This window comes from Podarcis tiliguerta (assembly GCF_965153285.1).
Source record: "Podarcis tiliguerta genome assembly, chromosome: 8".
Lineage (NCBI taxonomy): Eukaryota > Metazoa > Chordata > Lepidosauria > Squamata > Lacertidae > Podarcis > Podarcis tiliguerta.
Genome location: NC_139541.1, coordinates 781,269 through 845,702, shown reverse-complemented (window position 1 = coordinate 845,702; position 64,434 = coordinate 781,269). Strand labels below are relative to the sequence as shown.

Here is a 64,434-nt window from a genome sequence, read left to right as displayed (position 1 = left end):
TTCCCCATTTAATCCAGATTTATTGCTTCCATGGAAAAGCCAGTAAGTAGGAAAAACAACAGCAAAAATAGTAAATGTGGGTTACATGGGGGGGGGGGGAGATGGGATGGCATTTTGAGGAGGATGTCATTTGGACAATTTTGAGGAGGATGTCATTTGGACCTCCATGCCTGACAAGCTCCCATTTTGCAATAAGCTGCCATGTGAAAGCTGACCTACATTCTCCTATAGGTGCTTTCGACACAGTGCAGAGCACAAAGGTGAATCTACGAGGGCAGGCTCAATATCACATTCACATACCAGCTTTCAAGTGCAATTTGTTTTCCCCATGAACCAATAAGCAAATATTACCTGGGATTCGCCACTGGCCTTTCAGACGCTATTATGATAGGGCAGCCTTCCCCAGTCTGGTGCTCTCCAGATGTTCTGGACAGCACCAAACCTGGTCAGAGGTGAGCCAAAGGCGAGGCTGTGCTATTGTTGGAGGGCCTCCCCTTTCGCAGTTCCCGTGGCAATGAGGAAACTAATTCCAAGTTTGTGCCAGGATGCAGACCACAGCCCTCCTTGCTGCTGCTGCATATGATGCTGCCTCCAGCTCTGCTTGCTCCGTCCCCAAAGGGATTTGGTAGCTCTGGAAGGAGGTAGTGAAAGCGTTGGGTGCACAGGCAGAATATCACACAGTGGTGGCTGATGCCCATGGGGACTGGAAGGGCAGAAGTTAGGGAGGCCAACAGGGGCCCCAGTCAGAACCAAGTAATTCCAGGTTTGTCCCCATCTTTCTCCCTGCTTAGTTCTACAACACTGAGACTGAAGAGGAAGCTGGCAGGGGTTGCCACTTCCTGAACAGGTTGCAAGCGGGGGTGGGGCCTTTTTTTTGCTAACAGACCCAAAGCTGCTGGATGAGGGTGGTCACATTGCCCCTGTCCTGTGTGAGAAATGGCTGCTGGCAGGTGCAAAATGCTATGCTAGACCCAACTTTGGTCTGATTCAGGCCCAGATTGTGAGGTTTTGCAAAGAATAGCCCAGGCAGAAGCACCTACAACTGCTGGCTCATGCAAACCCAGGTGCTCTCCTCCTTCCAAAGGGTGTGAGGGGCTGGCCTTATCATTGACATCCACAAACCCCCCACCTTGGCCTCTTGAGTCAAACCATAAAAGGCAGAATACACTTTGCTTCCCCAAGCCATGGGACGTGCATATTCATGGACCGAGAGCAGCAGAGGCACCGAGACAGAAGACACACACCCCTTAAGTGCTTGTTGCAAGAGCAAGATCCTCCTTATCAAATGTGGGCAAAGTTCAGGGTTGAGCAAACACAAGAAGGAATGGGCTTTTCCCCAGGGAGGATCACAGCAGTGTTCTTCTCCCCTGCCCAGGAAATGGTGAGCGCTTGGTGGGGGGCAAGGAGAGACACCTCCTGCCCCACTCTTTAGGGCAACATTCCCACAAGACTCAAGAGATCATGACGGAAACCAGAGCAGTTGCAGCTGCTGGAGGAACAAGAGCAGGCTCTCAACTCAAGGAAGAAGCCAAGACACAGACGGGGGCCCTGCAAAAATGGGGCACAAGTGGGGGCAGGTCCTTTTTAGAAGAGGTAAAACGTGTGCATGGATAATTCACTCTACGTGCCTCAATAACATTTTTGCATGCTCCATGGCGCACAGTGAGAACAGTGCTGGGGGTGAATTCTCCCCCCCTCCCCTGCTGGTCTGAGGCAACTGGAGCCTGACTTCAAGGGCACCACAGAAGCAAATGGAATCCCTGAATGGGAGTGAAGAGGAACACCAAACAACTCCCCAAAGAATGAGGTAAGTCTATTCCCTTCCTAATTCGAACACATAGTTGGGTCCTGCAGTTGCCTGCTGTTCAGGCTCAGTACAGAGGCACATAGAATCATAGAACTGTAGTTGGAAGAGACCCCCAAGGGTCATCTAGTCCAACCCCCTGCAATGCAGGAATCTTACCTGAAGCATCCATGACAGATGGCCACCCAGCCTCTGCTTAAAACCCTCCAAGGAAGGAGAGTCCACCACCTCCCAAGGAAGACTGTCCCACTGACTCTTTCTTCTTATTAACCTCTTACTTTGGAAATCCCTCCCCCCCCCCATCAGGTTGGGCATCATGAGGGAGTGAAAGTTAAGGGGGGCCTGATCAGTCTGAAGTGGGCCAGAGAAGATTGTGGGTTCATGGGTCTCCTGAGCAGGTAGACAACTGCACCTCCCACAAATATTTACAGCAAGACCTTAAAACTCTAACAGTAAAGCTGGGCCAACCGACCCCCAAACCCACCTGGCTGCAATTACAGATGGAGCAGCCAGAGCAGAAGCCTGAGGCTGTTTTTTTGAAAGCCAAGTTTCTCCTCAATACTGAGAGCAGGGGAGAGGAAGGTAGGCTCCCATCTCTTTGGGTCTGGGCCCCTTGTATATCTGCCCACCCCCCTCGCTGCTTCCTTGGTTTACTCTTTTTACTGATCGGTGGCAAAATATTCCAAATGAACTGACAGTGCCAATACCCCACTCTGAATCTTAAATGCACAGAACTCTGTGTCCTGGCATGCTTTTTACTGGTGACTGGATTTCAGGCCAATGTAGGATTGGTCTTGGGCGCTGCTGAACTTCTGCCAGTGAGCCAAGGAGCCACCCAACCGCACAGCCAAGTGTAGAGGGAGGAGAAAGCGGATGACCCCATCAACTCAGCCCGCTCCTGGAAACGGAGGGCCTTTTCACACATTATGCCGTGGCAAATCTCAAACGTGAGCTCCCAAACCCAGAACTCCTTGTTCAGTTTGTCCATTTTCAGGCCCGCAGGCCAAATGCCATTGGTGGACACCCATAACAAAATCAGTCCACAAGTTCCCCGATTGGAGCTGTTCCTGGCTGTTCTGCTGTGAGCTGCCGGAATAAGCAATGTCTGTGAGTGGGCAGGCCACTCATTGCCCGTAGAGGTTCTGAGCACCAAAGCATATTCAAGAAGTGGGTTGGATTGGATCATTCTGGTCTCTCGCAAGCTTCAGAGGGTTTTGATGTTTCCATTCTATTTATCTCTGAGAAGGTAGGTGGGTTAGGAATGCAAATGCAAACAAGGATCTATCTGGCTTGGGGAAGGGCCAAAAAGCTTCCATGTGAAGAAGATGAAACACGTGCCCAGCCCCAAAGCACCTGTGTGGCTTCCGAGTGCATTGCTCCCTCATCAGCCTGTGAAGGAGGCCATTATGCGTCACCAGGGGCAGGAGGGCAGGTGGAGAGCAGCCCAGCCCACTGTGAGCAGCAAGCGCTGCTTTCAAAGTAGCAGCCCTAGGAGGCAAAGCACAGGGCAGGGATGGAGCTGGAGGCAAGGAGATGGACTTTGACTTTGTCAGCGCAGCACCTCAGAGGTTTTCTCACATGGCAGAGAAGACTGCTTCTGACTCAGGGCCCTTGACTTCAGTATCTTAAACTTGAGTCTGCATTAGCAGATGTTAAAAACCAACTTTCTTCAGAGGCCAGAATCAGCAGGGGTTGATGTGGGTGAAGCTCAGGCCACGGATATATGTGGCCTCTCCCTGGAATGGGCAAAGCAGAATTCCCCACCCAGGGTCACACCTTTTCCTGCTATAGTGGTGATATTTTCTGTGTCCCAAACTGGCCATCTCACTGCCCTCTAACAGAGTGCAGCCACTTCTGCACCCAGCCACTTGTGTCCAAGTAGGACACACACACACACACACAAAAGATGCCAAAGAGGAAGGGGAAAGGCCTTGTACCTTCCTTAACCTGGCACTTCTTTTAAGGAGGCCCCTTCCCAGTTTTGAGAGCCAAAGCGCTGCACCATCTTTGCGGTTCCATTTGAAAAACAGCAGAGGGATTATTCAGCACAAAGCTCCATCTCTATATATTTTAATTAAAAAATGCAAAGGGACCCTATGCAGTCTCAGTCAGTTCTCTTTTTTGGGGGGGGGGGAGAGAAAGAGTGAAAAGACAGAATGCAAAGAGGACAGAGCCTTTCCCTGGGGCTGCAAAGGGCAGAGGAAGCTGCTGGGGGCACCTACCACAGGCAGCAGGGGCTCAACAAGTCCAGCTGCTCTTGCAACCACAGCAGCTTCCAGTGCAGGCACACATGCGCACGCACGCACTCAGGCATTCTCCAGCACCGTCACACAGATACAAAACGTGGGGCAGCCCATCCAGCCACTCCCATTGTGGGAAAAGTTCTCCACTGTGGCTGTCTAAGCAGCGAGCCAAGCCATTGCAGCTGAAATAAGGCCTCTTGCTGATGAGCCTCTGGGCAGCACCACCTTGGCCTGGAGCGTCAGCTCAGCCAAGAATGTGCTCCAGAAGGCTGGGAGGAGGTGGAGGCTGTCAGTCCTGCAGCAGCCCCTGCTCCACGAAGCTCAGGAGCGGCTTCGGTCTTCATGGTTGCCCACAACCATTTTGCTGTAGAGCTTCTGCTGCTCTTCCTTGAAGGTGTCCTTCACCTTTTCCCTCTTCAGGCCTCCGTCCCTAGAAAAAGGGAGAGGGAGAGGGCAGACGGACAAGAAAAGAAAATTACTCCCCTGTTGGCTAAAAGCACCAGCGTGCAAGAGGGAACGTACAGCCCTGGCAAGCAGGAAGGGAAAAACTGCACTTGCAAATTCTACTCACAGCCGCTGTGTGCAGATTTATCATGTGGCAGTGCTAAGGAGGAAGCCTCAGGCGCATGGGCTTACCCCACCACAGCCAGCGCCTTCAAGGCTGCTTGGCCAGCCCCACTCACATAATCCATGTCTACATGGAAAAGGCTGTGGAAAAGGCTCAGCAGTGGCTGGCTGCAGGCGCTGCAGGCCACAGGCAGCTAGCTCTTTGGGTTGCTGGAGGCTCAAGCCACAGCTGAGGCCGGTGTCCATGGTTCTCCCCACCACATTGCTCTTTAAACAGAGAACATCCTATGCAGGCTGCTGCCAAACATGGAAACATTCCTGAAGTCTTTACTCTCCCTATTCTTTTCCAGCTTAAAATCAACCTCCCCACATCTTTTAAAGGTGAAGGAGGCTTCTTCTACTGGCATACAGCTGATTTTGAGCTCTTAAAAATGTAGTAGAAAGAACCATGGAATTCTGCATAATTATAGAATCATAGACTTGGAAGGGACCCGGAGGATCATCTATTCCAAACTCCTGCAATGCAGGAATCTTAACATGTAGACTGAGCCCAAGGAAGCCATAGATTTAGCCAGGATAGAGTCCCATCCACATCCCAACATGACTGTGACACAGAAACTTAGGAAGCTGCCTTATACAAATGCAGACCATTGGCTGATCTAACCCAGGAATGTCTACCCTGACAGAGGCTCTCCAGGGTTTTCAGCAAGGGACATCTCCTGCCCTGCCCACACATGCCTTTGGGGACTGAACTAGGGACCTTCTGCAGGTAAGGAAGATGCTACTCTCACGGCCCTTCCCTGAGTGGGCAGAGCTCAGAGGTAGAGCCATTGCTTTCCAAGCAAAATGTGTCCAGAGCACTGGGCCAGGTGGACCAATGGCATGACTCCCAGCTTCTCCCCATCCTCCCAATCCATCAGCTTCAGGACTCACCACAGGAGATCCACAAGACCCCCTTGCCTAGCAATGGCAGACTTCACCCGATTGGCAAATTGCACAGCATCTTCATCAGGCTAAAAAAGAACAAAGGCTGGTTGGAATTTGCAGAAAGGAGCCTGGTGGGGATGGCTGCCATTTCTCTGATAACAACCCTACTCCAAGTTCAGGTACCCACCTCTCTGGTCATTGGCGGCAGGTACCAGACACTGCAAACTATAGCCCAGCTGGTCATCATCCTGAGCAGATAAGTCACCATGCCATATTTGCTGCTGTTAAAAAAGGCGTCTCCAAATTGGGGGTCATACTGAAGGACAAAAGGAGGGGAGGGAGGGGAAGAGAGAGAACTCAACACCTCCTGAAAGCAAAAGAGGTTTATGCCACATTCAACACACGGCAAGAAATATGCCTGTAGGAACTGCCTTTCAATAAAGGATTTCCATTTATGATATTTGCATCCATAGAATCATAAAGTTGGAAGGGAACTCAAGAGGCATCTAGTCCAACACTCTGCACCTACAGAATCTCTGACAGATGTCCATCGAACCTCTGTCTAAAAACCTCCAATGAAGTATAGTCCACCACCTTCTGAGGAAGTCTGTGCCACTGTTGAACAGCTCTTATTGTCAGAAAGTTATTCCTGGTGTTTAGTCGGAATCTCCTTTCTTGTAATTTGAACCCACTGGTTTGGGTTCTACCCTCCGGAGCAGGAGAAAACAAGCTTGCTCCCTCTTCCATGTGATAGTCCTTACAATGTTTGAATATGGCTATCATCTCACCTTTCAGTCTTATTCAAGCTAAACATACCAAACTCCATCAACCCCTCTTCCTCCTCAGGCTAGTTTCCAGACCCTTGATCACCCTGGTTGCCCTCCTCTGCACACCTTCCAGCTTGTCAACATCCTTCTTAAACAGCAGTGTCCAGCTCTTCCTTCAAGGAGCTCAGATCAGTTTACATGAGATTATCCTGTTCCATCCTCACAACAACCCCATGAGATCAGTAAATTAGGCTGAGAGAGCAACATGCCCAGTTTTCACTGTGGGGAAGACCAAGTGTGGGGAACCTGCAGATGTTGCTGAAGACCTAGAACTTCCTTCATTCCTGGCCACTGGCCATGCTTGCTGGGACTGGGAGCTTAAAGTTCAAGAAGGGCCATAGGTCCCCACCCCAAGGTGTAGAGCAATGCAGCTCAAATTCCTCTGTCTGTGTGCCATCGTGCAGTGGCCTGCTTTACCCAACTCTCTACATGCTCATGCAAGTTTTGAATGTGCCCCAAACACATTCCATGGATCTGAAATTTAGTCCAAATAGGCATAGGCTAGTGGGGAATTCTCCTATGAAAGTCCCGAAGAATAAATGGGGATCACTCCCAATCATTCCAAGGTGGCTCATCTACAGAACTCCCCAGTGGAACGTGTCCAATGTAAAGCCCAAGAGTAAATACTTTCAATGGCATAACAGGCTGAGAGGTTGTGAAAAGTTGCAGGGCCTGTGTTGCATAGTACAAGATTCTGGAACCTCTTGCCAGAAATTCCCAGGGCTTCTCAACTCTCCAGCATTCCTGGCTCCATACAGACCACAGTGGCATTATCCTCCAGTCCCCAAGGTCTACCTAGCAAGCTTCAGAGTGCTTTGCTCAATGGTAACAGCTCTCACCTTGATAGCAACCGGATAAACAGTGGCACCAATCTCAAAGCTCCCTTTCTTGAACATCATCACGGAAGTGTTGTTGATGCAAGTGCCTGTGAAAAGAAATGGCCATTTCTGTAGGAATAGGGATCACCAATGGTGGGACAGAGGACTTTCCCATGGGGGTGGGGTAGGGTGGGGAAGCCTGTGTATTTGTGAGAATGCGGCATAAATCAAGGGCATAGCTTTCAATGAAGTCTGAGTGGCACATCCAATTTCAAACAAAACGTATTTTCAGTGGTGAACCATACCAAGCCAAGAAGTTGTGGGCCATAGAGATGCAGGGATAGAGTGGCCTTCAGTCTCTCCCCACCCAAGTGGCTGCTTTCTGTTAGGTACTTGGAATTCAGGACTGTGAGTCCCTCCAGCCTTTACTTGCCTCTACAGTTTATATGTTTAATAGGATGCTTTCATCCATCCTGTGGCTGGGGCACCATGACTATAGAGAGCCCTGGGACTTAACCCTTCTTCCTTAATTCTTGCTTACCTTCAGGGAAAATAAGGATGGGCAATTTATTTTTATCATGAGCATGTTCGGACAGCCTGCAGGTAGAAAGGAGAGAGAGAGAGCATGTGTGTGTATCACTGAGAGGTACATGCCTGGCTGATCCAGAAGAAGATTCCAGCAGCCGCAGCAACCACCAAGCAAGCTCCTCAACTTCAAATCAGCCAGGTAGCCAAGTCTGTCACCAGTCAGAGCTGCAGCTCCCCAGACCATACGCAGCACAACCCACAAGCCTTGCCTGCTGGGCATATGGAGCAGGGACAGATTGTGCACCCACCTTTTAGCCACCAGGTGGCGATCCTTCACCTCCGAGCGTTCAAACCAGACATGGGGACAAGCCTTGACCATGGCCCTCTGGATTACCCCCATGAGCCCCCCATGGACCTGGCCCACCTGAGGAACAGAAAAGAGGTCATAGGTCAGCCAGGGTGTGGGGGGAGACTTTGGTTCAGCAGCCTCCCATTAAGACAGCCATGCCAACATCAAGCAGCTCTACTTGCAGAGGAAGATACCTTTGTCTGTATAAAACTCTCCATCCCGCAGGAATGCCAAGCGTTAAGGAAGGTGAGAATGTGGGACCTGACTGCTACCCACCCATCATGGAATGTGGGAGGCACCTGTCCTCCCTTTGTCCAAAAGCACAGGGTCCTCAGGGAGGGCTGCAGAGGAACACAGGTCTCTCTTGGCTAAGAAGCTCAGGAGTGTGCAAATAGCTGCAGCAGACCACCCAAGCACCTGACATTCTCCAGAGACCACCAAGGGCGCCAAAGGATTCCCCCATCTGCCTGCAGAGGAGCTCCCAAGGTTCAAGAAAAAGCCAGGAGCAGCGAGGATGCTCAAGGAGAGTTCAAACGGCCTCCACACTCCTATCTTATGACTGTTCCTTTGGGTGGTGGGCACATCGTAGCAGCATGAACAGAACATGCTTCCTCCCCATGGCTGTTGGGAGGGGCACATTGACAGATTGGTTTAAAAACAACCCAGTGCCACCAATGCTGCCTGTCAGAATTGGGCAATGGCCCTGATTTTTCAAAAACGAATCCAGTATTTTCAATAAATGTTATGTTCAAGAACCTTCTGCTGCTACACAGTAATCCTCCACACACACACACACACACACACACACGGTTCTCCATCCTCACCATAGCATAGTAACCATCACTGGCCAGAATTATGACATCAATCGGGGACGTGTGGTTAGCCACACAGATTCCTCCATTGCGGGGTCTGTTTTCCCTGAAGTTGGGAAAGAAAAAGAGATTAGCCAAAGGAAAGAAAAAAGAAAAAAAGAAAAAGGCTGAAGCACAAGCTCAGCCTGTCCTGGAAAAGCATTCAGCAGGGGGCCTCCTTCCATGTGTCCTTCTTCCCCCAATTTCTATCCTTAAGGAACAAGCAACCTCAATGCCCTGCCACACAGATAATGGCACAGTTCACACACAGTAGATACAATCAGGTTTTTATGTGTTCTGAACTTAAAAAACAAACAAACCAACAATCCTGAAGTTCTGTGTCAAAGAAACCTCAGATCTATGACCCATATAAATTATATTAATTTGTGTCCCATGTTTGCACAATGTATTCTACATTGCTAAACATGTCATTCTTGGGGACAGTGGCAGATGACACTGATTATCCAGCTCAAATCTGGGTTTAAACCTGACTTTCAGAACTAAATAGGCCTTGGTTGCCCCTGTATCAGGGGAGTACAGCTCTGTTACTATGACTCAATCTCTCGCTGGCTTTTGAGACCACTGACCACGGTATTCCCCTGAGACTGACTCTGTGCAATGGGCACAGGGGTTCTGTTCCTCCCCATGAGAGGAGCACTTTAAGAGTGTTCATTCCCTGGCACCTGTGCTAGGGGGTTCCACAGAGCACTATTTTGTAGCCAATGCTATTTAACCTCTATGTGAAACCACTGGGAGCGGTCCTTAGGTGTTTCGGAGCACAGCTCTAGGCAAGCGTCTTTAAAAGCAGAGCAGGAGAAACCTGGGAAGTGTTGGGACAGCATCTTTGCTTATGAACACAGCTTAGGAATGGTTGAACCATGTATCCAGTACTTAGAGCGGATACTGAGGCCGTAAGCCAGGACACAGAGAGTCATCAGGCACCACTGCTTTTGACTTTCACATTTCTCTTGAAGACTTTCTAATGTCAACAGGCCTATGCAGTTGCTTAAAATGTCCCTTGAACAGCCAGTGATTTTAAAAATAGCTTTGTTTTGCTTCTGCGTGTTTTGGTGTTGCTGTACAGATGTTTTGCTGATGCTTTATTTAAGAAGACATAAGGAGGAGCTGTAAAGGCACTGATCGTACCCTCTGACTATTGGGATTCTTGTTCAACCACCTTCCTGGCTTCTCACATTATCAGGCATTCTTTTTGCAGCCATAAGATCTAAAAACTTGTTCTCTCCTCTTTCTGTTTCTTTAAAATGAAAGCCACAGAAATGCAGCCAACACACAGGCCCCAGTCAACATTCCCCCTTTTCTGGGCATGTGTACTACAACCTCCCTCCCATCCCCTCCATACCGGTGGTGGTAGGTGATGATAGCTGTGAGAGCTCGCACACAGATCCGGTAGCACATCAGATGAACGTGCCTGCTCAGGAACTCTTTGCACCTAAAGGGCAAACACCTGATTAAATTGAAAGTTGTTGTTGTGGCCATTCATTCATTCATTCATTCTCCACCCTTTTCCCTAATAGGTACTCAGAGTAGCTTGCAGATAAAATAGGAACAGCTAGAAAAAAGAAAATAACAACAACCGTAATAGAATGCTTAATATTAAATATTAAAACTATGTGCATATGTTTATTTTAAAAATCTATTAAAAACACACTATCACAACGGCTATAGCACAGAGTAACCATCTATGTCTAGGTGCCCCTGCTTTCCTCAAAATAGCACTTACAAACCTAAAGATAGGGCTACATGAAGGAACAGGTGGCAGCATGGCTTTAAAAGAGAAAACCGCAGCCATCCTTTTCTTCTGATGATCCCCTGATGAGGAACGACTCCAAATCCAGTGAGTGCAGACAGAAGGATCCTACCATTTTCCTGGACTGGTGGCTTTGGTCAATGGACCCACTTTTAAGAAAGGGCTGGAGCCTGCCGTGTGAAGCCTGTGCAACAGCAGCCCTGTGGTGGGGGTGCTTCCTCACAAGTTGCTTTTTGCACAAGTTGCACACATGCAAAAAGAGGGAGATCTCAGGGAAGCCCCCTTTGGACTGGTGTGACTCAAGAGGGTTGGGGTGAAAGGCAGAAAGGCTAGCCTTCTGGATATACTGATAGGCTCTGACCTTTTAGTGAGAATGGCATCATCTTAACAGAGTTCTATTTCTCCTTTGCTCTGCCTTTTTTTTAAGATTCTTGCTCAGTTACCGTATTTTTCGCCCCAGTGGACGCACTTTTTCCCCTCCAAAAATGAAGGGGAAATCTGGGTGCGTCCTATGGGGCGAATGCAGGCTTTCGCTGAAGCGTGGAGAGCGAGAGGGGTCGGTGCGCACCGACCCCTCTCGCTCTCCAGGCTTCAGGAAGACATCCGCAGCCTAGGCAGCCCTGCGGGAGGTCCCGCAGGGATGTCTAGGCTGCGGATAGCAGCCTGCTTCCCGGAGCGTCGTGCGCCCTGAAAGCAGAGCGCCCGGCGCTTCGGGAACACATCCACACCCTAGGCAGCCCCGCAGGAGGTCCCGCAGGGATGTCTAGGCTGCGGATAGCAGCCTCCTTCCCGGAGCGTCGGGCGCCCTGAAAGCAGAGCGCCCGGCGCTTCGGGAACACGTCCGCACCCTAGGCAGCCCTGCGGGAGGTCCCCGCAGGGCTCCCCACGCTGCGGATAGCAGCCTGCCGCCCGGCGGGTGGGGCACCCTGAAGCAGAGCGCCCCTCCCGCCGGGCAGACACCCGCAGCGTGGGGAGCCCTCCAGGAGTTCCCCGCAGCGCTCCCCACGCTGCGGATAGCAGCCTGCTGCCTGGCGCGAGGGGCGCTCTGCTTCAGGGCACCCCTCACGCCAGGCAGACACCCGCAGCGTGGGGAGCCCTCCAGGAGTTCCCCGCAGCGCTCCCCATGCTGCGGATAGCAGCCTGCTGCCTGGCGCGAGGGGCGCTCTGCTTCAGGGCGCCCCTCACGCCAGGCAGACACCCGCAGCGTGGGGAGCCCTCCAGGAGTTCCCTGCAGCGCTCCCCACGCTGCGGATAGCAGCCTGCTGCCTGGTGCGAGGGGCGCTCTGCTTCAGGGCGCCCCTCACGCCAGGCAGACACCCGCAGCGTGGGGAGCCCTCCAGGAGTTCCCTGCAGCGCTCCCCACGCTGCGGATAGCAGCCTGCCGCCTGGCGCGAGGGGCGCTCTGCTTCAGGGCGCCCCTCACGCCAGGCAGACATTGGCCAGCCCCACAAGCTGGGGGACAGCAGGGAGGCGCAGCGCCGCCACCCCGCTGTTCCTCGACCTGGTTCGGTTTCCCGGACCTTCTTTTGGGGGGAAAATAAAGGAAAATTTTTTTTCCTTTATTTCCCCCCCAAAAAACTAGGTGCGTCCTATGGGACGGAGCGTCCTATGGGACGAAAAATACGGTATTCAAATTTTCTTGAGATGCTGAGGGCAATTCCCCCTTCCCACCGCCCAAATAGAGAAGAATACAAAAAAAAAAGTCTCGCCCACTTTTGTTCCACGTTTAATTGCCCGAGGGCAAAATGGTGATATGAAGGTTGAACCAACAGAGCCTGACCAGAGAGACAAGAGCAGAAACAGGGAGTCCACATTTAAATCCATTAGTTTTCCTCTGATGTTTGCTCCTTAATCCCAGTACCCAAAGCAAGTTAAGAGTATTTGTAGGTGCCCACTATTGAGAACTCACCTTCCGTTGGGCAAATAACCCACCATGGTTGTGCCAGTCACCAAGAGGCTAATGCCAGTGAAAGCCAGGGCTACCCTGCGGGGGGGGGGGGAGAGAGAGAGATGAGAACCCTGAGGAGGCAGGACCACCAACTGCACTGGTACCCCAGCCGCTAACATAGTTCCACCATGGGGCAGGCACAACATGAAACACCCCCCCCCCAAGCTTTCATTCTGGAGCAAGTGGGGAGGTTCTTCCAGATGTTGCTCGGCTACACTCCCATCATCCCTAAGAACTACCCCTGCTGGCAGGAGCAGATGGGCATTAATGTCCAACACTGGCTGGAGGGTTCCCCATCCCTGGACCATAGGGAGCCCCGGTTGCGGTGGGGCCATCACCCAGCTCAGTCTTTCCCAGGAGAGGCCCCAGGCCCTACCTGAGTGGCAGGAGGAAGCAGTAGCGGATCAGGACGCCCAGGCCCCAGAGGACTGTGAGGCGCAGGCTGATGTAGTGGAAATTGTAGTTGGTCCTGCTCAGCAAGTTCCAAGACTGCAGCTCTTCGGCCGAGAAGCGCTTGGTCACCTCATCATCCATGATGGTCTCGATGCCCTTGCGGCAGAAGTAGAAGATGTCAGAGAGTTCAAACTCGGGGGCATCCAGGGCCTTGTTGCTACCACTCCGCCGGATCTCTTTGATCTCCTCCTCCAAGGAAGTGGGCTCCTTTGCAATGATCCCTGCAGCAGACACACAGTGAGGGGAACGAAACCCGCCACGCACCCCTCCTCCCCCAGAGAGACGGCAGCAAGGCCTCTTACCATTCACATAGGGCTTATAAAGCGGGTGCTTCTTCTCTTTGGCCCCACGCTCAATCCTCAGCGTTGCCCACTGCAAGACAAGAGAGTGGAAAAAGGAGAATCCTACCAATCACACACAACTGACCTGGAACTCACTCCTGTGAAATGTGGCAAGAGACACTCACACAGATGGCTTTCAAAACAGCTGGACGAGTTCAGGGAAGAGGATGGGTGGACCAACCACCAGAGTGAACACAGTGGAGGCCGGTCCATTAGGGTGAATGGGGAACTGTCCCACCAACTTCAGTCTGCTCTTAGCCACCCCTGGACCAGCCTGCCTACAACCAAGTCAGCTTCCTCCTCCTCCATCACCACTGCCTCCATGTTGCCCTTCTGGAACTCGGCAAAGGAGAAGGATGGGGACAAAAGTAGACTGACTTGGCTCTGGCTCCCCCCTACTAGTTGCCTTCCTGCCTTCTGCCCTACCAATGGGCAACAGTCACATCTCCATTTAGTAGTTCACCTCTGAATACCAGATCTTGGAGATAAACAGGGGTGGCCACTGGCTTCATCACTCGCTTGTCAGCTTTCTGGATGCTTGGTTGTCTGTTGTTGGATGAGGAACAGGACAACAGGCCCTTCGTCTGCTCCAGGAAGCTCTCTCTTAGGTGTGCAGGAAAGCAACCCCCAGCAGCCTAAGCTGGTAAGACTGTGAGTGGTTGGGATAGGACCTTGGAAAGCCACTTGGAATCAGGGTGGGCAACACCAGGCTACAAGAAAGAAGATTCCACCTAAACATTAGGAAGAACTTCCTGACAGTAAGAGCTCTTCGACAGTGGAATTTGCTGCCAAGGAGTGTGGTGGAGTCTCCTTCTTTGGAGGTCTTTAAGCAGAGGCTTGACAACCATACGTCAGGAGTGCTCTGATGGTGTTTCCTGCTTGGCAGGGGGTTGGACTCGATGGCCCTTGTGGTCTATTCCAACTCTATGATTCTATGATTCTATGATTCTAGGAGCAGCGACTTAGAGGAGAATGAACAGGACACAAGGCTGCTTTGCCTAGTGGGGTTTGTTGAGTTCCCTGCTCCGACAAGGGTAGACCTGGCCCCTCATAATAAACAAAGGCCTGTCTCACAGGCAAACAGGATGCTTTCACTGGTTGCTGGTTTAATCTGGTTGTGGATGCCTTTCTCTGGCTGCAGTGCCTGGTTTGTATTGCCTGTTTTACTGATGGCAATTGAAATGCTAGTGTTGCTTACTGATGCTTGTAATCTTTCTTTCTTTTTGGTAGCCTGCTTCAGATGCTGTCCTCTCATAAAAATACAGCCCATGAAATGCTTAAAATAAATAAATATATCCGAATCAAATTCTGGGAAGGATGGGACCTGGATCATAACAATAGCATCCTGTGGAGGCTTCCAGCCCACAAAGCGGGAGGCCTGGAAAATAGGAAAGGGCTGGTCCAGCCAAAGCTTTTCCAAAGCACCGTATTGGTCCGAAAATAAGCCGCACCTGAATATAAGCCGCAGCTTTTAAATTGGAGCGGGGGGGGGGGGGAATACCTGAATATAAGTCGTTCCCTTCCTTGCTGCTCCTGGCTGCATACTCTGTGTGTGTGTGTGCGCGCGCTCGCTCACACACACTGTCAGCAGCGTTTCCCCTTCCTTGCTCTCTCCCTTCCCGGTCTTAGGGGGGGGCGGGGGACTACGCGCAGGGTGGGTGCCACTGTTTGCCCCACGCTACTGGCTGCATACCGTAAGGTCGTGAATATAAGCCACACTTTAACTTTTCACGGTTAGAATTTGGGGGGAAGTGCAGCTTTATTCAGGTCAATATGGTATTTGTTGAAATAAAAAAAGCAAATCCTTGGAAGTTCAGGAAAGGGAAAACCATACCTGCACACACATCCTTTCTCCAGCTGACCTCCAAGTTACATGAGGAACAGCAAGAAGCCAGCTTAACCCAGTCAGGGCCAGAGCTCTGCTTGTTGCCTAATGCCCTTGCCAGCTTTTGCCTACCTGACCTCTGGAACTGACATGAAGCAGACAGCTGGTTGCGGCAGAAGATGCACATCAACGTGGCTCATGCAGGGACACCACATCCTCTTTGGCAGATTGATGCAAAACGGGAAGTGCCGCCCTGCCCCTGCTCCTGCACACTCACCACCCCCTGCCCATACCTGCAAATGCAGCCACATGCGCTGCTGGGCACCGCCAATTTCAAACAAGATTGGGCTGGTTTTTGGTGAGATCTTGTTCAAAAATGGCTGCAGTCTTGCCTGAAATTGGTGTTGTTGGTAGCAGTGCTTCATCATCACTGACGGAGGCAGTGGGGCACCCCCGGGAGTGCCGCCTGGGGGGCTTCTGCCACCTGAGGCAGGGGCCTCACCCTGCCCAATTGCTGGGCCAGTTCTGGGTTCACGCAACCTAGCCAGGCAAAGTTCTCCCTGCCCTGCCACCTCCAGTGCTCCTAATGTTCTGCCCCAACCAGCCACAGAACAAGACACAACCCTGGGCAGCTTTTCAAGTGATTGCCTGAAGCCAGCCTCATTTCCCCCTTATGCCCAGGTCAGCCTCTCCCCTCCAAGGCACCATATACCCACAACTGGACTCCTGGTTGCCTTCTGTTCCTCCTCCCTGCTGAACTGGTACACAGCTAAGGACTAAAATATTCAGGGCACTAAACTTGCACCACAGGCCGACACTCCTCCTCGATCAACAGGCTTTTTCTCCACCAAAGTCCAGTGGAGGAAGCACACAACCATCTCTCAGGCTGAGAACACTGCAGCATTTCTTGGTATGGTTCTGAAATGAGGATTCTAAAACTGGTTAAGATATGCTTCTCAGAGTTCAGAAGAGTCTGCCCAAAGCTTCCTCACTGAAATGAAGAGAAAGCTGCAATAGTGACCCACATGCACTGAGCCGGTGTAAGCCCACAATTAAGCAGGGTTAAGCAATTCAGAACAGGGTATGCAATTTGACATGCCACTCTCTTTGAACCCCTCACTTCTAAACATATGTTTAAAAAGACATTTAAGAGCATCTGTTGTGTGTGCCTGTTACCAACGCAGGTGAAATTGAGCTCAAATGGTGATGATGTGGTCTACTGCAGAACACTTTGATTTGAAATCACTTTAGAAATAGTAAATGTAATGCTGAAACCAGCTGACAGAAGGGCTGGAGAGAGACAAGAAGAGAAGGAGAGAGGAGGGTGCGCTGGAACCCTCAGCATGTTTCCTAGGTGGAGTTAAAGGTATGCCTGTGCCAGCCCAGAATTAATGATCAGAAAGAGAACTGGAGCACAAAGGCCCACGGTGTGCATTTAGGTTCCAGGAGATGTGGACCTCAGGGAAACAAAAAAAATTATGCAGAGCAGATGCACTTTCATTGACTGCTCTTCTCTCATTTGCTAAACTCAACATGATATATGATTTGCTTACGCGAGCACAGTTGCTCACACAGCTGCCCATCACGAGCAGACTGGGGCGGGGGGGGGGTCTGCCTCCCAAACCAATCACAGCCCATATAGAAAGTGATCTGGACGGTGTCAGAGGGGAGCTTGTGCCCACTCCTCCTTAGGGAGACCCTTTTGTGCAAGGTGGTCCACAAAGCCCACTCTTAAAACTCTAGAAAAACTGACTGCAGTGCTAACGGGCTCTTTGACCCTGCCCTCTGCTCTGGAAACTCTCTCCACTTGCCGATGCATGGGGAAACTTTGTAGTTACTTATTTAGTAGCACTTTGCACCTGCTCAGGGTCATCTTCGTTGACTCCAACGTCATACGTTCCAGGGCTAAGTCTTGGCATTGACAACAGCTGCTAGAGCCAGCCCCAGAGCAAATAAAGCCTTGCCTGAACGTTGATTGCAACGCCTGCTGCTGTCAAAAAGCTCTGAGTCACCCTGACTGCGGACACATCCCATCCAGTGGAGGGTATTAATTCTTGCTGCCTTCCACTCACAGCAACATCAGGAATTTTGACTCACCTGGAATATCTGCAGCAGGGTTCTCATGTAAAGGCGGCGGATGCCAAAGGAAACTCCAAAAATGGCTGGCACAATGATGAAAACCAAGAGCAGAGTGAAGAGTACGGTCAGGGAAATGCCCAGCAGGTTAACCACCAAGCTATCAAAGGGCAGTAGTAGAAACATGGCGAGCAGCAGGCAAGGCGAGTGTCCTGTGGGATCCTGAGGCAGGCAGAGAGAGGATGCCTGGGCAGTCAGCCAGTTCTTGTGTCAACTAGTGGCAACTTTGTGTGTGCAGACGGTCCCTGGCATTTCACAGGTGCCATTTCAAAGTTCACACCCTTCCTCCAACAGTTGTGGGGTGGTGAGGAACCCCCATGATCCAGTCCGGAAACAGGCAACAGAGCAAAGAGAAATGGCAAAGGCTTAAGAGTACGAAGGTCACACCAGGAGTGCCACAGCGAAGTGCACCAAGGGCAAGGAGAGATGTGCTCGGGAGCAGCTCCCAGGAAGCTGTGAGGATGAAGCCCCTCTGAGCTGTCAAGGGCATGGAACGTCTCTTTGCCAGGCTGAGGTGAGCTCCTTTTCTTGCCCAGCATTAGGAGGAAAGCCTGGTGGGCTACAGAGCTAGAGCTCTTGCCACTGAGACACAAGGGCCAGCTCCGAATCTCTCATGTAGTCTGTAGCAAGTGTCATTCCAAGGGCGTCTGGGATCAAGTCACAACTGGCAGGTGCTTCCTCTTCTTTGGAAGATGCTCTGTGAGACTGCAGCATGCACAGGTCTCAAACACTAGGGGAGGAAAGAGAAAGGGTCAGGCACACCATGCCACTGAAATATCAGAACAGGATAAGGGGAAGAGAGTCACCAGTTCCAGGAGAGCAGCGAAGGGGAAGCTCGAGTACCTTTCGCTAAAATGACAGCAAGGAGAAAACTTGGGAAGGATCAACTCATCCTGCCAGTCAGATCTGTGTATTGTTGACAAAGTCCACTAAAGTTACTACAGTGGTACCTCTGGTTGCAAATGGGATCCATTCCAGAGGCCTGTTCGCAACATGAAAAGAGTGCAACCCGCAGCGGCGCGTCTGCGCATGTGCGGGTTGTGATCCGCTGCTTCTGCACATGTGTGTGACGTCATTTTGCGCTTCTGCGCATGCGCGAGCGGCGAAACCCAGAAGTAACCTTTCTAGTACTTCCGGGTCGCTGCGGGACGTAACCTGAAAGAACATAACATGAAGTGGACATAACATGAGGTATGACTGTAGTCCACAAACATTGCTCCCAGCTTGTCTGATTTGTGGTCATAAAAGGAAATGAATAAGACCTAACTATTGGACAACTTCCCTGCCTAGTTGGCTACAGGTGATTCTGACTGGCGGGGGTAACCAAGCAAGAAGCGATTTACAAGCCTAGCACATTAACATGCAACTATTTTCAAAATGAAAGCAGTAACCTGTGAAGAGGGACAGAATGAGTTCTGAAATGGAACATGTTCTACTTCTTTATTTTCCCATGGGTGTGTGTGTGAGAGAGTGAGAGAGAGAATATTTCCTTTTTCTAAAATTGAACTGTTTCACAAAATAAGTAAGTAACTTAATGAATGGAGACAACGTTTATTTAAAAAAGACTGCTGTAGCACACAGGATGCATCTGACAAAATGGGTGTGAGTCCATGAAAGCTTATCCCATAATACAACTGTTAGCTTTTAAGGCACCACAAGATTTTTCCTGAAAATATTTATTTATTTGTTTGTTTGTTTGTTTGTACATTAATGACACACACAGAGATGTTCTAAATACAGGAGTCCAAAGTGTCTAAAATTGTAAAACATATCTATAAAAGCAATAAAACAATACTATATCATTTGTAACACTAGAGAGGTCAGCCATCAGCCTTTCCCAAAGAGCCAGGTTTTAATTAGCTGGCAAAATGAAAATAATAATAATAATAATAATAATAATAATAATAATAATAATTTTTATTTATACCCCGCCCTCCCCAGCCAAGACCGAGCTCAGGGCGGCTAACAACAAATAATAAAAACAAATTGATTAAAATACAATTTAAAAGATTAAGATACAACATTAAAACAATTAGGGAGCAATCTCTTCATAGGAGGAGAAAGGAAAAAGAAAGAGGGGGAGGGAATCAAACTGATTCTGAGCCAAAGGCCAAGTGGAACAACTCTGTCTTACAGGCCCTGCAGAAAGAGATCAGATCCCACGGCCCTGGGATCTCAAGAGACAGAGCATTCCACTGCAGGAGCCAGTGTTGAAAAGGCCCTGGCTCTGGTTGAAGCTAATCTAACTTCCTTAGGGCCCGGGACCTCTAGGGTGTTGCTATATATGGACCTTAAGGTCCTCCGTGGGGCATACCAGGAGAGGCGGTCCCGTAGGTACGAGGGTCCTAGGCCGTGAAGGGCTTTAAAGGTCAAAACCAGCACCTTCAATCTGACCCTGTACTCCACCGGGAGCCAGTGCAGCTGGAAAAGCACTGGGTGAATATGCTCCCATGGCAGAGACCCCGTGAGGAGCCGCACTACAGCATTCTGCACCTGCTGGAGTTTCAGGGACAGCTTCAAGGTCAGCCCCGCGTAGAGCGAATTATAGTAGTCAAGCCTGGAGGTGACCATCACATGGATCACTGTGGCCAGGTCAGGGTGGGAAAGGTAAGGGACCAACTGCTTGATGCGGCGAAGGGGGAAAAATGTTGCCTTGGCTGTTGCTGTAACTTGCGCCTCCATGGAAAGGGAGGCGTCAAGGGTTATACTCAACCTCTTAACAGAAGGCAATGGCACTAATTGGGCCCCCCCAAGAGAAGGGATTTGGTCCCTCATCCCCATGCCATCCCGACCTAGCCAGAGGACCTCTGTCTTTGAAGGATTTAGTTTCAATCGGCTCCCACGAAACCATCCAGCCACAGCTTCCAAACATCTGGTCAGTGATCGAGTTGGTATGGCCATCCATCAGCAGATAGAGCTGAGTGTCATCAGCATATTGGTGACAACCCAGCCCAAAGCTCCGGATAATCTGGGCAAGGGGGCGCATAAAGATGTTAAAAAGCATTGGGGAGAGGATTGAGCCCTGCGGCATTCCACACACCAAGGGGTGGCGCAACGACATCTCCCTCCTTCCCATATAGCATGGGAAGCCCCATGGACTTCCTTGGAAAGGGCTTTCCAAAGCATTGGTACCATAATGCAAAAGGATCTGCTTCCCAAACTCACCGCCTGCCTGTACTTCAGTGGTGGCAGATGAGCAGGACTTCAGGAGCTGATCCTTGTCAGGGCAGATGAGCCAATGTCCCTTAAGGTACCTGAGTCCTCAGTCATTTAAGTGGAGTCCTAGCACTTGAACTGGGCCAACAATGTCACAAATTGATCATTTTCAAAGCTGCAATCAAGATTTTTCAGGTTACTGTCCTTCGGGTTAGGATGCAATTAGGAAGGCACAGACCTGCCTCTTGGAATCAGGCAGCCACCTTCGCTGTCTTCCTTTTGGAGCCTGCTGAAGTCATTCATATTTTGACAAGCCTCCCAGGTGTCTAGAAAGCTTGTATGAGTTTTAATTTGTTTAGTCTATTTTACTGTGGCTTTAATTTTCTGTTTGTCTTAAATTATGGTGTAATTTTTTTAGTGATAATTTTATTGTTTTATCTTTCTGTAAACCACTTTGGAGTTTTTTCTACAATCAATCAGTAAAATTTATGAAACAAATGAATAAATACAGAGGCAGGCAGATAGAGAAATACCACATGCATACATATATATAACCCCAACATGCTAAATCAGATGCTAGCTGAATTAGGGCATCATAAAATTTCCGAGTCAGACTCTTCCAGAATACCTGGAACGTATTGTAATGGAAGTAGCATGCATCTGAAAGGCTTGGCCATTCTGAATCTAAGGGAGCACTTGATTGTGTTATACTGCTGAAGCAAAGAGGTAGCAGGGGTCAGCAAACTTTTTCAGCAGGGGGCCGGTCCACTGTCCCTCAGACCTTGTGGGGTGCTGGCCTATATTTTTTTGGGGGGAATGAACGAATTCCTATGCCCCACAAATAACCCAGAGATGCATTTTAAATAAAAGACACATGTAAAAACACACTGATTGCGATTTAGAAAGCGATGGGGCCAAATCCGGCCCCTGGGCCTCAGTTTGCCTACAAATGAGGAAGATGGACCTGCTTGAATGGGAGACCACTGGGAGACCCAGGAAAGCCTCTTTAACCTCTCTGAAAAAGCAGAGTGTAACAAACACTAATTAAAAACACTATTACTCTAGCCCAGGTATCTGCCCATCAGCACTTGCAACATCAACTAAGCCTAGAGGCATGATGGAGATGCTACAACTCTCTCTATGTGAATTTTAATACAGTATTTTAATCCCAGAGTGGCTGGGAAAACCCATCCAGATGGTCAGGGTATAAATAAATAAATAAAGTGGTGCCTCTAGTTATGAACTTAATTTGTTCTGGAGGTCCGTTCTTAACCTGAAACTGTTCTTAACTAGAGGCATGCTTTCGCTAATGGGACCTCTTGCTGCCGCTGGCACACCATTTCCATTCTCATCCTGGGGCAAAGTTCTCAACTCGAGGTAACTCTTCCAGGTTAGTGGAGTTTGTAACCTGAAGCGTTTGTAACTTGAGGTACCACTGTATATAAAACCCCTGACCAACTCTCCCATTTGCCCAGGATCCCACCCTGGCGGAAGCTAAGGACACAGAAGACCCCCGTCCCAGTCAGTTTGAACTGACTGAGTACCGTATTTTTCGCACCATAGGACGCAGTTTTTCCGTCTTAAAAACTAAAGGGAAAACTCTGTGCGTCCTATGGAGCGAATGCAGGGGGGGAGGCAGGCAGAAAAAGCCCCCAAGAGCCACACACAAGCTTCATGTGGCTCTTGCGGGCTTTTCCCCAGGAGGGAGAAGGGACTGACACGGTCAGTCAGTCCCTTCTCCCTCCTCTAGAAAAGCCTTGCGCAATCTGTCCAGCCGCGGGGAGGCTGCGCAAGGCTAAAGAGGAAACCCGGCAGCCAGCGCGATCCATCCCCTCGCTGCGCGCGCTTCCTCCTTAGCCTTGCGTGCCTCTCCAGCCACGGGAGGCTGAGCAAGGCTAAAGAGGAAACCCGGCAGCGAGCGCGATCCATCCCCTCGCTGCGCGCGCTTCCTCCTTAGCCTTGCGTGCCTCTCCAGCCACGGGAGGCTGAGCAAGGCTAAAGAGGAAACCCGGCAGCAAGCGCGATCCATCCCCTCGCTGCGGGCGCTTCCTCCTTAGCCTTGCGCGCCTCTCCAGCCACGGGAGGCTGAGCAAGGCTAAAGAGGAAGCCCGGCAGCGAGCACGATCCATCTCCTCTCTGCGGGCGCTTCCTCCTTAGCCTTACATGCCTCTCCACTCGTGGGAGGCTGAGCAAGGCTAAAGAGGAAGCCCGGCAGCGAGCGCGATCCATCCCCTCGCTGCGCGCGCTTCCTCCTTAGCCTTACATGCCTCTCCACTCGTGGGAGGCTGAGCAAGGCTAAAGAGGAAGCCCGGCAGCGAGCGCGATCCATCCCCTCGCTGCGCGCGCTTCCTCCTTAGCCTTGCGCGCCTCTCCAGCCACGGGAGGCTGAGCAAGGCTAAAGAAGCCAACTTTTAAAAAATCTCTCTATCTTTCTCCTTTCTCCACCCCCTTCTTTTCCTCTGGATCAGTGTTTTTATCTAGATTAACGTTTTAGTTTGGAGGGGGGGAATATTATAAAAAAGGAACCTTTGCAGCTTTTATTTTAGTATACAATAAAAACAGATTACGGTAAACAAAACAGAAGAGAAGGAACTAGCATAGAAGAAGAAGAGAAAAGGGAAAGAGGGAGGATACAAAGCCATTTACCAGAGGTAGATCTTAACCCTTGCCTCACCTGGGAGCTTCTCTGGGCAGGAATTCCCTCAGCTTAAGTGGGGTGAGGGAAGAGTGGCAGGTAGGGGGGTACCTACCTAGACAGTGAAGCCACATGTCTCTCCAATGAAAATTGGGAGTGGGCATTGTGTGAAGTGGCTGTGGATCTCCTGCCGCAGAAGTGTAGGACTGTATAGAGTTGGGAGGGCCACCCGAGGGTCATCTAGCCCAGCCCCCTCACAATGTAGGAATCACAGCTAAAGAACGCCAGGCAGATGGTCCCCCAACCGCTGCTTAAAAGCCTCCAGTGGTGGAGACCCCGAACAACATCCGAGGTCACAGAATTGCAGGGTTGGAAGGGAACCCCAGGAGTCATCTAGTCCAGCCCCGGTGGACAGCGTGCACGATCCATCCCGTTGTGCAAGGCTAAAGATGCTGCTTAAGGCTAAAGAGGAAGCCAAGGCAGTGAGCGGGATGGATCGCGCTCGCTGCCTTGTCTTCTTCTTTAGCTGCGCTGGAAAGGTTTAGCTCCTGGCTGGAGAGGTTGAGCGGCTATGGATCCCGCTCGCTGTCTTGGCTTCCTTGCTATTTGGGGCTGGGGGGGGGGGGACCCAGGCTTACCCCGCAGCCCCAAGAAGCTCTGGGAGAAGCGGACAGACTGCACGCAGCCTGTCCCTTGGTCTTTGGGGCTGGGGGGGGGAATAATATTTTTTCCCTTGATTTCCCCCTCTAAAAACTAGGTGCGTCCTGTGGTCCGGTGCGTCCAATAGAGCGAAAAATACGGTAGCTATTTACACCGAATCCAAAGCCCTGCCAAGGCCACAGACTCTCTTTCCAAAATTTGGAAACAGTCAAACAGTACTTTGCTGCTCACTCAGAATTTTACTCACAGAAGCTGAATAGAAGTCACAGAGGGAGGTGGTGAAGAACCGGAGCTTTAGCCCAGGAGACTGTTTATTAAGCAACATCCAAGGGGTGGTTGCTTTTTTCCTGGTGGGGGCGGAGAAACAGAAACAAGAGGCTCCAGAGAGAAACTCACCACTGGCTGCCCTCAACTGGAACAGTGTATGATCTTGCATCACCAATGGAAGGGAACAGCAGTCAAGAGCATGTACACCCAGCTGGGGTGTGTAATCTTTGCAAAATGTTCCAAGAGATTCCATGGTTCACGCTGGGAATGACGAAATGGCTTCCTCCATGTGGGAAGCAACATATCAGAGTCAAGAGAAATCACTGCCTGAGGGCATCAGCCTGATTCTAAGTAATTGGCAGTGGTATAAAGCCATTTGTATGTTTCCTAGAAATGTGCACCTGGTACAAATAAGCAGGAAAGCTGACTCAAAATTATTTGGACTGAAATATGTTAATCACAACATCATCAGAACGTTGTGGTCCCCAAGACAGAAAGAATCAAGAGTGGGTAAACCTCCAGAGACATCAAGTTTCACTGTCCCAGAAAATCTGCATAGCAGATTTTCAAGAACAGAACTCTTCAGCAGGCATGTCTCAGCAGCATTCTGTGCAATTCAAGAGCTCTGCCATATACAAAGCAGGGGAAGGAAGCAAAGCAAGAGCAGACAAGAGCAGGATGTGACAATGATTAAACTCAGACATATTCACTTCCATCACAATTTTGGCTTGCAGAGCTGGAAACATTTTCTCACTGGTAATTGTAGACTTAAACAGCAATGCTTGCTACCTAGGTGCCTGTTGTTGTTTTACATCACTATCTGAAATATGCACTGGTATCAAATATGCACTGGTATCAGAATCTTCCTTCCAGACTGCATTGCTCAGGGCTCAATAAAATAATTCCATTTATCATCAAATAACCTCAAATACATATCATTGTTGTACTACACAACTGTGGCAGATAAGAGATAGCCTACAAAGTTCTCCCCATCATGCTCATTAAAGGAAGCAAGGGAAGTGGTCAATGAAATTGAAACCTCAATGGATCACATTAGCAGTCCCTAATAAGTGAGGCAGCAGTGATATTATATCAACATGCTCACTTTTGTGACAATTAACCTATGGAGTTCAGTACCGTCAAATGGGACGACATGCACTGGCTTTAAAAGAGAATGGTTTATTATTCATTTATTTTAGGTATCTAACATTTTCACAGAGTGGTTTACATGAACATTTTCCCACAATAAGAACCAGCAACTATTTAAATAATAAAACAGAAAAGACAACTGTTTCTTTTGGAGAAGCTGCTGCAACTTCTTCTCGGCTTCCCTGAGAGCAAGATGCTTGAAGAGCCTCAGTGATGGCAGGTGTGGGATGGCTACCACTGGACTGCTCCCAAGCTCTTATTTGCTTATTATGCTCAAAGGGATTAGATTAGCCTCCAGAGAGTGAGCAATGATAACCAAATAGAAGGGATAATAAATAACAAGATGAAAGATATTTTTTTAATAATTCCAGTGGCACCTTTAAAGATCAACTAAATATAAGCTTTTAAGGTATGAGCTTTCGTGTGTAAACAGAAGGGGAACCTCTGGCCCTGCAGATGCTACTGAACTACAACTCCCATCATCCCTGGCCATTGCCCATGCTTCCCGGGGCTAATGGGAATTGTAGTTTAACAACAACTGGAGTGCCAGGCCATACAAACAGGAAAAGGACATCAGGTGTCTGTCCTGCTTGTGAGCATTCAGAACATCTGTCAAACCGCAGTTGTAAACAGATTGGTAGACTAGGGGCACCATAGATCTGATCTAGCAAGACAATTCATATATACAACAAACTGCCCATCATTTGGAGCAAGAGACATTCAAACAGGAAAACCATTCCCTTATTTTAAGTTTTCCCACCTGTCCATAAGCTTTTTTTCTAATAGATAGTGCTTTTTGCAATGCTCCCCACGGACATGCTAATGCTCTACTGGCAGGGGAACCAGAAGCAGAACTTCAGGAGCCATAGGGAAATGAAGGACACCTATGGGAGAATATGGTCCTTCAAGTAAAGGTAAAGGGACCCCTGACCGTTTAGGTCCAGTCGGGGACGGCTCTGGGGTTGCAGCGCTCATCTCGCTTTACTGGCTGAGGTACAGATTCCGGGTCATGTGGCCAGCATGACTAAGCCGCTTCTGGTGAACCAGAGCAGCGCACGGAAACGCCGCTTACCTTCCTGCCAGAGTGGTAACCATTCATCTACTTGCACTGCATGCTTTCGAACTGCTAGGTTGGCAGGAGCAGGGTCTGAGCAATGGGATCTCACCCCGCCGCGGGGATTCGAACCTCCAACCTTCTGATTGGCAAACCCTAGGCTCTGTGGTTTAACCCACAGCACCACCCGTGTCCCAGTCCTTCAAGTACCCAGGTCCAAATTAAAAGGGAGGACTCAATGGCACTATTGCCTGGGGGGGGGGGTGTGGCATACTTGCTTTCTGCCCCTAGTGACCAAGCAATTAAGAATCAAGCTTGTTCTTTCTGCACAGGGCCATACTGGATCTTGGTTAAGCTCTGGTGCAAGGCAGCATAGAGAACTGACTTAAAATATACATATTTTATATGTGTCAAAAATCTACATGGGTTTTTCTTTAAAAAAAAAAAACCCTGCAAGAACTGCCAAGAAAGGAATTGAAAATATGTGAGGCATTTCACTGAAAAACTAGATGGATAAGGCAGGACCTAAAATTTCAGTCCCCCCCCCCCCCCCCAGCTCTGGGCAGCACTAAGCAGGATGAGCTCCAAAAAAATCTTATATGGCACATATCAACACCTCCTTCGCTGCTTATCTGTTCCATTTGGACTCCATATGCCTTTTGTCTTCCTTTTAAAAATAAAATAAATAAAAATAAAATAAATAAAATCCACGTATTACTGTCAAAAACCAAGGTGTTAACCTGGGAAGCTCCCTCTTTCCTCTCTTCCAGCATGATGGTGAGGGCTTGTCCAGAAAACTCCAGAATGAGAAAACTAAGGAGTTATCCTTATGCTATAATCCTTACCCCACTTACCTAGAAGTAAGCCCAATAAGTTCAATAGGACTTACATCTGAACAGATATGGCAAGGATTGCAGTCTTTAGTTTTCTAACTCTGGGGTTTTGTGTTCAAGCCACCAGTCAGATGCAGCAGAATAGACTTCAACTATAACCATGAGTGCCAACTTGCCCCTGGGGCCGCGGGTGGCATGCAGCGTGCATGGCCCTGGCACTAACATTTGTGTGTGCCTGGCCCTTTCATGGGGAATTTTGTGGGTGCTCAGGCACCCAGGGGCCCAGGGAGTTGGCACCTATGACTATCACATTATCTTCTAAAAAGACCACCTTCAAGGCCGCCTCAATTGAATTCCTTAGAATTTTGGAGTTTATGAGGAGAGGCAGATATGCTTTGAGGAAACTCCATACAGTGGTACCTCAGGTTAAGTACTTAATTTGTCCCAGAGGTCTGTTCTTAACCTGAAATTGTTCTTAACCTGAAGCACCACTTTAGCTAATGGGGCCTCCCGCTGCGGCTGCGCCGCTGCTGCGTGATTTCTGTTCTCATCCTGAAGCAGAGTTCTTAACCCGAGGTACTATTTCTGGGTTAGCGGAGTCTGTAACCTGAAGCGTATGTAACCTGAAGCATATGTAACCCAAGGTACCACTGTATTCCGGGCTAAACTTCAGTGGGATTCAGGGAACCTGATGAACAGGAGAGTCCTATGCAGAGGTCCCACAAAGCTCAGTGGATTTATTTCCTTGTAGAGTTTAGGACTGCAGCCTTAAAAGCCTTAAATACTTTCCTTCACCTCTAGCATTCCTTGGAATCCAGTTTTGGACACCTGCACCTGCCATTTCCCATGTTGCTTTCTGTGGGCTCTTAATGTTCAGCTACTGCAATGACCTAACTTTAACCAAGGGAAGTCCTTGTTTGAGTAGCTGTCTGAATTATTACATTGCAGAGTCTAGTTTTTATTCTTCTGGTAAAAGCAAAGTCAGATCCTCCTTGTTTCTGTGACCTCCAAGGTACTATCCTGGTATGCAGTCACATTAAATCAAGTAAAAGCCAACTTTCGTTAATATAAACAAACCACAAACAGTAACCAAGACTTGTTCTTGGCTGACCTCTCATGGTTTGCTTAGAGGACAACAAACATCAGGGACATTATGGCAAGGCAGACTATGGCCTGTTCCCCAGCAGCACGGCAGCAGGGGAGGAGCAGAGCAAGAACTTTTCAGCAGAGGCACAAGCACATGGTTCACTTGCATCAATTCAGTTTACTCTTAGCTATGGCTTCAAGTGATATATGAACTGGGTCAGTATGTGAGGCAGGATGCTGGATAGGTCTTTGGGTCTGATCCAGCAAGGCCCGTCTTATGTTCCTGTTTAGAAGAGTCAACTGACTGGTTTGGGACCAAGGGTCAATTTAAGCAAGAGGCTTCCTGACTATCTACTTTAACAGAGACCTTTCCAGCCTAACTGGTTTGCTAATACATCTGCCATGGAACTTGCATATATTGCAGGATGTCTGGGGTGCCCTACTTCATGCAGGTGGCTGCCTGAGCCTTGCCAAGAGGCCATGTGAACTGCCAGGGGGCCTATCCATGCACTGCAACTGCCCAAAGCAGCAGATTGGTAGGAATGGAAAGCTATCTTCCAAGGAAGCTTTTTGCTGGTGATAGGACTTCCCTGTGTTTTGATCATGGGCTGCTTCTGGACTTTGTCTCACATTGTACAGTCGTGCCCCGCAAGACGAATGCCTCGCAAGACGGAAAACCCGCTAGACGAAAGGGTTTTCCGTTTTGGAGGTGCTTCGCAAAACGAATTTGCTATGGGCTTGCTTCGCAAGACGAAAATGTCTTGCGATTCCTGGGGGGTTTTTTTCGCTCCCCACCCCCTTTTTCTAAGGCACTAAGCTGCTACTAGCCTTTTAGCAGCTAATCCGCTAATCCCTTAAGCCTTTAATAGCTGCTAATAGCCGCTAAACCGCTAATAGCGCTAATCCGCTAATGGGCTTGCTTCACAAGACGAAAAAACCGCTAGACAAAGAGACTCACGGAACGGATTCTTTTCGTCTTGCGAGGCACCACTGTATCTGTGTTTTGCCATGGGACTGTGACCAGACCTTCCATTTTGGATTGCTGCTGTAAGTGGATGTGGGGCTGCTAGGTTTGGTTTCATCTGAAGCAGGAGAGCAACCAATTGCACTGAAATCCTAAGGACACTTATTGGGGAATACTGAACACAGTGGAATGCTACTTCCACATAATTATTCATAGGTTTTAGCTGTCAAGTTACTTGTCTGACTTGATATTCCTTTAGGAAAAGCTTACCAAGCCCCCAATGGTCTTCTACCATGACTTACAGACATGTACTTCAGCCTTTCAGGGAAGGGAGGGTTGTTGTTTTTTTTTTTATAAAAAGAATGCTCTCAACTATGGATTGAAATCTAGGGCCACTGGGATACTATAACCCCTGCCTCCTTGGAAGAACATATTATTATTAATTATTATAATGCAGGGTGTTGATTAAGATTGGCCCAAGACCTGAAGATGTTGAGAACTTCATAGGGTGGTGTGTCCATTTGCACACATGCAAATGGAGTATCTTCAATAAATCTCCAAACATCATCCTCATTCCCACAGTTTGTAGGTAAAGAACATCTACCATGGTGCACATGCAAATGTAAGTGCACAAATCATTAAAAAATGTGGATTCCCTGACCATGCTTGCTACCTAGGCCTCATGCAACTTAAAAATGTATCATCATTTTCCTGCAGTCAACAAGTTCCTGGCATTTACTTCAACACATTTTTAACATAAGCACACCTATATAATGAGGCTGTCGCCTGATTAAACAGTTGTTCAGAAAAAGTATGATTGTTTTATCCAGTTTTTTACGTGACGCACACGTGTCACAGCAGGCATCACCTTAGAAGCAGCATTATCTGCTAAGTGTGAGAGAATCCTCCTTGCTGCTAGTAGATTTTGGACATGCTTGTTTTTTTAAAAGCACCACAATCAACCTGCTCCCCAGTGACTTGAAGGCATCTCACACACTCACAATCCACTTAAATTAAGCCACTGTGAAGCCATAGCTCAGCAACAGAGCATCTGCCTTGAAAGCAGAAGGTCCTGGGTTCAATCCCAGGCATCTCAGGGTAGGGCTGGGAGAGACTCGTGCCTGAAATCCTGGAGAGCTGCTGTCAGTCAGTGAATATTGTCCGAGAATACTGAGCTAGATGGACCAATGGTCGACCCACTGATTTTACTGAGAGGAAAGTATGAGCTACAATTGTCCTGAAAATAAGCCACACTGAACTCAGTGGAGCTTCCTTCTGAGTTGATATGCACAAAATTGTGTTGTAGAGCCACATTCATACACACACTTCCCTGGGAGTAAGTTCACTAAAAATTGTGAGAATTACTTATCAGTAAACAACATATTCATTCCTTAGAAAGACTTGTGTCCTGCCTTTCTGGTCCAAACTTTGAACTGCTAGAAATGGCTAACAAAATATATTTTAAAATACAACTCTAAAATATAAAAGCTGTGTACAATTAGGCTGCAAATATTTTCCACACTAATTAAGTAGACTCTGAAGCACTTAACTCTGATTGTGATGTACCTGTAATTATTTGTGTATATTGTAACAAGTACAGCCTGCAACAAAAAGGTGTAACAACAGTGGTGTTTTCCAGTTCCTTGTTTGAGTCAGACACCCCCTATATAATAATAATAATAATAATAATAATAATAATAATAATAATTTATTATTTATACCCCACCCATCTGGCTGAGTTTCCCCAGCCACTCTAGGTGGCTTCCAATCAAGTGTTAAAAACAATACAGAATTAAATATTAAAAATAAAAAATATATTTAAAAAACTGTTCTCAGTTCCATTCTTCTCCTTGCCTAATTTTCTATTTCCCCCTTCAACTGTCAATCAACATTCCACACCCATTGTGTATGCTCAGTCCTCACTGGCCTGTTTTGGGAATTCATCCCCTATTCCTCAGTATTTCCCCCATTATTATCAGTAGAAGTAGTAGTAGTAGTATTTCTGCAAATCTTGGCCTTTCACCCAAGCCTGCCAATAACGGCATCACATGTGTGTTTGGCCAAATAAGGACTCACAGCCTGAATGCAAAAAAGATAGGGAATTACTCTAATACATATTCTAATGTATAATACAGGCCAACACACACAAGTATACAAGCACTCAGTTCAGCACCTGAGATCCTCCTGCCAGCTGAGTTTCCATGGGTGGAAGCAAGGAACAAGGCCTTTATGGCACTGACACTCTGGATTGTCCTCACTAGAGCAACTCGCATGTCTCTACCACATCGACAGCTGATATAATACTGACACACACACACACACACACACACACACTATGCAAAGCCTACGCATGGCTAGCCTTGGGAGAATTTGAAAGGCTGCTGCTCAATCCTACACACCTAGCAGTAAGTCCTACTGAACTCAAGGAGATTTACACACGTATAATGTATAAAAATAAGAAATTATCCAAGCAGTGAATAGAAAGCATATTATGAAGCATAATAAGAACAATTACAAAACATTTTAAGCAATCCTTTATTATACTCCAGCCTGCATTTGGGTTCTTTTAACTGAAGTTTTATCTGCTGAGGCTATCTTATTTTAATAATTTGTGAACTGAACATTGCTCATTGTTTACATGGTTCGATTATATGCTGTGTTTTAAGTGTGCTGTAATTCACCTTGCAAGTGGCTTTCAACCTTGAAAACGGGCTAGAAATCCATTAATTAGAATCTTTTTTTCCCCATTAACAAACTAGCACCACCCCCATACATGGTACTAAATCACCTACACGCACATTGTATTTCATACATAGGGTGACTGACATCAATCATCATGCGAGTCAAGAGCATTGGGCATCAGTTCTGGGAGGGTGTGGAGGGGAAGAGGGAAGGGGCAAGCTGGTGGGCAGTAATTAATAATGTAGTAATTATGATTAACAGCAAGAGAAACTAATGATTAATGTCACAGGCAGTGGTTTGATTCGATTCCTGTTAATAACCACAGCAGACCAGAGCTATGTTGGCTCATAAGGGGAAACCCTCCCGCCGCCACAGCTGGGCAGCACCAAGGCTCCCGCTTCCCAGGAAGGCAGGCGCAGCAGACGGGATGCTGCGGCTTCCTGCAAGGCGTCGAGGGGCCAAGCGCTGCCCTGGAGGCCCCCAGCCCCAGGCAGAGGCTGCCCCGGCGGGGAGACAGGCGCCACGAACAGATCGGAGGTGCGGGGGTTGGAGCCGGGTTTAAATCCCGCCCGCTGACCTACCTCGCAGGGCTGTTCTGAGAGACACGCCCGCCCGCCTTCAGCAGAGGAAGAGCGGTGTACACGTGTCAACGTCACGCAAGCCTGGCGCCGTCACGTGTGAACGGCCGCCCCGCTCTTCTCCACGCGCTCGGCCAGCCGCCCCGTCCCAGGCGGCACGTCAGTCGGCCAGGCCCGACGGAGGCGGCCGGGGAGGGAGCCGGTGGGGGTCCTCCAGGGAGGGGGCGTGGTCTGGCGGAATGGGCGGGGCACTCACCTGCCTTGGCTCGCTCGCGCTCTGCCCCTCCCCCAACTGGTCCGGCTGAGGTGAAGGAGGCGCCGCCGCCGCCGCCGGAGCCAGGAATCGCGAACTGGTGCGCCTGCGCGCACAAACCGCCGCCGCTAATACGTCACAGCGTCGCCAGCCGGGGAGACTCGCCGGCGCCGGTCGCTCCGCCCACCAGGGGCGCCCTCGAGCTCCGCCTTTCGCGAGGCAGCCAATCGGCGGCAGCTTTTCCAGAAGTGCCGCGAGCGTCCAATGAGAACGGCGCTAGGGTTGAGGGAGCACTGACGGAGAAGGGGCGTCCTATTGTGCGCGCGCAGCGCGTCGAATAGTGTTCCTAAGCCAACCCCCCCTCCGGAGGACACGTCGTTCTCCCGCCGCGACGCAAAAAGGTGGGCGGGGCGGAGAGACGCAGCGCGAGGTTTGCGCAGGCGTCGCAGCACGCGCCTTCTCAGGCCCGGCTGTGGTTGGAGCGCGACTCCGCTCGGCCCTAGGCGGGGGGGGGGGGGGGTCAGGGATGGGGGGAGTTGTAGAGGCGGAGGGGACCCTGAGGGTCATCTAGTCCAACCCCCTCACGACCCCGAGATGAAGAGTCTCCTGCTCTCTACCTGCTCGCTAAGCTGGAAAGCCAAGTTTGAGAAACATTGGACGTGTTTGCCCATGAAGGAGGACACTGCACTCTTAACGTGCTCAGAGGTGCTGTTGCTCCTTTCCGTAGGGAGCCTCGAAATTAACGCCGAAGCCTTCCAAGTCAAGTGACATCACTGCCTCTGGCAAAAGCTGCATGACATCCCAGAGTCCTTGAGATACTTTCCTCCCAGAACTTGCAACAACTCTGACCGTGGGTGATACTGCCTGTGGCTGAGGGGAGCTGGAGTCCAACAAAATTGGAGAGAACATAGTTTCTCTACCCCTGAGTTAAAGGGATACTACATATCAAGGAAACCAAAATGCTTGTTTACAAAGCTATTGTACTACCAACATTACTGTACGCTTGTGAAACATGGACCACTGATAATCGCCATCTCCAGCTCCTCGAAAGATTCCATCAACGGGGTCTCTGAAAATTTGATACATCACTTGGGAAGACAAGCGAACTAATGCCAGTGTACTGGAAGAGGCAAAGATCACCCGTGTTGAAGCGATGATTCTTCAACATCCACTTCACTGGACTGGTCATGTGCGGATGCCTGACGATCGTCTTCCAAAGCAACTACTCTATTCCCAACTTAAAAATGGAAAGTGTAATGCTGGTGGTCAACAAAATATGTTTAAAGACTGTCTCAAGGCAAATCTTAAAAAATGTAGTATAAAGACTGACAACTGGGAAACACCGGCCTGCGAGTGCTCCAGTTGGAGAGCAGGCTTTACCAAAGGTGTCATTGGCACTCAAACTCAGGACGCAAGGGAGAAACGTGCTAAGAGGAAGCCACGCTTAACAAATCTGCACCGTGATCAACTCCCACCTGGAAACCAGTGTCCCTACTGTGGAAGGACGTGTGGATCCAGAATTGGCCTCCACAGTCACTTACGGGCTCATTGTTAAAACCGTGTTTATGGAGGACAATCTTACTTGGTTACGAGTGATCGCCAAAGCAGAAGAAGAAGGAAGACATATTAAGGACAATCTGGGGTGAGGATGAGAGCACTATTGAAGGATTAGAAATGGTGCAAAACCAATTTCTCAAGAGACTGTTTTCCGCACCCAAGGGAACAGCATCCGAACTCTTACACATGGAATGTGGATGGCCAACATTAACTGCAAGAGCTATTTGTACTTGGTTTAATTAGCTGAAAAGACTTGTTATGCGGAATTGGTGAACAACCGGTAGTGGAAATCTAACACACAATATTATTTGAACTCTTTATTATTTCCCTAAAATAGAGGAGATTATATCTACAGACAAATGCCAACTAAGGGATTGGTGCCACTGGACAGAATCACTACATGATCTGCAAGCAACTAAATTCTCTAAATGCTCTCCTTGGTTCCCTCTTCTAAAAACAATCCATTTTAGAGCCAGTTACCTGTCAAATCTCTGGCCAGCCTCACTTAGATTTGCTTTTGCTTAGCTGCATTTTCAAGTTATGCCCTCCACTGTCCTGGACAGATAATATAACAGGGTACCGTACGAAGATAAGACTCTGAATATGTGGGCATCTGCAGGTGGAAGACATCTTGCACTATTTACTATATTACTATTCACTATACCTTGGACCCAGGAGGCAATTTCTCACCTTACAGGAAATTTGTCTCCCCCCAACAGAGAAGGTCCTATTGCTTCTTGGTGATGCAAATGCTTCAGTGACTCAACAAGTCACCCTTTTTGCTTTGGAGGCCAGAAAAGATCAGAAAGAAGACCCTGGACAATATAGCACTGAACTGTTAGGGAGACGCAGAGATCTAAAGAGAGACCATTATTTGTGGCACGACATCCCTTTTGCTTGTATTTATTTTTTATTCAGATTTGCCATGGCCAATGGCTAGTACAACAACATTTGGACAGGACATATCGAGGACAAAAATGCCTATTGTTTCCCATCCTTGGATGATGTGGCAGGTCAGGTGAGGTAGGAAAAGGCCCGCCCATTGGTCTCTCTAGCAACCTCTTAGGGCATGCAAATAGCAACCCAGGCCAGTACCATAAGCAAGGGACTGGTTTGACTGGTTGAGCGGGTTTCCTCTCATGAAATCTAACCCCACATACACAGGATCTCAGGTTTGGAAGGGACCCACAGAGGCAATCCAGACTGACACCCACAAACCTGTAACAATATGCTACTCTGATTAGCAAAACAAGTTGCTGTTGTTTTATTCCAAAAAACTGAAACATTTTCCACACACAAAAATAAACCTTTATTAATCACAGTTGTATGTGTGTGTCTTTCCTTGAGCCAAGCTGATCAGAATATTTCTGGTATAGAATTTTTGCATGCTTTTCAGGGCATTAGAGTGGAAGAGGATGGGCAGATTTGAGCTACGGCAAACATCCCCCATGCAGGTCCCACTGAAATGAGTGGCAGCTGTGCAAGAGCATGGTCAAGCTTTGACCCAGATCCTGTTCATTTCCATAAGGCTTGCCCTGGGTTGTGATCCTCTTGAATTAGTTGGAGGTGTCTGGATTTTCCAGCACCAATATTTGTCTCTGCTCTGGCTGCAAGCAAACCTCGGAGGATCAGGCTGCGACATTTGTGCAGGCTGATCCTATGCATGTTTCGTTGCAAGTCACGCTGAAGTTAACAGGCATTACTTCCATGGGCACCAGACTGCAGCAGGAATGGGGAACCTGTGGCTCTCCCAATGCTGGACTCCAACCCCCATGAGCTCTAGCCAGGGAGACTAATGCTCACGGAATGATGGGAGCTGGAGTCCAGCAAACTCAGGAAGGTAGTCACAAGGCCATAGAATTGTAGAGTTGGAAGGAGCCTGAGGGTCATCTAGCCCAACCCCAATCCTTGGGCTCCAGTGTTGTTCACACAGGCCCATTACATTTCATCCAGTAAAACCCATGGTTAGCAAATCATCACCATGGAGAAACCACAAGCGTAAGAAAATGGGCCCCTTGGTATAATAGTTTAAGGCAGGGCCCAAGCAGGACACTCCACACCCACCCACCCAGTCTGTGGCTGTTGTGCATGCCCAGACTTCGGTGGGATGTTTCTGGGAGGCATTTATTTTTTGCCATCTTAGGCTTCTGCTAACCTTAGGTAAAGGTAAAGGAATCCCTGACCATTAGGTCCAGGCGTGACCGACTCTGGGGTTGCAGTGCTCATCTCGCTTTATTGGCCGAGGGAGCCGGTGTACAGCTTCTGGGTCATGTGGCCAGCATGACTAAGCCGCTTCTGGTGAACCAGAGCAGAGCATGGAAACGCCGTTTACATTCCCGCCGGAGCAGTACCTATTTATCTACTTGCACTTTGATGTGCTTTCGAACTGCTAGGTTGGCAGGAGCAGGGACCGAGCAACGGGAGCTCACCCCGTCGCGGGAATTCAAACTGCCAACCTTCTGATCGGCAAGTCCTAGGCCTTAGGATGGCCCAAATATACCAATACTCCTCTCTTGTTCTTCAGCAGCCTCAATTTGGCTACAATCTTGTCAGCAATAATCACTACATGAGGTCACAAGTCGAGGGAGACATGATGTCACAGAATCCAAAAGGTAGCCAGAATCCAAAAGGTAGCCCTGCACATTGGCATCTGTGTGCAGGAAAATGTGCTTTTATTCAGGATTGTATCCAGTGCTGGTCCTACTCAGAGTAGACCCATTGAAGTTAATGGACACTGTTGGACAAATTTGCCCCAGGGATCTTCCCCAGAGGTAGTCAATTGCTCTGTGTCAGGCAAAACCACAAGTTGTTTATTCTCGAGACAGCGCTGCACGGACAACCCCCCACTCATGCTGCAAAGAGGGAGGGCACCGTCCTATTTACATCACAAGTACTTTATACCCTAAAGCCTGTCCAAATTTCTCTTCTACAATCTCCTATTGGTTAAGAAATTGAAGTTTACAGACTTCCCGGTCCGCCTATTACATATTTTATCCTTGATATGTACCCCCACTGTTACATACATCACATGTTCATGTTAATTAGCTATAGCTCCACCAGGGGCGGTTTGACTAATATTCATAGCCCTTTTAATCATGCGCAATGCCTTTCTAACTGTTCTCTTCCATTTTTCCTCATGATATTGAGTCACCCACAGACTGTCTAATACAGGGGTCAGCAATTTTTTTTCAGCAGGGGACCAGGCCACTGTCCCTCAGACCTTGTGGGGGGCCGGACTATATTTTTTTTTGGGGGGGGGATGAACGAATTCTTATGCCCCACAAATAACCCAGAGATGCATTTTAAATAAAAGGACGCATTCTACTCATGTAAAAACATGCTGATTCCCGGACCATCCACGGGCCAGATTTAGAAGGCGATTGGGCCGGATCCAGCCCCCGGGCCTTAGTTTGCCTACCCATGCTCTAATACCTTTTGGCTACTCTCAGCAATTTCTATACTTAATGTATTACATATTACCACGAGTTTCCTCTGTCTTTGCAATGCAAACAGTTACAACAGCAAGGTGAGGCATGGTTGCTTCTGCTAAGCCTTTTCTTATCCATTTATCCCACAGACATGAATAACTTAGTGGGTCTACTCTGAGTAGAACTTAGATACTGCCTATAGTGGTCTTAAAAGAAAAAGAAAAAAAACTCATTACCTGAGATATGTCATAATGTGCTTCAGTGCTTTTTTTCTGGGGGGACGCATAACGCCCAAACATTTCGTGAATCTTTGTACTTTTGTCCATTTACTGTATTTATTTTTCCTGATTTGAACTATAAAATGGTGATTTTCTTTAGTCAAAATGTTGTTGTTTTTGTTGTTTAGTCATTCAGTCGTGTCCGACTCTTCGTGACCCCCTGGACCAGAGCACGCCAGGCACTCCTGTCTTCCACTGCCTCCCACAGTTTGGTCAAACTCATGCTGGTAGCTTTGAGTCAAAATGAGAGTAACCCTAAACATTTTTTTTAAAGAAAAAAAAAGCACAAATTGCATATACAGTATTCAATGATGCCAAATTAAAAGGTGTCAATTTTTTCTCCTAAATCTGTTTAAACTGCCTTTCTATTTTTTTGGCAGACTTTCTGTTAAAGAATCCACCTCAGCTTGGGCCAGACCTTTTACTCTGTGGTTATTGCCAAGTTAAAATTGTACTATGTATTCGTCTGGTACAAAATTCCTTGCATGTAGAAAAATAGCACATCAAGAAGTAGCTTATATTATGTGCTCTCTCTCTCTGATGTACTACTTTACTAATTGCAGGGAGGCCTGATTTGTTTTGTCTTTACACAGGGAAAGTTTAAGAAACACATTGAACTGACTCTGCTTAGTCTGCCAACTCATTCTGCAGCATGTGCAGACTGGACTTTCCTGTGTACCTCTGTTGTAGAGCCCCTGCTTCCAAGGCATGAAATGCCTGTATGTTCTTCTAAACTAGGGGCATAGCTCAGTGGTCCAGGACCTGCTTTTCATGCAGAAGGTAAGCTCCCAAGTCGATTCCCCAGCATCTCTGGCATGGAGGCAGCAGATGCTGCTGTTTGTAGATGCCCACTGCAGTGGTCCCAACTCCACCTGCTGTGGAAAGGACCACGCTTGCTTCCAGGAGCAGCTGCAGAGACAAAATCTCCTCTGCAAGAAAGGCTTTCCTTCTAAACGGCCTCCCTTGGCTTAGGGGAATGCAGATGTCAGTTCTGGTTTGCCACTTTCCCCATCATGTCACCTGCTAATCACAGCGGCAGAGGACACAGGAACGAAAAGGATTTGAGTTCCATGACGCAGGCACAGGAAATCCAGGTTTCTTGAACCAGATTAATGGCCAGCTTAAGATGAAAGAGCTAAGAAGGGCATACAAAATCTGGAAAGAGACTCTGGTCACTGCCAACCTGTTTATTGAGCATTCGTCCTGATTTGCTTCCACAAATCTGTGGGGAGGTTGCACAATGTATGCTGTTTAGGGAGCAATCATTCTGATTTGTTTGTGGAGAGATGTCACATCTATACCTTCCAGTGCATGTCCCCAACACTTTTCTTAGCACAAAAATCTATGGCTGCAGGGAGTGGGTTTGCTGCGCAAGAACTCCAACTCAACTGCAGTTGCACAACCTGAACTTGTTGGTGCGCAAGAGAAGCCCACCCACAAAAGAGCAAGAGTCTGAAACAGCCTCATCATTTTGGAAAGTTCCTTTTGCCAGCATTCGCCAACTTGCCTTATGCAGTCACCTACAGAGAACATGTTTAGCACAGAGCCTGCCTGGATGATCCCAGGTTCTAGTAAAGCGAGAGAGGGACGGACGACTTCTTTCTAAGCACCACGAATAAATGCCAAATCACAGAGGGGTGGCTTATTCAGACTTTCTCTTGTGCTGTGTTTCTAGGCACAGGTCTGTGCTTTAAAGCTCCCTGTCAGAGTGCTTTGTTGTTTTTTTTTGCCTCTGTGCTTTCCCTGTGAAAACCCACTCTTTGCAATTCTATGAAATGACAATCCTTGAGCCACTCTGGGAACCTTTGGGCTGGAAGAGTGGGATATGAAAGATTTAAATCTCTCTCTCTCTCTATGTCCCCCCTTGCTTGCCTTGTTTCTCAACTAAACAGCCACAAATGTACCCTTTCCTCACAGACAAGTCAGAACCCTGGAATTGTAGAGTTGGAAGGGACCCCGGCAATGCAAGAATCTCAACACATGGCCCCCATCCAGTGCAAAACCATACTGGACCTTGCTTAGCTAGCAGCTTTATTGCTGCACCACTAGGGAGGTCATAATAGTGGCACCATAAGGTAAGGAGAGTAGTTCAGCAGAGGTGACAGGATCATAGCAGGTACAGAGGATTTTGCCTTCTGCCTTGCTCGAGGGCTTCCTTGCAGAAGGGGCATAGATAACTCAGTGGTCCATCTAGCTTGTTATTGTCTACATACAGTGTTTCCCAAACTTGGGTCACCAGCTGCTTTTGGACAATTCCCATCATCCCTGACCAATGGTCTTCTAGCTAGGGATGATGGGAGTTGCAGTCCAAAAACAGGCTGGAGACCCACGTTTGGGAAGCACTGGTCTACAATGACTGGTAGCAGCTTCCCAGGGTTGCAGGCAGGAGCCACTTCCCAGCTGCACCAGGGTATGGCAGGGGTTTAACCTGGAGCAGATGCTGTTATCACTGAGCTGGGAGGAGGCTTCTGAGATTGGCAGTGTGGCCCCTGCTTGGTACTGACCGCTGGCACCAGTGCTTGCAGCAAGCAGGGGAAGGGCTCAGCACCCCTTTCTCGGCCCCTGCTCCTTTGCCTACACCACTTTCCTGCCCCCCACTTTCTCAGAAGACACAGGTTGTAACACAGAGACCTGCTGCCATCACACCTGGTTACACCCCCCCCCCCCCCGTTTGTGGGATTTCAGCTGTACTTCCAGCCACTGGGGCTCAAATCCAGCCAGGGCCACATGGAGAGCAAGGCACACCTTCCCAGGATGGCTTAGAAGCACCTCCTAAACCATTGCTCACTTCAAGGGAAAAGGAGTTGAGTTGCAGTCGCCAGACCAGCAGCATCACTCAGGGTCTACACAGGAACAATATTTAATGAACAATTTGACATTTACATCAGCATTGTGCAGCACAAGATCCTATGCACATTTACTCCTGATATCAGTCCTGCCAAAGGGACTTACTCTCCGGTAGGTGCATGTAGCGTTGGAGATATTAGACGTGCAAAGCTCTTCACGTGCATAATCCTTACAACCACCTGGTCAGGTAGGTCAGTACCTTTATTGCAATATGGGGAGTCAGGGTTGTCTGTGTGTGTGAGAGAGAGGCAGACAGAAGTCAGGGGCACAGAATCTCTGAACCAGGGCCAAAACATGGCCTTCCCAGCCTCTCATTCTGACCTTCAGGATTCTCTGCAGGTCAGAACCCTTCTCCCCACCCACTATTGGCCGTCTTTGAGGGTTGTTGCCTGGCTGGAATGTGTCCTTGAACTTGCTTGATATTATTAATAATAATTTATTAAATTTACATTCCGCCCTTGCTCCCAAGGCTGGAGGGCAGCAATGACAAAGGATGGACAACAGACGGGGTTGTATGAGGGTATGTAGAAATTGGGACATTTTGTTGCACTTCTGGCCCCAGATACCAATGGCATGTAGACCATGGAAAGTTCCCTGGAAGGGAATGAGGTCCTTGTGCAGGAAAAAGCTCCCCCACCCCTGATCTAAGAATGGCCTGCAGGGCGAAGAACCAATATGGCTCTATGACGGTCCTAGGCAGTTTTTCTAATCCATGCTGATGAAACCAGGCAAGCCTCCTCCCAGATAACCGTCCATTTCCCATCTGCAGTGGAATAATTGGGAGAGCATGCTTTCTCCTTGACCTGCACCTGCGATTTGGCCAGCTTCTGGCCGTCAAAGTCTCTCTGGTGCAGCCAACCCCAATTCTGCCATGAACCTCAAGAGCTTATGGCTTGGTTGCAAATGAAGATCAAATTGCACACTGCCAAAGTATAGACTCGGCATGTGGCATCGGCCACAGAACAGTCTTTGCAAGAGCTGCCAGGAGAGCAATGGGTCAGAGTCATGATCTGGAGCTCAGCTGAGAGAGCTCAATCCAAAGCATCCCTACCAGTAGGCTTGGTCATCGGAGCGCCTCCAGGTGTGCAAGCGAGAGAGGACCAGAGCGGCAGCACGAGAGGTGCCCAGGGGCTCGCCAGCCGTGAAGGTGCCCTTTGCCAGACGGGAGAGTGCATTGGGAGGGGAAGGACCCATTACGGGGCGGATTCTGTAATTCTTCCCGTGGTTGTTGTCCCAGTAGACTTTCTGGCCACAGTGGAAGGAAACACAGAACTCAATATTCCCGCAAGGAGCTGGTGCCTTTGGTAGGGCCACCTCAAAGGAGAAGACATCCGTGTCGGTGAGGCCATATGTGTTGGGCATGTACTGGCAACAGACATCGCGGAAGCTCCTCCATGAATCAAAGGTGATGCGGATGTACACTTTCTTCTCAAAGCTGATGTTTCTGACTTTGATGGTCCCTGAAAGGGACTTCTCCTGGATCACACAGTTCTCCAGAGACACACAGCTGCTTTGCAAGCGGTTGCGAAAGGCTAAATAATCAGCAGAAGGTTGGGGAAAATCCAGCATGTATTTTTTCGTCTCAGGACGGGAGCCACGTAGCTTGTTCCGGAAGTTGGTCAGGTGAGACAGAGCTTGGTGCAAATCACACAGGTCCTCCTCAATCTTGGAGAAGATCCGGACAGCCGTGAGTGAAAAGCCCTTCATGTCGGCAAAGACCACCTTCTTCTTTTTCTTGCCACGGCAACCCTTGATGGCGTCTCGCCTCTCGCCTTCCAGGCAGTTGTTCAGGCAAGGGCGCAAAGGCTGGTGCCCAAGACCCTCCCGCAGCTCCTCGTAGGAATCCAGCAGCTTGCGAATGGGAGGGGTGTGGCTCAGGCAAAGCCTCATGGCCCGATCGACGGAGGTGGCTCGGGGCCCCATCGCCCGCGTGCTGAACACCTGGAAAAGGCTGGAAGCCGGAGAGGGAGTTAGGGACTCACGTGGAAGCACCTAGCCAGGATCAGAGACAGCACAAGTCTTGGCGTGACTTATTCCCCCTCAACATAGAGATTATTAATATACATATTCGGGGCTGATAACTCCACACAGATGATGTAGTAGAGAATGTGAGCATCCATTTCACTCTCAATACCTGTGATTGGAGGCTGGTGCATGCACACAAAAGCCTTCAGGCAGATATACAAGTACCAAAATAGCAGAAAAGCAAGTTTGCAACCACTCAGGGCCCCTTCCAGACATTTGTTGTTGTTGATTTGCAGCTTTCTTCTGCAAGATGCCACTGATGCAATAATAGCACATCAATGGTGGATTTATACTGGACTGTTCACACATTATTCAGCTTTATTATCTGTTCTGCAATTCTTCCGCAGTGTTATCACATTCTAGTTGTCTGGAAGGGCACTCTTGTACTGCAGCAGAACAAAAGAAGGACAACAAACAACAACAACCCTCTGGATATTTGTGGTATGTAAAGTTACAGGTTTTCAGTAGGAAGTTACCCATGTTAGATTTTTTTTAGGTGGAGGTGTCAAGGATTGAACCTGGAATCTTTGGCATGTCAAGCTGGCACTCAACCACTCAGATACCTTCCTATTTTGGCTATATCCCTGTGTTTCGCCCCAGAAGATCAGGGCTGCCTCACGCTGTTTTATCTATGTGGTAGATGCCAGCCCAAGGCCAACCAGGGAGCGGGGATTTGAACCTGGGTTTTGCCAGCAGGGATCACACCAAGGCACCAGTGTCACTGCAGCTGATAAAGTTAAGCTTACTTGCACCATGGCTAAAGATCACAACAAAATCAGTGGTCAGTCTCTAAGGCTGCACACACAACACCTGTTTAAAGCACACCCACACCCAAATCCTGATAACTGTAGTTTACCTTCCACAGAGCTATAATTCCCAGCACCCTCAACAAATACAGTTCCCAGGATTGTTTGGGGTGGGTGCTTTAACTTTATGGTGTGCATGCAGCCAAATAAGGGAAACCCAGTGCTATCTGTCTTCAAAGGGCTACTTCTCTTGTGCCTTTAGCAGATTCTTGATGCCCAGAACTCAGAAGAGGCTCTTTGCAGCACAGAAATAAGCTTGACTCCCTGCTAAAATCTACACTGCAAGTCCCCTTAAAAGACACAGGGTGCAATGTTCCATGGGGAAGTTGGTGACCCCATCACCAATCCTACCACCTCCTCCCCTTATAAGGAGCAAATGCTTTTTTATTGAATTCAGCTCCCGACCTGGATGGTCAGACCGGCAACATTTCCACCTCCGAAAGCAACAGGGCTCTTCCTAAGAGTGGCTTTACCAAGAAAACCTGGAGGGGGTCCCTCCAACACGCCTCCAGCATTTGAGCGTTGCCCATTCTCCCCTCTTGCCGGCTCAACCCCCAATTTACACTGAAGTAGAAAGACAGTCCCGTGACCCAGAGGAAGCTGCCGTAGACTGAGATGATTACTTAATTTATTCAGTTAATTCGATTTATACCACAAAGTGCTATTAATATCAGTGTAGCCAATCTGGCTCAGCAGCCTCAGTTCCAGCCTTCACCAACCTGGCGCCCTCCAGATGTAGTACATTTATTTATATCCCACCCCCCTGGGTCAGCCCAGAGGCGTCTCCCAGAAAGGCTTCCCTCTCCACTCCAGGGCTCGGTTCCAGACCTAACGGGAGCTGCCAGGATCTGAACTGGAGCCTTTCCGCCTGCTGCCAAGCAGGCACCCCTGGGGGCCGCAGCGTTAGGAAGGGGAAAGTTGCCTCCATGGGAACCCAGTTATGGGCAGAGCTCAAGGGGAGAGGCTGCAGCGCCTGAAAAAGCGGCGCGCCCCAGACTGCTCCCCTTTGCGCGCGTGTCCCGTTCCCACGACACTCACTCTCCGCAGCTCATCGCGCCGCCTGCAGCCACGGTCCCGGGTCGTGGGCTCGAGGCGCTCCCGAAATGAAGGAAGGAAGGAAGAAATGAATGAAGACGCTGGAAAGGGAGGAGGAGCCGATGCCTGCGTGACCACGCCCCCACCGCTCTGGCCACGCCCCTCCACCTGACCCAACTCTGCCACGTGCGCCTGGCTGGGCGGGGAGGAGGAGCAGCGGAGGCCCCTTGTGAGCGTTGCCCAGCGCAACCCAAAGCGGCTTACAACCAACCAGACAGGTAACAGACAACCCACAACGTGGTTTGCATGCAAAAGCAAACCCCAGAGCACGTGCAGAGTGCATTTCCATAAGCAGCGAGGAACTTGCAGCTAAGGCTCCAAATCGTGGGCTGGGGAGGGAGAGGCTCTGCTCCCGAAATGTATCACCAATACATTTCCAAAGGGGCAGGCTGGTTTCGCAGCAAAAAAACAGACGGACAGCTAGCCAAGGAGTAGTGCCACAAATACAAGCACGTTTATTATGGCAAAAGCGTCCGCGGGTCAGAATCTGCAGGGGATGCCAGTTGGATTAGACTAGAGCGTCAGAGAGGGACCTGGGAGATCAGGGCTCAGATCCCCACTCTTGGCCACAAAGGTCACCGTGTGACCTCTGGCCAGTCACTGCCTCTCAGTCTAACCTGCCTCACTGGGTTGCAGTGGGGATTAAACAAAGAGAACCGGGTATGCCACCCTGGAGAAAAAGCTGGGGTGTAAATGTGATAAACACAACAAACAGCTCCCTTTCCACCTAAGTTTCCCCTAGCTGTAAAATGGGAGACAGTGCAAAAACAGGGCATGGCCTTTTGTGTGCTTTATATTTTCATATGAAATTAAGCAGCAGGAGGCAGCCCATGGCCAGCAGTTTGCTTTGCTGTGATAAGTGTAGGAAGTTGTGGGCCAGATGGAGGCTGGGCTGTTTAAAAGATCTGGAGTGGGGGGGTGTGTGTGTGTGAACTTTAAGGCAAGGGCTGCAAAGAGCCACAGAGGGGTGCAAGCTCAGAATTCACCTGCAGTTTTCCTCCACCCTTTGCCTCGCATGCAAAAAAGTGGCAACCTTATTTGGAAACTGAGTCACAGGGTCAGGGGAGTCTATTTGCCCATAGGCAACCTCCTGCGGCCCCATGCCAACAGGTGTAAGCTCCCACCTTGCTGCAGCAGACATACCAGCTGTGCAAAAATGAGGTTTGTGGCACCAATGCCCATTTCTCCATCCTGGCAGGAAAGTGGCAGTTCAAGGACACTTATCAGCTGGGCAAAGGCCTTTGAGGGTATGGAGCAGGGCTAGAGTGAGGCATGGCCTGGGGACTGTCCTGAGGGCCAGGCAGACCCTCTGGAGGGCTGCATTTGGGGCCCAGGCCCCCACCTCCTTAGTATGAAGCATTGCATTGCCAAAGCCTGGAAAAGAGGGGGACACCTTTGTTTAGGAAATTTTATATACTGCTTGGGATGTACAGGGTGTTAGCAGAGGGGTAGTATTTCTGGTGGGGGACACATCCTGCTACTTCAGCAGTAGTTTGCCCACCTTTGGTTCCCACCCTGCACTTAGCTCTCACCTGTGGCTCCTAGAAGCTGTCGTGTCAGAAGGGGACAGCAGCCACAGCTGGGTCTGGCTTGGACTGCCTGGCTAAACCAGGTGAGGGGATCTGATGGGATTGAGCAGATGAGACCAAGGACTCAGCTATACAGCTGCAAACAAAACGTTTTAAGTGCAATATGCTATGAGACACTAGATGGCGATAGTGAGCCTTACAGAAAATTCAATGTATTTTCAAAAATGCTTTTAAAAAAAGCATTTTCATGTTTTTATATGTGCAGATTCCACCCACGAGTGGGTCCAACAGGCAAGAAGGCAGTTTTTGCAAGTGCTGCAGAGGGAAGTGAAGGGCAGATGGAGCTCATCCCATCGCCCAGCTGTGAGTCGTGAAGGCTGCTCCCTGCAAGGCCCTTTCCACCTGGCCTGGGGGTGGGGCCCAGACTCACCAGCCCCACTGAAGAGGCTCCTCATGAGGCCGGAGGAACATCACGATGCCTGGCAACAAATCCCACTTACTGGATTCTTCTGCCCCATCTTTTTGTGCCTGCCAAACAGCCGTGTCATGCTTATAATATTTTATTCTCTTGTTAACTATGCTGTTTTAAATGTGCATTTTATATTTGACTTCACTTAGCAATGTTTTCTTTTGAAATGGTTAAGGTTTTGTTTTTTGTTAACTTTGTGTTAAATATGTATTCTGTAGTTGACCTGCTTTGTAATGTTTTATTTTGAAATCTTTGAGATGGTATATTGGTTTCCTGTTAATTGTGTTGCTTTGACTGTGTACTTTATATTTGACTTTCTTCAGAAATATTTGATTATGCGTTGTTTTATTGATTAATATGCTGTAAACCACTTTGAGATTTTTCTTAAAAATATAAAGTGGTTTAGAAATGAAATAATAATAATAATCTAGAAGGAAAACTCTGGGCCGAAACCTCTGCTGCTTTGTGGGACATCTTTGGGAGCAGAGTCCCTCAGATGGGGACGCTTGATGGCACCTTCTACGCCTCCTTACAGCAACTCCTACTTAATATATGTAATATTATACAGTCATACCTCATGTTGCATCTGCTTCAGGTTACGTCTTTTCAAGTGGCATCCCGCGGCAACCCAGAAGTACTGGAACAGTTACTTCTGGGTTTTGCTGCTTGTGCATGCGCAGAAACGCTAAATCGCGCAGCACTTCTGGATGCGAACGCTTTGAGTTGTGGACGTGCCTCCGGGACGGATTATGTCTGCAACTCGAGGTTCCACTGTATTTAATATATATAATATTAAAATCAACGATAAGCTAAAAACTCAAAAAACATAGTGGCATTCTGCATACCTGGATAGGCTTGTCTGAACAAAGTTGTGACTTGCAGGTGCCAAAAAGTTTTAGACAGACGGTGCTGTCCTGGTGTCAATAGGCAGGGCATTCTGGAGTGCGGTGCTGCCACATGAAAAGAGATCTTTCTTACAAATGCAAAAGGGGTATTTGGGCTGCTGTAACAGTGTCAGGGCTGCAGATCCAAGTGGTCAAGGGGGTGTTCTGTGGGGTAAGGAGATCATGCAGGTGAACCAGTGCCAACTTGCTAAGGGCCGCATATACTAAGAGTGGCACCTTGAATGTGCAACAGCAAATCAGCTGTTTTTCGAGAAAGGGCCCTACTTCTGTGGTAGAGCTCATGTCTTGGATGCAGGTCCTGGGCTCCATTCGTAGCCACTTCAAGCAGAGCTGGGAGTCCCACATTCAAAATGCCAGACAGTGCAAACAATATTGATCTAGATGAGCCAGTGCCCCGACTCTGCGGAAGGTCGCTTGCTATGCTCAAGGGACTTTGCTGGCCTCCAGCAGACCTAGACTGGAAGAGCAAGGCCCCCACTTCCTCTAATTAGCCTCGTGCTGCTGGCTAATCCTCCAGGCAAGCAGCCTTGACGTGAACACAGGAGACAAAGCTGCTAAAAACCGCGGCTGCCCATGCGCCGCCCTCTCCCAAGTGTCCACCTGGACAGTAACTGGCAAACGCTGGGGCAGAGGGATTCCCGATGCCCCGTGAAAGTCCAGGGGAAACCACTCCGCAGAATTCCCTGCGCTGTCCCCTTTGCAGCGGCCATTCCTTCCCCACACGCTAACCAAGCCGACCACCAAGGAAGCCAATTGCCCAAAGGCTTCCGCTGCCTCGAACTTCTTGCTGCGTCCTCACTTGACCCCACGGCAACATCAGAAGCAAGGGCACCCGAAGGTGTTTTGTGAGAAGGACCCACAGCTGAGCAGTGTGGCACCTACTTTGCCACAGAAACCCAAGAAAGCTGCTGCCAGTCAGTGTAGACAATACTGAGGTAGATGGACTGAGTAAGGCACCTTCCTATGTTCCTACAATCAGGTGAGTATTATTATCATTAATTAAGTTTGTATATATACCATCCCTTATCCAAAGATCACAGGACACTTCACAAGATAAAAATACAAAATGAGATCACAAAAAGACCGTTGATCTAGCTCAGTATTGCCTCCACTGACTGGAACCAAGAGGCTTAGAAAGAGGGCAGGCACTGAACGGAGGGCAAGAACAACGCCCCTGCGGACACCTCCCTAACCAGGAATCTGCTTCCAGGACCTCTGTGTGCCAAGCAACTGCTCTGCCCCGACCTATGGCCCTTCCCAACACCCAGTGCGAGGGCAGCGCTGATGCATGGTTAGGGATGGATGGAGAACACCCTTGAAAGAGGTGGAAACAATGGACCCTCCTGGAACAAGCTGCTCTGCTTTAATATCCTCAAAAGTTGTTTCTGGCCTTGCAAGAAGTGACTGGTGTTCTCTGACGTCACCCAGGGAGCTACTGCAGAAGTCAAGCTGAAAAGGAAGGGATGCTGGGCCCAGTCACCGCCTTGGAGGAGGCACACCTTCCTTCCAGGCACACTTGGCAGGCACAGTTCTCTCAGCTTCTGCAGGAACTGGGCAGCAATGCCCAGAACAGATCCAGTGAGACACTGCCATCTTCTGGAGATGCAACAGAACAGCAGCTGTGCCTCTTTTTGAAGCCAGACCGCCTAGGAAGTCAAGCTTCCCTACCTCCAAAATCCTCCTTCCAGGGATAACAGCCCTTCTTTCCTGTCTGCTGGGGACATTCCCCCTGACATGATGTCAAGTTGCTATTTTAGCTTTATCAAGAGTCGTCCAGATGCCAGCAAGCCAAGGGAGGTGAATTACCAGGAACTAGACAGAGATGGTCACCAGGCAGTCCTTTTGATGTGGGATAAATATTCGCTTCAGCATTTGCAAGCATCTGCATGCTGCTTAGATGAGCTGAACTGCCCCAGAAGCCACCAGGGGAGCAATGGTTTGGTATCTGATCAGATGCTGAGAGTCTTCATCCAGGTCAATCACATATTCTCTGAAAGAGACAGACCATAATAAGGTTAGGTAAGGTTGCAATCCTATGTACACTTACGTTTGAGCATAGTAGGAATTTCTTCCTAATTAGAGATATGTTGGATTGATTTGCATGCTAGTTACTAGGAATTTATTAAACTCAACTGGGGCACTAATTTCCATCTATCTCTCTGAGGTCACTGTGAAAATATATTTTCAAATGTCAAAGATCTGCAAATATTTACACACACTTAACAACAGGGTGGAGAACTCATGTCGCTATGTATATTGTTGGCCTCCAACTGCCATCCTGTAAGCCTGGCCAGGGATAAGGTGGGAACTGTAGGCCAACATCTAGAGAGCCACAGGTTCCCCAGCCTCTCTCAAAAACCGTCAAGCCTTTCCAAGCAGAAGGACTTGAAGCCTCACAAATCAGGCTTAACACCCACGACATATTTAAAGAAATCCATTTCCATTGGCATTCAGATACATACGGCCCCTGGCAGTGGAGGAAAAACAGAGACAGCCGCTGTAGCCAGAAGCCCTTGAGAGATGGGTGAATACAGAATAAGGCTCATTCATTTTCAAAGCCAACCAGGTTTAGGGCCCTTGCTTCATATTGCAGCAGCAGCAAGTTCCACATTTTCACTATTTGCTGTGTAACGAAGGAAGCAGGGGAGCAACGGCCAAACCCTACTGGGCTGCTCCTGAGAAAGCTGACGATCTGTTGTTTTTACCCTGCTTTTCTGTCCATGGACATACAAAGCAGTTTGCAATTCTCAAATCAACTATAACAAAACCCTGAAACATAAACAGCCATCCTTGTTTAGAAAATAACATTTAAGACAGCAGCTGATGGAAGCCAACCAAGCACCTTTAGTGGTTTAGCTCAGCCTCAGTGCACAAAGCCCAAGAAGTCGCTACAATCCTGCCTGTTGTGTAAGCCGCTAGAGGTTTCAAAAAGGCAAAGGGACATGCCGAATATCAGCCGCAAGGAAGCAAAGAGACACACCTAGCAAGCAGGTGCAAAGGCTTCTCTTTTTCAGAAGTCGTGCACCTTGTTGGAGGCTCCTTGGAACAACGGCTTGAACAGGAGTTTGTCCTGCTGGGGTGGACGGGAGTAGCAGCCTTAAACATCGACACTGTTCGACAGTGGAATTTGCTGCCAAGGAGTGTGGTGGAGTCTCCTTCTTTGGAGGTCTTTAAGCAGAGGCTTGACAACCATATGTCAGGAGTGCTCTGATGGTGTTTCCTGCTTGGCAGGGGGTTGGACTCGATGGCCCTTGTGGTCTCTTCCAACTCTATTATTCTATCTGGAAAGCACCAGGCTGGGAAAGGCTGGTGGAGGGAACTTCTCTGGGGAGATTGTTTGGATGCTGGTGTTTGGGCTCATCCCTTCCTTTTTGGGGTACTGACAAGCTCAGCAAGCTCCATTCTTGGGAGTCTCTTTCCTACCTCTGCTCATCAGTCTCTGGTTCCACCAGGATATTCTCCTGTCTCTCTTTCACCCGCAGGAATACGAAGGAATCCAGATTCGGTTTGGGTACTGTAAGGAAACACACAGAGAGGGAAAGGCTTCTCCATCAAAATTGTCTGCAAAGCACTCCTCCAAGGGGAGACTGTCACTCCATCATCTGGGAGTGAGACAGATTGACTTCTCTGGAGACTTCAAGGAGCGTGACTAACAAGTACAGCGCCATCCAGAGCGGGGACTGGGAAACGGAGTATCAGAATGACGGAATATTGGGGCAGATCTTGATGAATTGCTTTACAGTGCAACCAAAAAGCCTTATATCCAAAAGCCTTATAAATTCCTGACAGATGCTTTGAAAAGTAATCACATCCCAAATAGATGGGAATTCCCGGAAGGGGTATCTTTTACGTATAAAGGTAAGAAACAAAGGTGCAGAGATACATCGGAAGTGGAGAAATTCTGGAGAAAGTCTAAAAAACAACTAGGAGAAGCGGAGCCCTTGACAGGAGAAGGGGAGGAAACTCCCTAGGATACAGGTGAAAAATAAGAAGAGATACAAAAGCAACAAGATTCATAATTCAATAATTAGAAATAATAAAATTATAACATAAATCAGAATGGCAGATTCAAAAGTATAAATATGACGTTGATATGAGAACAGAACAATAAGAATATGATTTAAAGATACCAAAAAGTTGAGAAAAGAGTAGAAGAAGCAGGAGAAGATATTATGTTAAAATAAACCAGAAGAGGAAGTTGAGGGAAGTCGTATGGGGGGAGGGGGAAACTGGGGAATGATATTATTGTTATATAATGTGACATTTTGATGTTTAAAAATGTATAACCCAATAAATTTTTTAAAGGAATTTTAACTTTCTTTAAAATAGTGGATAACTTTAATTTGATTGGTATTTGGAGATTTAAACACCCACTGGAGAGAGAATTTACATTTTTCTCAGAACTGTATTGGTCTACCAGAAGAATTGACTCAGTATGGCTCTCTAGAGAATTATCAATACAAACCAAAAAAATAGAGATACAACCAAGAACACTTTCAGACCATAATTCAATAATACTTGAATTTAAAGGAGAAAAATATTGCCTGTTTAGATGGAGATTAAATGAAGGACTTTTAGATAATCAAAATGTTTTACAAAAAGCAGAAAAAGTCCTGAGGGATTATTCTAAATTAAATTTAAATCAAGAAACAAATATAAAGATGGTCTGGGATGCCAATAAAGCTGTATTGAGAGGCTATTTTATCCAACAAAATGCCTACCAGAAAAAGATTAGAGAAGGGAAATACTGGAAGAATTGATTAAAAATAAGAAACGGTTAAAAAAACTGGGAAAGAATCAATAAAACAAATAATAAAAACGTTACAATATTCAATGATAATAAATCAGGAGATAGAGTAGAAAATAAAAAGGATGAAACAGAAAAATTTTGAATATGGCAACAAGCCAGGTAAGTTACTGGCATGGCAGTTAAGGTAAAAACAGGGCACAAATTTAATAAACAAATTAAATATAGAGGGGAAAGTAGCAGACAATCTGAAAGATAAGATTGCAATTTGTAAGGTATTATACAGATCTATACAGAGCTGGTACTGAAAATAAAGAGAAAATTGAAGAATATTTAAGCAAAATAAATTACCAAAAATTGCAAAAGAATTTTTTTTAAAAAAAAATGCGCCAGTAATGGTGCTGGAGGTGCAAGATGCAGTTAAATAAGCTAAAATAGGTAAAATGCTAGGACCAGACGGATTGTCAGCATTATAAAAAAATTACAAGACTTTCTGGTACAACTGCTTGCAGATGTAATGAATGGGATTTTAAATATTGGGAAAGTAATAGAGTCTTGGAAAGAGGCCTATACAGTGGTACCTCGGTTTATAGACGCTTCAGGTTACAGACTCTGCTAACCCAGAAATAGTACCTCGGGTTAAGAACTTTGCTTCAGGATGAGAACAGAAATCGTGCGGCAACGGGAAGCCCCATTAGCTAAAGTGGTACCTCAGGTTAAGAACAGTTTCAGGTTAAAAACGGATCTCCGGAACGAATTAAGTTCTTAACCCGAGATACTACTGTATTACTTTGATTCCAATGCACGATACGGATGTACTTTTAGTTAAAAATTACAGGCCAATTTCTCGATTAAATAATGATTACAAATTATTTGCCAATATACTTGCAAACTGAATGAAAAGGGTTAATGGATTTAATTCATATTGATCAGGCCGGTTTCTTACCAGGCCGCCAGATGAAGGACAACATAAGGAATATAACTGACATTATAGAATATCAGGAGGGCAGGAATGAAAAACAAGTAGCATTAATGCTTATAGATGCAGAGAAGGCCTTTGATAATATTTCATGGACTTTTAAGAAGAAGACAATAGAAATGATGAACTTTGGGGAGGCATTCAGCAGAGGTATTGAAGCAATTTACTCAGATCAACAGGCTATGCTGATTGTGAATAATGTGATAACTGAAAAATGCAAAATAACAAAGAGGACAAGGTAAGGGTGTCCCTTGTCACCGTTATTGTTTATTTTAGTGTTAGAAACCCTGGCGAGAAACCTAAGATTTGATGAGACAATAAGAGGTAGGAAGAAAAGCATATAAACTAAAAGCTTTTGCAGATGACCTTGTGATTACTGTAGAAGATCCCAAGAGCAGTATACCAAAGGTTTTGGAGAGGATCCTGGAATTTGATAAGGTATCAGGTTTCAAATTAAATAAAAATAAGCTCTTGGTGAAAAACATGACAGGGCAATATAAAAAGGACTTACAACAAACTACAGATTTAAATATAGCTAAAAAAGCTAAGTATTTAGGTGTATGGTATACAGCGAAGAATATAAATATATATAAATACAATTGTGTAAATATTTGCAAATAAATAAAGAGGAACCTAGAGATTTGGGGAAGGATGCATTTATCTTTTGGGGGAAGAATATCACTGATAAAAATGAATGTTTTGTCAAGAATCTTATTTCTATTTCATCCAGTACCTGCAATCAGCGGTGCAGGACACTTCAAGGAATGGCAAAAAGATCTTTCCAGATTTATATGGCAGGGGAAGAAACCAAGGAAAAAATATAAACTGTTAAGAGACACTAAAGAAAGACTGGGCTTCGCCCTGCCAGATTTAAAATTATATTATGAAGCGTCCTGTATCTGTTGGTTCAGGAATGGATAATTTTGAAAAATGCAGGTATTTTAGACTTAGGGCAAGATAACAGATTTGGATGGCATGTATATTTATGGTATGAAAAAGCAAAGGTACACAAAGGACCGCATGGAGACCATGTGGTAACTTCCAGACGTTGCTCTGATCCCCAACTCCCCACCCACCCGGTCCAGCTTGGCCAGTGGTCAGTGATGGTGGGACCTAGAGCCCCACAAGAGCTGGAGCGCATCACGTTGCCAACCCTGTAAGCCCCTCGGAACAAGGACCTGCCTCTTAACTTCTGCAAAGCCACGTGGTGGGGAGTATTTGGATGGCCCACTGCCCAGTCCAGCCTCGCTTACCAGACTTCAGGAGATCCACCTTCTGCAGGTTGGGAGGCATGTGCTTCAAGGCCACGTTTCTGAGATGAGCCTCGACGTTCGCCATGTACCTGCAAGAAAGTCACAGTCGTGGGCTTTTCCTGGGAAAGGGAGAAGCGTCAGAGCGGCACAAGCATGCAGCCATCCCAAGAACAAGGAGCAGCCAAGAAGCAGGGGGTCTCCTCCTTCTGCCACTCCCAAACTCTGTGAGGGGAAGGAATCTCCAAACAACTCTCAGCTCTCTTATCCTATGGCTTGGAGGAAGCCATGACTGTTTAAAGCGGCATTGCAGCAGCTTAAAGGTGTGGTGCAAAGGGGGGGGGCGGGAGCCCCTTGTGCCCGTGTAGAACTCAGCAGGGAGGAGTCTGGGGACCAAGTGAGAATTAGCTGGCCCCATCCGCCGTCGGCCCAGTCCCAACTCTTACCAGCCACCATGGCATCCTCAGATGCTTTTACCTGGCTGGATCTGTAGCAATGCGTACCTGGACTGAGATACATGGGTATGGGGTGTGTAGAAAGCTTTGGCTTTTGTACGGTTGGATTCTGCCAATGGTATTCACATGAGCTGTGGGCTGTACCAGCAACATTTGTTGCTGGTACAGCCCACCACTGGAAGGTCATCCATGAGGGAATGTGGCCCCCTCCCCCTGCCACTATAGAGCATGCTGTTGTTAAAGGCACAGAAGCCGGCCAGCCTTTCTTTCTGATCAGTTGGCAACCCTAGTTTTGTGTCTGTATGTTAAATTTTTGGCAGCTAGTCCAGGCCACCTGGAAGATGCACAATGCAACTGAAATTAAGAACACAGAAATGAGGGGCGAGAGCCACCGGTTGCTTTCACCTTCCTGCCTCCCCATGGCCCACTCACTCACTCTTTGGCAAAGGCAAACTCTTCCGGTGATAGGAGGGCTGGCTCCCCCTCTGCCCGAGTCTTCTCCTTCTCCAGGACATGGGGAAAGTATTTCTCAATCTGCAAGCGGAAATAAATGGCGTAAGAACTGCTAAGCGGGCTACACGCTGCAACAGACTTGGACATGGCAATAATAGAGAAGGAACCTGGGACCTCTTGCAAGCAAGGCCTACTCTCTGCCCATGAGCTCTGCCCCTCATTTTATTGCTACTGCTGTACACACACACGATTCCTCTTCTGAGGACCAGCAAAGGTTTCCAAATATTCTTCAAAGGCTATCCCGTGCATAACATATTGCAGCAGTTGATCAGAGGTTACCAAGGCTAGCCCTCCACGGCCCTTTAGCCTCCTTGCACACTCCCTCTGTCTGTCTCTCTCTAGAGAAGGGAGGCTGGAAGCACTTGCCAATTCTGGCTGAAAATATGGGAGATCATTCTCTACCTTACTAAGCTGTACAACAGGTAGCAGAAGACACACCAAGAAAGTTGATGTGACATGTGACCTCTGCATGGAAATCACGCTCACAGCGACTCACCTATTTAGAGCAGAGAGCAGCACCTCTAAGCAAAACGCAGCTGGCCCTTACCTTCCGTAGGCGGCAGCGCAGGTAGCTGCTGAGGATGTAACGGATCCTCTCGACCTCCATGCGGTGAATGCTGACCTTGAGATCACCTCTCTCGGCCCGTTTCAGATTCGCCTCCTGTCACACACATAAAATCAGAAGTTCTGCACCGAGGAAGAAGGCACAGTCGGCCAAACCCTTTCGTCTGCGCAGCTGCGACATTCGCTCACATGGAAGGACGCAGGGGCAGAAATTGATGCCCAGCCTCCAGCTGTTCCTATTCCTTGGTCACACACCAGTGTGATGCAGTGTGCCTCCTTCAAAGTAAGACACAGACTCCCTAACATGGGGATAGTGAATCAAGACATACACCCTTAAGGAAGGGCAGCTAACCCATAGCCTGAAGGTTATGTTCAGTCCCTCTAAGGTTATGTACTGGCCCCCATGAGACCTCCTGTAATGCGTCAATTACAAAAAGATTTTTTAAAAATAGCTCTTATGGGCCTTCCCACTGTGAGGCCATAGAAATTTTGTGCTGACCCCGTGCAATTTTTTTTAAAAAAAGTAATACAGGCGGCCACCGTTCCTGGCCCCCTGTGCGTCGGCGGAGTATGCAATTGGCCACTCACCTTGCCCCTGTTCTGCCCTCTTCTACCCACATGCTGGCAGTTGTGTGCCAACTGGATGCATGCAAAATTGTCGCCGCCTGCAATTACTTTTTTAAAAAACAAACAAACCCAATTGCTTCCATAGGTTCCTCACTATGACGAGAAATGTTTCTGGTGCTGTACACCTACCCACCCACCCACCCACCCACCCACCCACCTAACTTTCCCGTTTGAAAAACTTATGCAAGCATGAGACATACATCTCTCTCTATGCATAAAGTAAATTATTTCTTTATACAGGAACCCGATGCCCACCAAAAGGTCATTGTAGCCCCCCAATATCTTTCCATTTTAAAGGGCCTTTTTTTTTTTGCTGACCATTCCCATGCCTCCTGCTCTGATTCTGCAATGCCAAAGGAATTTACCGGCCTTATACAGACTCAAACCATTGATGCATACTGCCTTGTTCTGTATTGTGTCCAGTGACTGACAATGGCTCTCCAGGGTTTCAGACAGGGAATATCTCCAGTCCTACCTGTGATGCCTTTGAGGACCAAACCTGGGACCAGACTCTGCATGCAAAGAAGATGCTCTGCCTTAGGGCTACAGCCTTTCCCCACAATGTAATGCGGTGTCTTTTAGATTGACCAAAGTCCATTTTACATGTGGCCCCCAGAAGGCTGGCTGCCTGCCTGCGGGTCCATGTGGCCTCGGCCCTCAAAGGGTTAGCCACGCCTGCCTTAAGCGTTCATCTGGGCATGGCTTTTTCCTTTTTTTTTTTTTTATAAATATTTTATTGAGTTTTACAAAAAAGATAAAACAACATATAATGAACAAACCAAAACAGAAAAAATACACAGTTACACAAACACCTAACAACAAAAAAATATAAAAGAAAAAGGACAAAGAAAAAATAACAGAAATAAAAACAATTTTATCTTCATACTGTTTCTTGCTTTAACTTATTTCTCCGACTTCCCCAGACCTCCCTTCCCTATATTCCATATCATATATTCAGACAACAAATCCCTTCCCTCTTTCTTAATTGATTTTTATCTTAATTTAAGTATCTTAATATAATTTAATCCTCTTGTATCTTAAAATATTAGATCTTTTGATTTTAGAGCTTTTTGCTAGTAACCTTTTACATTCAATCTGATGTCATTCTAACATTCATTAATCTTATAATACTTCTGTAGATAGTCTTTAAACTTCCTCCAATCTTCTTTCACCGTCTCTTCTCCCTGGGCATGGCTTTTTCCAAACAAACAGAGTTAAGGTCCCTCCCATCTGCCCCACATATTACCATGTGCTCCAGTTGCTCGACCACACAGTCCACCACTTCTGACTTGCTCTCCAGCAGCTCAGGGGAAAACTTCTCATTCATCCAGGCCTGGAGAGCAGAAACAGCCAATGGGCATTGCGGTGGTGGTACCAATTTTCCCAGCCTCCTTTATAACACCCTGAATTCAAGGTCCTTACAAGACTGCGGCGCAAATTTGCATATGGTTATCTATGCACACAGATGCAAATTTAAGTCATGCTTTTCAATGGATTTGTGGGAGAGGCTGGGGATGTCATTGGTTTCCTCTGCTTTTGTTCTTGTTTCTCCTTATATCTTTTGGGGTTTTATCTTGTGTTTTTGAGCTGTGAACCACCCTGAGGTCTCTGGATATAGAACCTTAGCAAATAACAAGTAACATATAATATATAAGCACACACACATGCTCATGGACATGGTTTTATCTAAACCACTTTGCGGGTTTTGTTGATTTAGTAGCATACAAGCAATGAGCGTTTCGGGTGCATCACCACTGGGCACCCCGCTCTCGCCGCGGAGGGGAGAGGGCTCGGGGCTCCCGCAGAGGCGCCCGCTTGGCCGCGGAGATCCGGGCCGCCCTTGGCCAGGGGCTCCCCGGGCGGGTCGCCAGCCTCGTCTGCCGGGACGCCCCGCTCGGGCCGAGGCCCCGCCGCCCCGACGGGAATGCGGCCTCGGCGGCGCCCGGGCCCCCGCAGCCCCCGGGCACAGTCAGCCCGCCCCCGCCCCCCGAGACCCGGGCGTCCGCGCCTCTCCCACCTGCTCCAGGCTCCGGAGCAGCTCCGCCGGGGTCAGCAGCACCTCCTCGCCCGAGTCCGCCATGGCGCCGCGCGGGAAAAGCCGGAGCGCCCCGCCCCGGACGCAGAGGCCTCTTCAAGGCGCCGCCGCCGCCGCCCGGCCTGTCTTCCCGGCAGCGGGACCCCGAGCCTGCCGGGCGAGCGCGAAGATTCAAGGAGCGCCGAAGAAACGTTGACACATATACTATGAATTACTCAATTAATTAATTCACCCGCAGATAAGAAGATGAGAGCCTGGGCAGAGGATGCCTTGCTTCATGGGATCAGGAAGAAATGAAGCAGCAGCGTTGTCCCTTGAGCCTATTCTAAAGTACTGTAGTTGCTTCTGCGTTAGAAATGACAGCTGGGAGTGGTGCTTTTTGTTTTCCTGGGTATTGTTTATCAATTAAAACAAAAAGGTGAAGAAATTTGTATCCTGAAAGTGTGGCTCAGAGAAATAAGTTGAAGAGTCACCTCCCTAGGGCGGGATGAGGAGAGAACACCCAGCAGCACCTTTTAACTTAGGGTTACCAGATGTCCCCGTTTCCAGGGGACAGTCCCCGGATTTGCGAATAAGTCCCCAGACAAATTCCATCCCCGGAATGTCCCCAGATTTCATCAAACATCCCCGGGAAACGCAGTCTCAGCAGCCCGGAGCAGTTGGCTCTGGCTGGCTTCAGGAGCTGCTCGGAGGTCCCCATATGATGGTGGTGCAGGGGCTCCACCTTCCGGGCTGCCTCCACCTTCCCTGACCCCAGCAACTCAGTTGGGAAGGGAGGCTTCACGCTGCCCATCAGAGCTTGCGTGCAAGCAGGAGTGGGATTGGGGCTGCTCCGATGGGAAGAGAGGCATCGCGCTGCCCAAGCCTTCGGCCCTCCTTTGCCTTTCACATTCCATTCCCCACCACCACCGAAAAACCAACAACTCAGGGGCTGCCCAGGCTCATGGAGAAAGGAGATAGAAGCCTCAGAGGAAGGGGAAACGTGGCAGTTGAGGTGGCGGCCGCCCCTCTGCCACCGCCATTCTGCAGCATCAATGTCCCAAACATAGTATTTATTTATTTCATTTAAAGTGTCCCCGGATTCATTGAAAAAAATCTGGTAACCTTATCTTAACTCCCATCTCATGCTCTGTTGTCAGAACTAGAAAATCTGCTGTACAATAGGACAGGTTGGGGCACAGAAAATAGCTTGGGATCTACCGGGAGATCTCTGGCTGATTTGCAGGAAAGCAGAAGCCAATTCCAACTCATTGTGCATAAGCAAAACAACTTTTTCCATCTGAAATAGCTAGCTGAAATGAAAAAAAACTAAGTAGGGGCAAACTTTTGTGTGACAAGGCTGCGAGATCAGTTCAATAATGGTTTCCTCTCAAAAGATTCCAACTTCACACATGCAGGATCACAAGTTTGGAAGGGACCCATAGGTACAATCCAGAGTGAGTTGTTGTCCTAAACACCTGGAAGGTACTAAGTTATGAGGGAAGCCGGTCTCCTCTTTACCATAGTAAAAAAGGGAAGTGTAAGCTATTGGCCCAATCAATATGGGGTTAGGTATTTTCTTGCAATCATTAGCCATGTTTCTATCCTCTAATGCTGCAATCCAGAGCTTCAAGAAGCAAAGGCGTTTTACTCACTGCACACCATTCTGGCAGCAAATAAATAAAAATATTCTATTTGAATTGACATTGGGATTCTGTCTTTTGTTAATTCCTCCAAATAACTCAGGATGTATAAGTGCAGTGCAATGATTTCCTTGGTGTGCAATAATATTCACATTAAAGATCCCCCCAAAATGTGGAGACAAATATACCTGTAACATGCAAGTTAATGTATACATACAAATAAGGCCATGGGCAGGCTGAGTAGCAGAGGGGATCTTCAATTCCCCCCAAATGTCATTGGTTTAACTTTCATGGAAGAAAATAAACCCAAATTCAGATCAGTGCTAGCAAATGACAAAATTTATTTAAGAAAAAAAGTTACCAATCCATTAATATTTCTCAAAACTGATTGTAACGGGTGCAAAAGGCAGAACACTGTTACAGTTTAGAAAAACAACAACAGGTGTTTTGTACACTTAAATATTAAACAGACTTCTAGAGGAAAGGATAAAGAAACCAGCAAATAGGTATTGAAGAATAATCCACCTAAAGACCCTGATTCACTACTGGCTTTTTGAATCGCTCAAGAAGTGAAATATTCTATCCGTTTTGTAGGTGGTCTCATTTGGCAAAGCCTTGAATTCCTGGACATGGGAGGCGACAGCAACTGTCAAGCGGCTGAGCGACTCTTGCTGGCCTCTACTCAAGGGCCCACTTGGATGAACGGAGAAAAACACTTGATCCATAAGAAGGTATCAACTCAGAAGACTAAAATCTTCTATATATTTTGTAAGTGTTGCTAGAGGAATGTTGAATGCAAGTGGAAGTACTACAGGCTGCTGAGTTGCACACTGTGTGAGAGAGATCTAAAACAAAGCGCTATCATAACACCATTTCTAGTCAAGTTACCAGCTTGCCCTAAAACTTTTTAACTGCTAACAAAACTGAAAAAGCCATTTATTACCTAGCTCACATATTCAACACTTGAAAAGGGGTGGAGAGAGCAGGGGGCGGTTACACTGACTGGCACAGCATACATTTGGGCTGCCGCACTTCCGCGCATTGAACGAAACAAACCATTGACCTTCTCCTCTCTTGAAAGACACAGTGAAAGCAGAGGACTTCGTGTCCCGAAGACTGCACTAGCTCTTGGTGAAGTGTTAAAAATGAAAGCCTTTTTGCATTGTTGCCGTTACCACACAGGAGGCTTCAGCTCAAGATGGTATTTGTTCCAAGTCTCCTCTGAACAAGCCGAGAAAAACCCTGCTGCCACTTCACAAACATGGGCCTCATTTCTGGAGATTCAGCTGCCTATGCCGCACTGCTGCTTTCTTCCTGAACAGCTGACAAAATCCGAGTGCTTGCAAAAGGAGCCACTCAGCCCTTAGCCGACTCCAGTCTGGTCTTGTGCCCACTGACTCGTATGGCTGCTCAACTGGTCCTTGGAAGCTAAAGCTACCAGGCAGACGCCATTGCTTTTGGCTTACCCATATGACACAAAATGGATGCTATCCTGTCCATGGGATTTTGCTGTGAAGGAGTAGGATTTTGAGAAGTTAAGTCTTTGTGGTAGATGGCACCATGGGGTTGGCGGCAGAAGAAAGGAATGATGTTATGATGGAGGAGGTAGGGGAACTTTCTGGAACAAAAGCTGGAAGCTAGGACGAAAGAGAGCTGAGTTAAACAGGTTAAAACAAAACATTGATGCACTTTCCTCTCAGATATGCTTGTGTTTTGAAGGTAAAATTTTCAGTGACTTTAAAGGTTTGAAGCCTTGTACTGTTACCAGTGTTGCAAACCTGTGGAGCAGTGGTTCTGACAGAGGAGAGAAGGGGGCAATTGCTTTAAGGTTTTATTACATGTGGCCTGCATCAGGTGAAGTCCATCTGACTGGCCTGGGTGACAGCAGACTCTGATTGGCTGGAGATTATTTATAAAATAATAATAATAACAATAATAATTTTTATTTATACCCCGCCCTCCCCAGCCAAGGCCGGGCTCAGAGCAGCTTACAAGCAATAATAAAAACAAGATGAATGATTACAACTTAAAAACAAAAATAAAATACAACATTAAAATAATGGAACATTAAAATATTAAAATGTAGCCTCATCGCAGGAGGAGAAGGAAAAGAAAAAAGAAAGAGAGGGAGGGAGGGAATCAAACTGGCTCCAAGCCAAAGGCCAGGCGGAACAACTCTGTCTTACGGGCCCTGCGGAAAGAAATCAGATCCTGCAGGGCCCTGGTCTCATGAGGCAGAGCGTTCCACCAGGCCGGAGCCAGTGTTGAAAAGGCTCTGGCTCTGGTTGAAGACAATCTAACTTCCTTAGGGCCTGGGACCACTAGGGTGTTGTTATTTATGGACCTTGAGGCTCTCCGTGGAGCATACCAGGAGAGGCGGTCCCATAGCTACAAGGGTCCTAGGCCATGAAGGGCTTTAAAGGTCAAAAGCAGCACCTTAAATCTGACCCTGTACTCCACCGGGAGCCAGTGCAGCTTGAAAAGCACTGGGTGAATATGCTCCCATGGCAGAGACCCCGTGAGGAGCCTCGCTGCACTAAATAAATAAAGTACCAGCTCTGTGTCATTCTGATGAGCATCTGATGGCACTCAAACGCCAATTTCCAAAGGGGTGTTTGAGTGCCTATGTCATGAGGGTCCCCATGGCATCCTTGCTGTGTATGTTCAACAGCTGTGGACCATTCTGGACGAATGCCGTGGACAGGAAGCCAACCTCAGATGGCTGGAAGAGGAAGGTGACCAAAGGATAATTTTGGCAGCCAGAGAATCTACAAAGCTCCTTTTCTACCTCAACATTACTGGAGAGCTTCAAATCATCATGCTAAATAAAACACACTTGCAGTTAATGAAGCTATTCAGAAATGTACTATCAGTCTATGTGCCTTAGGTTTAGAAATTTCACAGTGGCTTGAACACCAATAACATAGGTCCTTTGTGTATGTAATTGCTCAAAATCCCTACAACTATTCTGGAAAGCACTAGCAACTGTCAAATGAGCCATATCTAATGGATGGTGCCAAACAGATGTGGCAGTAAACGCAGCCGGCGTGGAGGGAAGAGGGTGTATTACAGCCACAGAAAACAAGAGCCTAACATGACAGCTTCCTCTCAAGAGTTCAGGGATTAGCAGGACCTTCCAATGGACTAGCTGCACTATTCTTAAGCTCACCAGCAACAGTCATACTGCAGCCAAAGGGTGTCAGGGGCCAACATTTTCCTCCAGGGAAGCCAACAACAGACTGGACAGAAATTGCTTTCGAAACAAGAGCAGCAGCAGCAATAAGCAGGACTACACTTTGTTAATCATTTGAAGAATGACTTCTGGTTAAACTTTTTATATTTATAGGGAAAATCACTTGTAATTTCAACTAATTACTTCCATCAGCACTACAGTGGTACCTCGGGTTAAGAAATTAATTCATTCTGGAGGTCTGTTCTTAACCTGAAGCATCACTTTAGCTAATGGGGCCTCCCGCTGCAGCCGCACAATTTCTGTTCTCATCCTGAAGCAAAGTTCTTAACCTGAGGTAGTATTTCTGGGTTAGCGGAGTCTGTAACCTGAAGCGTATGTAACCTGAAAGGTATGTAACCCGAGGTACCACTGTACACTCCTTCTTGTGACAGGATAAAAGATCTAGAATTTCACTTTCAATAATGGTGCTGCCTACACAAGAGGGTAGATTTCAACTCCCAAATTTGGTTTTCATCCCACTTTTCTCTCCCAAGTAATGAGGATGCACAACTTAAGGCAAGATAGATCAAACTAGAATACTCTTAATTGCACATGCTTATGAGTGAAACTTCTTTCTGATCAGCATAGGAGCTGATAGAGGACACTGACCAATCAACTAAAAATTGATCCTTGCATTATAAATCACCTATCTGGCAAGAAAGATTGAAGGGTGTTCTCTTTAATGACCTATTTGGCCTGATAATGGCATTTTTATTGCCAGTTGGTGAATTCACCAGACTTGTCACTTGCTTTCACATGTTGCCTGCTA

The 64,434-nt window shown here is 48.0% G+C and overlaps 4 protein-coding genes across 13 annotated transcripts in view; all 4 read right to left on the bottom strand.

Moving 5' to 3' along the window:
• Positions 1 to 3,858: 3,858 nt before the first annotated feature.
• On the bottom strand, positions 3,859 to 32,895 carry GPAT4 (glycerol-3-phosphate acyltransferase 4). Of its 4 annotated transcripts, none has more exons than XM_083456617.1 (13): positions 32,706 to 32,895; positions 17,347 to 18,115; positions 13,386 to 13,455; positions 13,007 to 13,304; positions 12,592 to 12,666; positions 10,275 to 10,364; positions 8,888 to 8,981; positions 8,023 to 8,138; positions 7,728 to 7,783; positions 7,208 to 7,293; positions 5,729 to 5,857; positions 5,548 to 5,627; positions 3,859 to 4,477 (listed from the first exon to the last, which is right to left on the bottom strand). In XM_083456617.1, the coding sequence occupies exons 2-13, from the start codon at positions 17,509 to 17,511 to the stop codon at positions 4,369 to 4,371; spliced, it is 1,368 nt and encodes a 455-aa protein (XP_083312743.1). In that variant the 5' UTR covers positions 17,512 to 18,115; positions 32,706 to 32,895; the 3' UTR covers positions 3,859 to 4,368. The 4 variants fall into 4 exon arrangements, with proteins under 4 accessions (XP_083312743.1, XP_083312746.1, XP_083312744.1 ...); XM_083456620.1 differs by having other exon boundaries at positions 32,710 to 32,860; XM_083456618.1 differs by lacking the exon at positions 32,706 to 32,895 and adding an exon at positions 32,453 to 32,703.
• Positions 32,896 to 40,809: 7,914 nt separating this feature from the next.
• On the bottom strand, positions 40,810 to 45,177 carry LOC310685051 (protein phosphatase 1 regulatory subunit 3C-B-like). Of its 2 annotated transcripts, XR_014515034.1 has the most exons (3): positions 44,682 to 45,177; positions 41,450 to 42,763; positions 40,810 to 41,364 (listed from the first exon to the last, which is right to left on the bottom strand). XR_014515034.1 is itself a non-coding variant. In XM_083456641.1 (2 exons), exons 1-2 carry the CDS (start codon positions 44,693 to 44,695, stop codon positions 41,860 to 41,862), a joined length of 918 nt encoding a protein of 305 aa, XP_083312767.1. In that variant the 5' UTR covers positions 44,696 to 45,177; the 3' UTR covers positions 40,810 to 41,859. The 2 variants fall into 2 exon arrangements, 1 of the variants encoding a protein (XP_083312767.1); XM_083456641.1 differs by having other exon boundaries at positions 40,810 to 42,763.
• Positions 45,178 to 48,982: 3,805 nt separating this feature from the next.
• Positions 48,983 to 59,503, bottom strand: GINS4 (GINS complex subunit 4). Of its 2 annotated transcripts, XM_083456654.1 has the most exons (7): positions 58,794 to 59,176; positions 58,023 to 58,109; positions 56,133 to 56,246; positions 55,509 to 55,606; positions 54,621 to 54,709; positions 51,065 to 51,155; positions 48,983 to 49,631 (listed from the first exon to the last, which is right to left on the bottom strand). In XM_083456654.1, the coding sequence occupies exons 1-7, from the start codon at positions 58,854 to 58,856 to the stop codon at positions 49,535 to 49,537; spliced, it is 639 nt and encodes a 212-aa protein (XP_083312780.1). In that variant the 5' UTR covers positions 58,857 to 59,176; the 3' UTR covers positions 48,983 to 49,534. The 2 variants fall into 2 exon arrangements, with proteins under 2 accessions (XP_083312780.1, XP_083312781.1); XM_083456655.1 differs by lacking the exon at positions 58,023 to 58,109 and having other exon boundaries at positions 58,794 to 59,503.
• A 1,251-nt stretch (positions 59,504 to 60,754) lies between these two features.
• The window catches only part of GOLGA7 (golgin A7), a 16,059-nt gene continuing 12,379 nt past the window's right edge, over positions 60,755 to 64,434 (bottom strand). For all 5 annotated transcript variants that reach the window (XM_083456658.1, XM_083456659.1, XM_083456662.1 and 2 more), the window contains exon 6: positions 60,755 to 62,070. The gene's annotated coding sequence lies outside the window, so the exon portion shown is untranslated. The remainder of the gene's footprint in view (positions 62,071 to 64,434) is intronic.

Coding starts and splice junctions, on each gene's coding strand:
- GPAT4 (XM_083456617.1), bottom strand. CDS start 17,511: ATGTTTCTACTACTGCCCTTTGATAGCTTGGTGGTTAACCTGCTGGGC. Junction 8,982..10,274: donor ATCATCACCTACCACCACCG/GTATGGAGGGGA, acceptor TCCCAACTTCAG/GGAAAACAGACCCCGCAATG. Junction 5,858..7,207: donor TTTATCCGGTTGCTATCAAG/GTGAGAGCTGTT, acceptor TTTGTCCTTCAG/TATGACCCCCAATTTGGAGA.
- GINS4 (XM_083456654.1), bottom strand. CDS start 58,856: ATGGCGGACTCGGGCGAGGAGGTGCTGCTGACCCCGGCGGAGCTGCTC. Junction 54,710..55,508: donor GAGTTTGCCTTTGCCAAAGA/GTGAGTGAGTGG, acceptor ACTTTCTTGCAG/GTACATGGCGAACGTCGAGG. Junction 51,156..54,620: donor GGTGGATCTCCTGAAGTCTG/GTAAGCGAGGCT, acceptor GTTTCCTTACAG/TACCCAAACCGAATCTGGAT.